The sequence below is a fragment of the Trachypithecus francoisi genome, unplaced genomic scaffold (assembly GCF_009764315.1).
Source record: "Trachypithecus francoisi isolate TF-2019V2 unplaced genomic scaffold, Tfra_2.0 Lachesis_group4, whole genome shotgun sequence".
Classification (NCBI taxonomy): domain Eukaryota; kingdom Metazoa; phylum Chordata; class Mammalia; order Primates; family Cercopithecidae; genus Trachypithecus; species Trachypithecus francoisi.
The window spans coordinates 151,727,469-151,788,416 of record NW_022681469.1 but is presented as its reverse complement, the minus strand read 5'-3'; the positions used below and the strand labels follow the sequence as shown (position 1 = coordinate 151,788,416).

The 60,948-nt window shown below is 43.5% G+C and overlaps 1 protein-coding gene and 2 long non-coding RNA genes across 3 annotated transcripts; 2 read left to right on the top strand and 1 right to left on the bottom strand.

Moving 5' to 3' along the window:
• Positions 1–1,254: 1,254 nt before the first annotated feature.
• On the top strand, positions 1,255–12,536 carry LOC117073552. The gene is made up of 2 exons (XR_004433271.1): positions 1,255–1,299; positions 12,304–12,536. It is a non-coding gene; the product is annotated as an uncharacterized LOC117073552 (long non-coding RNA).
• Positions 12,537–16,079: 3,543 nt separating this feature from the next.
• Positions 16,080–18,056, top strand: LOC117073551. The gene is made up of 3 exons (XR_004433270.1): positions 16,080–17,413; positions 17,566–17,636; positions 17,811–18,056. It is a non-coding gene; the product is annotated as an uncharacterized LOC117073551 (long non-coding RNA).
• A 20,161-nt stretch (positions 18,057–38,217) lies between these two features.
• Positions 38,218–39,760, bottom strand: LOC117072257 (TERF1-interacting nuclear factor 2-like). The gene is given in 1 exon segment (XM_033192151.1): positions 38,218–39,760. A coding segment is annotated over 1 exon segment (1,389 nt). The 3' UTR covers positions 38,218–38,371.
• Between the last annotated feature and the right edge of the window lie 21,188 nt (positions 39,761–60,948).

Genomic DNA, 60,948 nt, shown 5'->3' with positions numbered 1-60,948 from the left:
GTTTTTAATTTGACAATGCTTCCTATTAATTTAACATAGCATATAATCCTGTTTATCACTCTTTTGGATGCTGCATTGGCTCTCTGTAACATCCAAAAGTTAGGGGTCATAAAATAAGAAAGTTTTTTATTTTTGTTTTTTTAGATGGAGTCTCACTCTGTCACTCAGGCTGGAGTGCAGCAGCCCAATCTCAGTTCACTGCAACCTCCACCTCCCCTGTTCAAGCAATTCTTCCACCTCAGCCTCCCAAGTAGCTGGGACTACAGGCACCGGCCACCACACCCAGCTAATTTTTGTATTTTTTGTAGAGACGGGGTTTAACCATATTGGTCAGGCTGGTCTGGAACTCCTGACCTTGTGATTCGCCTGCCTTAGCCTCCCAAAGTGCTGGGATTACAGGCATAAGCCACCATGACTGGCCCAATGTTCTTAAATCCTTAAAGATTTATCCTGTCTCTCCAGTGATTTTGCAGTGTGTTCCTAGTTAGAGCCAAAGTTCTCTTCTTGTCCTGGGAGGGCCTGCATAATCTGACCACACTTCCATTGCTTTTGGAAGTCTGTGGCAATCTGCGTATTTTCTGAGATCTGTGAGATATTTTTTAAAGTTCTGTTTGTGCCTTATGTCAAAATTGTTTGGGGAGTAGCAAAGACATTGAGATTCACTCAGTAATTCCAGAAACACTTGGGGCAGATATCATATGTTTTTGTCTTTATAATTTCCACTTTTATAGAGTTTTCATATGTGATCTTAAAGAAAATCAGACTTTGACACTTCATCAGAGCACAAAGCATCTTACTAAATATAAGAATATTTAATAATTAATTTTATTGGCCGGGCGCGGTGGCTCAAGCCTGTAATCCCAGCACTTTGGGAGGCCGAGACGGGCGGATCACGAGGTCAGGAGATCGAGACCATCATGGCTAACACGGTGAAACCCCGTCTCTACTAAAAAAATACAAAAAACTAGCCGGGCGAGGTGGCGGGCGCCTGTAGTCCCAGCTACTCGGGAGGCTGAGGCAGGAGAATGGTGTAAACTCGGGAGGCGGAGCTTGCAGTGAGCCGAGATCCGGCCACTGCACTCCAGCCTGGGCACAGAGCGAGACTCCGTCTCAAAAAAAAATTAATTTTATTTTAGCAAATTTGTTTTAGAAAACACTAAGCTTGGAAATTTAAACTCCGTATGTTTAATGCCGCTAGTGTAGAATATTTCTTATATCTACTCATCTAATGGATTCATAAAGAAACTAATGTCAGGCCAGGCGCAGTGGCTCAGGCCTGTAATCCCAGCACTTTGGGAGGTGGAGGTAGGTGGATCACAATGTCAGGAGATCGAGGCCACGGTGAAACCCCGTCTCTGCTAAAAATACAAAAAAAGTAGCAGGGCGCGGTGGCAGGCTCCTGTAGTCCCAGCTACTCGGGAGGCTGAGGCAGGAGAACGGCGTGAATCCGGGAGGCGGAACTTGCAGTGAGCAGAGATCGCGCCACTGCACTCCAGCCTGGCAGACAGAGAGAGACTCCGTCTCAAAAAAGAAAGAAAAGGAAGGAAGGGAGGGAGGGAGGGAGGGAGGGAGGGAGGGAGGGAGGGAGGAAGGAAGATGTCAAAGAGGAAATTAGAATGTTACCCAGCATATAATAAATTTTAATTGTCACCTATTTCATAACCAATTTATTTTAAAATTGTGTCTTCTTTAGCATAAATATTATCAGGATTATATGCTATATGTGTTCACTGTGTAATTAGTAATATGCTAAATTCGCCTGTAATTTCAGATTTAAAAGTTCTGAAATAACATGCTTGAATTCATGTTATACAAAAAGTAAATTAAGTAGTATTCATTTACCTCACATCCATGAAAATATTTGCCTCTTACGTTTAAGTTTATTGCATGCAAAATTTAATATTAGCATTTTCATCCACTTTTTTACCCTTTATATAAAGAATAATATAATTTATTCCCAATTGTTCATTTATTTATGTATTTATTGAGACAAGGTCTCACTCTGTCGTGCTGCCTGGAGTGCAGTGGGGCGATCTCGGCTCACTGCAACCACCGCCTCCTGGGTTCTAGCAATTCTCCTGCCTCAGCCTCCCTAGTACAGGCGCCCGCCACTGCACCGCTAATTTTTGTACTTTTAGAACAAAAGACGGGGTTAGAGACGCGGTTTCACTATGTTTGCCAGGCTGGTCTCTAACTCCTGACCTCAGGTGATCCGCCTGCCTCAGCCTCCCAAAGTGCTGAGACAACAGGCATAAGCGAGCGCGCCCAGGCCCCAATTGTTCCTTTAATATATCAGTGTTTCATACCACATTTTTTTTTTTTTTTTTTGAAACGGAGTTTCGCACTTGTTGCCCAGGCTGGAGTGCAATGGGCGATCTCGGCTCACTGCAACCTCAGCCTCCCGAGTTCAAGCGATTCTCCTGCCTCAGGCTCCCCGAGTAGCTGGGATTACAGGCGCCCGCCACCACGCCCGGCTAATTTTGTATTTTTAGTAGAGACGGGATTTTTCCCATGTTGAGACTGGTCTCGAACTCCTGACCTCAGATGCTCTGCCTGCCTTGGCCTCCCAAAGTGCTGGGATTACAGGCGTGAGCCACCGCGGCCGGCACACCACATTTTATAATATTCATGGTGTTTCTGTACTTAGAAACAAAAGGGTTTTAATTACTTTTTAGGGATGGATTACAGCCTTTCCAGTTTGTGTAAGAAGAGCAGCAACATACTAATAACAAAGAAGTTTTTCTGCTATTATTTAATGCCTATTCCAAATATTTTTATCAAAATTTTCAGTAAATAATTATAAACCAGCCGGGCGTGGTGGCTCATGCCTGTAATCCCAACACTTTGGGAGGCCAAGGCGGGCGGATCGTGAGTTCAGGAGATTGAGATCATCCTGACTAACACAGTGAAACCTCGTCTCTACCAAAAATACAAACAAATTAGCCGGACATGGTGGCATGCGCCTGTAATCCTAGCTACTCGGGAGGCTGAAGCAGGGGAATCCCTTGAACTCAGGAGGCTGAGGTTGCAGTGAGCCAAGATCACTGCACTCTAGCCTGAGCGACAGAATGAGACTCTGTCTCAAAAAAATAATAATAAGAATAATTATTATTATAATGCATTTTTGGTTAAATGTCATTGCTATTACTATAATATTAATGATTTAAAATTTGTGTTCTTTATGCATTTCCAGTCATAGTTGAAAATTGGCGGGGGAGCGGTGGCTCACGCCTGTAATCCCAGCACTTTGGGAGGCTGAGGCAGGTGGCTCACGAGGTCAGGAGATCGAGACCATTCTGGCTAACACGATGAAACCCCGTCTCTACGAAAAATGTAAAAAATTAGCAGGGCGTAGTGGCCGGCGCCTGTAGTCCCAGCTACTCGGGAGGCTGAGGCAGGAGAATGGCCTGAACCCGGGAGGCGGTGCTTGCACTGAGTCCGGATCGAGCCACAGCACTCCAGCCTGGGTGACAGAGCAAGACTCCGTCTCAAAAAAAAAAAAAAAAAATTGTAGTTATCTAGAAAAATATTTGTTTAGTAGTATATTAATTTTATTTAGGATTTTATAGGTTAAAGTTTCTTTTCAATTTGTCTTGCAATTTTATATTTCTGTTTTTCAAATTTCATGATAGGTCAACTTACATAATTTGATTGAGTTTTAGTTTTTATTTATGTATTATAATTTTAATAGGAATATTCAACTTTATACACTTTAAGAAAGTGTGAAAAAAGTGAAATGTGCATGTCATATATCACTTAACGTATGTTGCTTGACTCAAGTTGTCTGTTGGCAATTTATCTATGTGTTTGTTTGCCTGTATAAATATTACCTTTTTTTTTTTTCTTGAGACGGGGTCTTGTTCTGTCATCTAGGCTGGAGTGCAGTGGCACCATCTCTATTCACTGCGACTTCCACCTCCCTGGTTCAAGAGACCGTTGTGCCTCAGCATCCAGAGTAGCTGGGATTACAGGTGTGTGCCACCTTGCGGGCTAATTTTTGTATTTTTAGTAGAGACAAAGTTTTACCATGTTGGCCAGGGTGGTCTCAAATGCCTGACCTTGTGATCTGCCCTCCTCGGCCTCCCAAAGTGCTGGGATTACAGGCATGAGCCACTGCGCCTGGCCCACCTTTTTCTTTTTTTTTATTATGTGTATTGATTTTGGTTGGTGATCAATGGTTGTTTTATCCTCTCTAGACTAGTAGAAATAAAAGTTGTCCCAATTTCTACATCTGTTTATTGGTGAATCCATATCATTTTTGTGGGAAGAAAACAGTTTGTGATTCAGAGTAATTTTAGAAAAGTTTTATAATTCTGTATTTTTTTAGGTTTTGTTTATTTTCAATAGTGATGAAAACTATAAATTTTACGGTCTTAAATATTTTTAATGTATAGTTCAGTCATTTTAAGTATAGTGACATTATTATGCAACATATTTCTAGAACATTTTTGTCTTTTTTTTTGAGATGGAGTTTCGCTCTTGTTGCCCAGGCTGGAATGCAATGGCACAATCTCCGGCTCACCACAACCTCCGCCTCCTGGGTTGAAGCCATTCTCCTGCCTCAGCCTCCCGAGTAGCTGGGATTACAGGCATGTGCCACCAAACCTGGCTAATTTTGTATTTTTAGTAGAGAAAGGATTTCTCCATGTTGGTCAAGGTGGTCTTCCAAAGTGCTGGGATTACAGGCATGAGCCACCGTGCCTGGTGAACATTTTTATCTTCTAAATCAAACTCAATGCCCCTGAAACAACTGCCCAATTTCCTATTATTTATCTTTTTCAAAATGTCATTTTGGTTTCTGTTTCTGGCTATCTCATATAAGTGGATTCAGACAATATCTGTTTTTTGTGATTGTCTACTTTATTTATGTTATTAAGATTCATCTCATTTTTTAATGTCACATTTCCTGATTTTGAAAAGTTGAGTTTAATGTCTTCACTTATATCTTATTGTACACAGGAGAATCTATACTGGAGAGAAACCCTCGAACAGTTGTTGACACTTTCTTCAACTTTAGGAAATTTGTATTTTAGACAGACCCTATGAATAATTTAATAAATAGAGAAAAACCATTTGTTCTGAGAAGTATACCTTAGAAAACACCAGAGTGTTCACATTAAATAATATTCTTCAAATTCAGTAAATGTAAAAAAAAATTAGAAATCAAGTAGAAGTAATCATCAGATAATTCTCAGTAGAAAGCACTAAGGCACTAACATTTTAGACATTACTCCAAACAATGTTTATTATACAGAATAATCCAAAGTTAAAATATATCATTTACTTTTATGTAAGACTGAAAGAAGCAAGAGTTTGATCTTTTGAGGCATTATAGTTATATTTGACCTTTCTTGTTTTGCGTTGAAAGCACTTTAAATTTTTAAAATATGAATGTTGAGGTAATTTAACTCTCAAATCACTTGATGTTATGCCGTCATTTGTAGCATTTATAAAAAAGCATTTGATCAATTGTTGGCTGCATTAAAACTACGAAAAGTTCTTCTTTGTTAGATTTGCTTTACTTATTTATTTATGAGATGGAGTCTTGCTCAGTCACCCAGGCTGGAGTGCAGCAGAGTGTTCTAGACTCACTGCAACCTCTGTCTCCCTGGTTCAAGCAATTCTCCTGCCTCAGCATCCGGAGTAGCTGGGGCCACAAGTGCACACTACCACGCCCAGCCAATTTTTGCATTTTCAGTACAGATTGGGTTTCACCATGTTGGCTAGGCTGGTCTTGAACTCCTGACCTCGGGTGATCCACCTGCCTCGGCCTTCCAAAGTGCTGGGATTGCAGACCTGAGTCACCGCGCCCAGCCTCTTTTTTTTTTTTTTTTTTTTTGAGATGGAGTTTCACTCTTGCTGCCCAAGCTGGAGTGCAATCGCGCAATCTCAGCTCACTGCAACCTCCGCCTCCCGGATTCAAGAGATTCTCCTGCTTCAGCCTCCCGAGTAGCGGGGATTACAGGCGCCTGCCACCACGCCCGGTTGTTTTGTACTTTTACTAGAGATGGGGTTTCACTACATTAGCCAGGCTTGTCTTGAACTCCTGATCTCAGGTGATCCACCCGATTTGGCCTTCGAAAGTGCTGGGATTACAGGCGTGAGCCACCACGCCCAGCCTCTCATCTTCTTTTTTTTTTTTTTTTTTGAGACGGAGTCTCGCTCTGTCGCCCAGGCTGGAGTGCAGTGGCCGGATCTCAGCTCACTACAAGCTCCGCCTCCCGGGGTTACGCCATTCTCCTGCCTCAGCCTCCCGAGTAGCTGGGACTACAGGCGCCCGCCACCTCGCCCGGCTAGTTTTTTGTATTTTTTAGTAGAGACAGGGTTTCACCATATTAGCCAGGATGGTCTCGATCTCCTGACCTCGTGATCCGCCCGTCTCGGCCTCCCAAAGTGCTGGGATTACAGGCTTGAGCCACCGCGCCCGGCCAAATTTCCCTTTTCTTAAAGCATTCAGATTATATGTAGATTTTTCTCCTTGTTGTTTTGAAAGATATGTAAATCTTAGTAACCACTCTAGAAACCTTTTGTTATTATTTTTGACTCAGGATTGTCTTTATCTAGGACCTCAGATTTGTTTTTGTTTTGACAAAGGTTTTTTTTTTTTTTTTTTTAATTTTTAGTCTTTTAAAGTAGACAGATTTGTTTAGATTAAAGCTCATTTCAAGAGCACACAAAAATTGAGCACAAAGATAGGATTAAATTTAGCAGTACAGAATGATACACTTTAATATATTCAGTTCCTTTGACAAAAAATACTGATTATCTGAATTATGTAATATTTGCAGGCTGACGTACTTACACTGCAAAAGGTTCAGTGTATGAAAAGTGAAGTCTGTAGTTGTACTTTGGTTTCTGTTTATTACTTCAGAACAATAAGAATAGTTATATGTAGTGTTTGTAGAAAAAAATTAAACAGTGTTTTCTATAATAGTATAAATACAAAGCCACAGTATTTACTTTGAATCGATCCCTTAAATAGTCATTTTAATAGTGTTATTCATACTTTTGAAATATAAAGGGTTTTAATTGAATTATGGTTACAGACAACTTAAAAAATGTTTATGTACATTATGGGTAGTATACAAATTATTTATACTTAGATATTTACATCTAATATCCAAAGAAAATTCACTACCAAATTGTTACAGTAGATATTAGTCTCACATGCTTACTAATTTATCCAAAGGCATAATTATAGGTAAACGTGATTTTAGTGTCTTTCATTTCACTAAATTGGAATGCTGCTGTTACAGGACAAATAAGGATGATGTGGGCACCCAAAAACCATAATACCTTGTTAGCCATGTTGCAAGCTCAAATATATTCCACCAAATGAACAGTCAATCATATTACAATTCTTCATCAAAAAGTGCTGATGGTGGCTCAAGCCTGTAATCCCAGCACTTTGGGAGGCCGAGACGGGTGGATCACGAGGTCAGGAGATCGAGACCATCCTGGCTAACACGGTGAAACCCCGTCTCTACTAAAAATACAAAAAACTAGCCGGGCGAGGTGGCGGGCGCCTGTAGTCCCAGCTACTCGGGAGGCTGAGGCAGGAGAATGGCGTAAACCCGGGAGGCGGAGCTTGCAGTGAGCTGAGATCCGGCCACTGCACTCCAGCCTGGGCGACAGAGCTAGACTCCGTCTCAAAAAAAAAAAAAAAAAAAAAGTGCTGATGGAAATTGTCAGATGTATTTCAATATAAATCCCCTATTCAATGGCTAGGAGATGAGAGCCCCAGAGATGGGAGAGAAACCATATTATATTCTGGTGAGAATATGCCCCATTTCTTCATAACGCTCATGTTTCTCATGCTGAGAGTAGCTGTGCACTTTGAGTGTTTAGAAAGAAATTTCATTTAGGGGAATATTTTCTGGTAAACTTGATCAATCTTATATCTAATCTGAGTTTTTTTAAAGAATGCTTTTAACTTCTTTTTCTCAAGTAGGCTGAGACAGGAGGATCACTTGAACCTGGGAGGCAGAGGTTGCAGCGAGCTGAGATCGCGCCAACCCGGGCAACAAGAGTGAAACTCCGTCTCAAAAAAAAAAAAAAAAGAAATCAGCCTTGAGTCTCTGCTCTCTGGCTTATCATTGGGCCATCAGCCCAGGGTCACTAGGAATCCTCTCACTGTCACCTAGACATCTTTGAGACATTTGAGGATGCCAGGGCCGAACTGTGTCAGGCAGACAAGAGTGGTTAATTATGCTTCTGTTTCAGTGTAGGAGAAATGAATCATCCTGTGTTTGTTTTTCCCCTCATACAAGAGATGTTTTTGGTTGGTATCCAGATGAGAGTTTCTCAGTTTCCTGGTATTTGGGTCAAAAACAAGGAGGAGGCCTGGAGACTCAAACAGATTCACTAATTACTTCTGCTTCATATGGTCATTAGAAAAATAGATTAAGCAGTCATCGTCCCTACCATTCAGAAACTGTTAGTCTAGACTTGCTGCTAAATAAATGGGTAAATTCAGCATCATATGGCTGGCACAATGAATAGATGTGTGCAAAAAGACTTTACTTGGGCCACTTTACATTGTTGTGACTTCTGAAGTTGTCACCTGAAGAGATATTTATGGACACAAGAGTTTTTCTATTTATTTTACCTTGCTAAGAATACGTATTTATCTTCTAATAAAATTACCCTAGAAAACCCTAAGAAATTTGTTTAAATTGCTTATTAGTATATGTTATACAATTGAGAGGGCTAGAAAACATTAAAATTACACAAACTGTGGGATTTAAGTTTCTCTTAGGTAAGCTTAGGGAAAACAACTGGAAATACCTCTGTGGCATAGAGAGCAGAATTCTACATAGAGTCCACTGCCTGCCCCCAGCCCTGTTCAAATTTACTCTTTTTGGAGGCCTTATTTAGGTCTGGCCCCACCCTGGAGTCATGCCTCACAGAACTCTCATTAGAAGAGATTAGAGTATGAATCCTGCAGCCTTTCTAGAGCCAGTGCTCACAATTTCCTGAAACCTAAAAGCAGACACATTTTTAAAAAAGTATTTATTTTAGAGTCATAATTTAAAAAAATTTTTTTTATTAAAACCAGTGCTTGCAGAGACATTCCGTTTAGCGACCTGTTTTCTATTTCTGCAGATCCTGTAGTTGCTTCACAAGTCACAAAAAAGTAAATATAAACACAATTAAACTTTTTCTAAACAACATTAACCTCTTGTGTATCCCTCTTTCTATATTTAGCTTTTATACATTATTTTAAAAATCAATGACAGAAACAAAAGAAAACATAAAAATACTGGGCCCTTTATCTGAATTCTAGGAATTTTTGAACACTTAGTACCAGCTCCCAAGGTGTTATGAGGATTAAATCGCATAGTGTAATTTCCAGCAACGTGCCCTGTAACAATCTCTTCAGCACATGGCACCTGCTTAATAAACATTGCATTAGTACATGTGAAAATGTTGTTTTCCCAATGCAGATTTATTCAGACATGGCTGCTTTTTGTTTGTTCTGTAAACTTTAAAGAGCCAGCAAAAAATATGAAAATCAGTTGTCTTCATTTGTCCTAAAGTTGGCTTCTTGAATTCACTTGTTCTGCCTTGGTTGGGAAGAGACATGACCTCTGATCTACTTCTGAGGCTTTATTACCAAACATATGCATATATGGGCATTACCTAAACAAACCCATGAAACACATTTTGTGTGTATATGTCTTTATTTATTATTATTATTATTTTTTGAGACAGAGTTTCGCTCTTGTTGCTCAGGCTGAAGTGCAACGGCGTAATCTTGGTTCACTGCAACCTCCACCTTCCAGGTTCAAGTGATTCTTCTGCCTCAGCCTCCCAAGTAACTGGGATTATAGGCGCCCGCGACCACGCCTAGCCAATTTTTGTATTTTAAATAGAGACAAGGTTTCACCATGTTGGTCGAGCTGGTTTTGAACCCCTGACCTCAGGTAATCCACCCGCCTCGGCCTCCCAGAGTGCTGGAATTACAGGCGTGAGCCAGCACCCGGCCAGTGTGTATATGTTTATCCACAATCTTATATTTAAATGTAAATTTAAAAATCCCCCACGAATAACTAGGTCAGAGGTTCTTTCCATAGCCTTTACCTCCAGGCCAGGTGAATCCAGTCAGCCAATTCACTTTGTGAAGATTTATGTATTCCAAGCCAAACACCAAACCACATTTTTTAATGTGAAAATGTCCTTGATACTGGCTCCAAGGTGTTTTAAATTTAGTTTTTCATTAAATGAGCCCGCTTGTGGTTCTAACCATTCATCTATAAACAGTCAGAGATGCCTAATAATAATGGGCCTAGACTTTCTCACAAACAAGCTCTGACCTGCTTAATAAAATCCACCTTTGACACTTCAGCACATGTTCACTATTACCTGGGAGAAATGTGGTAAGGAAGGCTGGGCACCGTGGCTCACGCCTGTAATCCCAGCACTTTGAGAGGTGGAGGCAGGTGGATAAACTCAGGTCAGGAGTTTGAGACCAGCCTGGCCAACATGGTGAAACCCCATCTCTACTAAAAATGTAAAAATTAGCTGAGCATGGTGGTGCACACCTGTGATCCCAGCTACTTGGGAGGCCGAGGCAGGAGAATCGCTTGAACTTGGGAGGCGAAGGTTGCAGTGAGTTGAGATCATGCCATTGTACTCTAGCCTGGGTGACAGAGTGAGACTGTGTCTCAGAAAAAAAAAAAGTGTTCAGGTACCATATAACCATAATTTTACTTTTAGTAACACAGTATATCTTCTGAAAACAGACTTAGACTTTCTTTACCGTAAAGACCCTACTCTAGCCACAAAGATGTAAATACAAAAGTGTACTTTTATATCCCACACTCATAGAAACAAATTAGTCCCTATCTTGACAGAAGCTATAAGAAGAAATAAGCATTCTCAAATTTGGGTGAGTGCCTTTATGCTCAGGCTGGTTCATATGCGAGCCCATTTTTACCAGAAAAAGAAGAGTCAACCTTGACCTGGCAATGAATGATTCCCACGACCTTTTATTTTCAATTTTAGTCTCACATAATTGAGCAAAATGGACCAATGCTTCCTTTATAGATATTAAATGCAACAGGATGTTGTACTATTGTAGATACAGTTTTTTAGGGTATAGAAGTTTATACCTGCATGAAAGTTTTTAAATTAATTTCAGTATCAATACCTATCAATACTTCTGCCACCTTTATCTTTATTTTGTATAAATATGGTTACAAAATTGCATCGAATACATCTGCATATAAACGTATTTAGGTAGATAAACACAGGATTATGTGGGTATGTTTATATAAATATTTATGTATACAAAGCATGTTTCCAAAAGACATTTTCAATACCCAACTATATACTAAAAATGCAGATGTACACTTACTGTTCTACTCTATGGCACAATAGCATCCCAGAATGAAACACAGCCATACAATGTTGTTTGTATAAAACATAACCAAAGTTCACCTTCAAGGGCAAGGTCTGGAAAGGAAGCTGCCAGTATAGAAATGTGTTGCTTTATGTCCAGGTTAATACTTCAGGGTCCTGCTTTCTTTCTAGGTGTATGAATGTGCTATTCACATCTAGCATTTGGGGTCTGAGTTGAGGAATCTGCAGTTCCTATTTAGATAATTGACTGGATGTACCCACCTAGGCTGAGCTGATTGGCTGATAGAAATCATCTAAGGTGAGCTAATTGGCTAATAGATACACCTGGGCTGAGGTAACTGGCTAGTTGAAGTCACCTAATTTTACTCCCTTTAAACGTCAGGTGCCTACTTGGGTTTCTCCCAAGTGCGTTTTCCTTCTTGCCCACTCGTGCTCTGGTGGGGGGGAAAAAAAAAGAACCTCATTTTTTGTTTTTTTTGAGACTGAGTCTCGTTTTGTCACCCAGGCTGGAGGGCAATGGCATGGTTTCAGCTCACTGCAACCTCTGCTTCCTGGGTTCAAGCCATTCTCCTGCCTCAGCCTCTTGAGTCCCTGGGATTACAGGTGCCCACCACCACACCCAGCTGATTTTTTTTTTTTTTTTTTTAGTAGAGACAGGGTTGTGCACTTTGGCTAGTCTGGTCTTGAACTCCCGACCTCGTGATCTGCCCACCTCGGCCTCCCAAAGTGCTGGGATTACAGGCATGAGCCACCTCGCCCCGCCTGAAAGAACCTATTTTTATAATTTATAATTTTTATAATTAAATTAATTTATAATTTATAATTAAATTTTATAATTTGCTGATTGGAATTACCTGGGCTGAGATAATTTGCTAATTTAAAAAAAACTGTCCTGGCTGGGCCTGGTGGCTCACTCCTATAATCCCAGGGCTTTGTGAGGCCTAGGCAAGTGGATCAACTGATGTCAGGAGTTTGAGACCAGCTGGCCAAGATGGTGAAACCCCATCTCTACTAAAAATGCAAAAATTAGCCAGGTGTGGTGGCGCGTGCCTGTAATCCCAGCTACTCAGGAGGCTGAGGCAGGAGAATCGCTTAAACCCGGGAAGTGGAGGTTATAGTGAGTTGAGATTGCGCCACTGCACTCTAGCATCGGAGACAGAGGGCGACTCCGTTCCCTTCCCCCTCCTCCACCCCCACTCAAAGAAAAACCAACTGACCTGAGCTGGTTGGATTTACAAGTACTGAGTGGCTGGGATGAGTAGAGAATTCACATCTGACTCAGTTTTATTTCAAGGCTTTATTACAAGACATAATAGACATTTATATAACCTTGTGTGTTTGTATTTTTAGTCTATCTACATTTTTATTACTGTATCTAAATCCGTAGAGTAAAACTTCCAAAATAAACTGAAATGTGCTTTAATATCATAGTCAAAGCAACTGCTCTTGGCTTTTCTTTTTTACCCCATAGGTTCACTTTTCCAGCCAAAAAATCCCACATAAATATGATATGGTATTCCTATGTCACATTTTCAAAAAAATAGATAGCATAAATTGACGAAAGCTGTAAAGAAATATTTCTAGCACTTTCAAATTTAACAGTAACACAGCCCACCACTGAGGCTCTGAATCTCACATGAGGAAGTTGTCAAAAGCTTGTTGGAGAGCTTTTAAGCTGAAGCTACTTTATCTTTAGTTCTGTGTTCACCAGAATTAGAGTGGTCAGCCTTGATCTGGCAGTAAATGTTTCTCGTGGCCTTAGTGCATTTTCTTTTTGTTTTAAATCTTATTTTACTTTAAGTTCCTGGATACATGTGCAGAATGTGCAGGTTTGTTACATAGGTATACATGTGCCATGGTGCTTTGGTGCACCGATCAACCCGTCAACTAGGTTTTAAGCCCCACCTGCATTAGGTATTTGTCCTAATGCTCTTCCTGCCATTGCCCCTGACTCCCCTGACAGGCTCTGGTGTGTGTTGTTCTCCTTCCTGTGTCCATGTGTTCTCACTGTTCAACTCCCACTTATGAATGAGAACATGTGGTGTTTTGTTTGCTGAGGATGATGGCTTCCAGCTTCATCCATGTCCCTGCAAAAAACATGATCTCATTTTTATGGCTACATAGTATTCTATGGTGTATATGTATCATTTTCTTTTTCCAGTCTGTCACTGATGGGCATTGGGTTGGTTCCATGTCTTTGCTATTGTAAATAGTGCTGCAATAAACATACATGTGCATGTGTCTTTATATTAGAATCATTTATATTCCTTTTGAGTACATATCCAGTAATGGGATTGCTGGGTCAAATGGTATTGCTGGTTCTAGATCCTTGAGGAATCATCACACTGTCTTCCACAATGGTTGAACTAATTTACACTTCCACCAACAGTGTAAAAGCATTCCTATTTCTCTACAGCCTCACCAGCATCTTTTATTTCTTGACTTTTTAATAGTCACCATTTTGACTGAATCCTGCCTATTCCTGCTTCAAGCAAACCTCCATGACCCAGATGAACCCAGGTTCTGCCTGTTCCCAAACCCTAGCCTTGGCCTCTTTCTCTCTCGGCTTAGCATCCTTACCTGGCACAGAAAGCTCAAAGCTCCTGGCTTGCTTACATCATTAAAGTGCTACATTATGAAGACTCAGTGAAAGCATGAAGCTGCATAATTGTATGTTCGAATACTTTCAACAAGTGCAAATGTATAGGCTTAAAGAAATAGAACTGGCCAGGTGTGGTGGCTCGTGCCTGTAATTCCAGCGCTTTGAGAGGCTGAGGTGGATGGATCACTTGAGGTCAGGAGTTTGAGACCAGCCTGGCCATCATGGTGAAACCCCATCTATACTAAAAATACAAAATTAGGCTGAGCTCGGTGGCTCATGCCTGTAATTCTCAGGACTTTAGGAGGCTGAGGAGGGTGGATCACCTGATGTCAGGAGTTTGAGACGAGCCTGGCCAACATGGCGAAACCCCGTCTCTATTAAAAATGCAAAAATTAGCTGGTCATGGTGGCACATGCCTGTAGTCCCAGCTACTAGGGAGGCAGAAGTTGTAGTGAGCTGAGATCACGCCACTGGACTCCAGCCTGGGTGACAGAGCGAGACTGTCTCAAATTATATATATATACACACACACAGACATACATATGTATAAATATGTATATGTGTATGTATGAATGTGTATATATGTGAATATGTATATATACGCAAATTATGTATATATGTGTATATGTGTGTGTATACATGTATGTGTATATGTATGTATACATATGGGTTTATATATATATGTGAAATAAAACAATTATGTGTACTTTTTAGACCCAAGAGTTGAATCCCTGGAACTTAACAGCACAAGGATTTTTCAGGCAATACAGAGAATTGCATGAATACAATAATCTTTTCAAATTTGTAATTTGAGTTAACTTTTAGATAACTCTTGCATTAGACAAAATTATTCATTTTTCAATGAGAACCCATGTTTTTGGCACATTTAATATAAACCTATGGAGCAAAAATGTTTGAACTGCCCATCAGATGTGAGCATTTCATAGATGAGGACCATTCCACAATTTCGAAATAGATTTTCAAAATACTACTTTGTATCTTATCTATGTACCCAATGTTTTCATTTTTAGCCATTTAGCTTTCACTTCTGAAAGCTGAGATATTACACAAAGGTAATTTAACATTATTTGTTAACCATTTTAAAGCTTGAGAACATTAGGTGTTTATGTAAAAACCTTTAAGTTAAATACATGGGCATTTTGTTGATAACTCAAAATGTGTAGCTTTTTTAATACACCATATTAAATGTCTCATTTATTAAAAATCACAAAAAGATTATTCTACCTTGAGCTGGGTTTATAGTTTTATAATTTTTATGCTAAATGTTGACACCTAATGAAATATGGCACAGAGGTGATATTGTGACTGTTGCACACCCAGATGACAGTAAAGATTGTCATTTTTAACAGTAACACAGCCCACCACTGAGGCTCTGAATCTCACATGAGGAAGTTGTCAAAAGTTGGAAAATTGCCTCTCATAGGTGAATCCGGTCCACAGGTGGGTTGGTGACTCTCAGACCAAGATTCAGCACAGCTATGAGGCTGTGACTTCACTAAGGGTACACAGTCTGCAAGAGAGACTGAGGCTGTCATGCTTGGTTCCAGTCCACTGTTGAGATTGTGAGTCATATACTGAGACCCAACATACAGGAAGCATTGCCTCTCATACCTATAACTGGGAAATGTACAGGATTGTTCATTTTATCTCTGGACTTCCCTGCAGGTGTGACTGAGAAATAAACCTCTGCCCAGCCTTTGACTTATTTAACTTTTCTGCCTCAGACAGCCCACCTATGGAATTGTGACATGTCACCAGACCCCACAACTAGGTAATGTGACTCTCTTTTCCTGCCTTGGCACTGTCTAAAGGGGGCATATGATATATTGCTTGTCCTTAAACTCAGGTGATGTCACTCTCTCCTCCTGCCTTGGCACTGCTTATAGGGGGCATTGTGACGTATCACTGGGCTCCACACTTATAACCCACATTATGTAACTCTCCACTCCTGGGCCCTGCTCATAGTGGCCATTGTGACATATTGGTGACTCCAAAACCCAGGTGATTTAACTCTTTTGCCTTGCCCCAGCCTGCAGAGGGCATTGTGACACACCTCTGCAAACATCACCAAAAAATTGCAGTATATCACAGGGCCCAGCAAACCAGGTGATGTGTCTCTTCTCATTTGGCCTTGCCCACAGGGAGCACTGGAATATATTGCTGGACCCAGTGCCCAGGGGATTTGACTCTTTTGCCAGTTCCCTGCTCTCAGAAGGGCATCGTAACATATCTTTGGCCAGGCACCTGGGTGATGGGACTCTCCAGCTGGGTCCATGCTTTCATGGAAGATTGTGACATATCCCTGGCAGAGAGGCAGTCGATGTGTCTCTCTGCTTGCTCCATGCTCATGGATGGGATTGTGAAACGCATCTTAGCCCAGCTCACATATGCAATGAGGACTGTTGTCTTGAGCCAGCCAATAAGAGTGATACTATGTATGTTAGGTAACCTTAAGGAAATGGGTAAGATTCTGGGTCTTCTCTTTATACTAAGGTCATAGAGGATTGCCACTCTTTTGCATGTTGTATAAAACCTTCATTTTGTGCAGAGAATGTTATCACAGAGCCCAGCAAAAATATGAGACTGTGGTTTTTGTATGCACTCTCCACCAAGTGCTAGGATTGTCACCCTTTAAACATGGAAAGAACCCACTGGTGAGGTCCTTAATCTCACACCTGGGCACAGTCCATAGTTGGAATAGTGACTGTCATATGTCATCGTCTGGCTGAAGTTGGGATGGTGACTCATTTCTAGATCATAGGCAGGCAAGGCCTCTCATATCTGGACCCAACCGATTGGAGAGATGTTGCCTGTCAAACTTGGACTTAGTGCTACAGGTTCAAACATGGGTCTATACCAGCAAGAAGGTCTCAGTGGATTTCCAACTCTCATGCATACCATATAAAGCCCTCAGATAATACAGAGGGTGTCTTAACATGGCCCCACACAGAGGCAACATTGTGACACTTGTATGCACACCCAGCCAACAGTAAAGATTGTTATCCTCACACATGAATGCAGCCCCCTGTTGAGGTTTGGAATCTGACACCCAGAAAGAGTCAGAAGTTGGAAAATTGACTCTTGTGCATGGATTTCATCCATAGGTGGGTTGGTGTCCCTGAGACCAACATTCAGCACACCTGTAAGCCTGTGACTCCACTAAAACAGTCTGCACAAAAAAATTGAGGCACTAATTCACAGATGCAGTTCACTACTGAAACTGTGACTCCTGTACTTAGTCTCAACATACAGGTGGTGTTTACTCTCGTATTGAAAACTGGGATGTGTCTGGGAGTGTTAATCTCATCTGTGGACCTTTGTGCAGATGCAACTGTGACATATGCCTCTGCCCATCACCTGATTTGACTCTTCTGCCTGGTACCAGACAACAGATGGGACTGTGACATCACTGGACCTAGCATTTAAGTAATATGACTCCATTTGTCTGCCTTGGTGCTGCCGATAGGGGGCGTTGTGACATGTTGCTGGGAATTGCACCCAGGTGATATGAGCCTACTCCCCTGCCTTGGGGCTGCCCCCAAAACACATTGTAATATATCACTAATCTCTGCACCCAGGTTCTGTGACTCTCCTGTCTGTGCCCTGCCCACATGGATTATTGTGACATATTGCTGGGTCCAACACCCAGGTGATGTAACCTTCCTGCTTGAGTCCTGCCTTAAGTCCAGGGGGCATTGTGAAATATCTCTGCACTCATCATTCTGGTGATTTGACTCTCTTCTTGCCAGGTCTCTGCTCACAGGGGAGATTTTGATGTATTGCTAAGTCCAGCACCTAGCTAATATAAGTTTTCTCTTCTTAGGTTCTGCCTGTAGAAAAGATTGTAACATAATGCTGGGGCCAACTTCAAGGTGGCATTAATTTTTGGACTTGGCCTTGCTCTCAGAAGACATTATAACATACTGCTGGGCCCAGAACCAAGGTTATGTTAAGTCTTCCTACTAAAACCTACCCACAGAAGACATTGTGACTTATCTCTGGGCCCATCAACTATTTGATGTGACTGTACTCTTATCTGAGTTTTTTTAATAAAAGAGATTTTGACATATCTTTGGGCCCAGCACCTAGGTGATTTGACTCTTCTCCTGCCTGAGCCATGACCAGAGATGGAGAGTGACTTATTGCCTGAACCAGCACACAAATGTAATTATTCTGATTTCTTCCCAAACAAGTGATTATGACATATTTTTGAGCCCATCACCTAAATGATACAATTTTTTTTTCCTGACCCTTGACCACGGAGGTGATTGTGAAATACAGCTGGGCTCAGCCCTTAGGTTATGTGGCTCTCCTCTTTTTTTCTGAGCCCTATCCACAATGGGCATTGTGACATACCTCTGGGCCTGTCACCTAGGTGATGTGACTCTCTTTTCTGGGCCTTCACTCAGGGTATATTATGATATATGCCTATATCTAGCACCTGGGTAATATGACTCTCCTATTCTGCATGGGCCGTGCATATATTGTGTACTGTGACGTATTTCCGGGCCCAGCACCTGGGTGATTTGGCCTCCAGCACAGCCGCATTTGCCCTCCGGGTTATAATATATCTTTCTATTCATCACCTACATGATGTGACTCTTTGCTTTGGTCCTGCCAAAAGGGATTGTGACATTTCACTGAACCCAGCACCTGGGTGATGTGACTCTCCTCTTATGATTGGGACTTAGAATTTTTGGTAGTGTGACATACTGCTGAGCTTAACACCTAGGCAGTTGGAGGCTCTTGCCTGGGCCTGGCTCACAGTTGCCCTGTGACATAATTTTGCATCAATCATCTGGGAGATGTGACTCTTCTTTTCTACCTTCACTCTGCCCAGAGGGAAGATTGTCACATATCACTGGGCTCAGCAACCAGGTATGTGTCACTCCTGCTTGTGACTTGCCAACAGAGAGCATTGTGACATACGCCTGAGCCAGTCACACTGGTGATGGCACTCTGCTTCATGTGACTTGCTTTCAGGAGGAAATTGTAACATATCCCTGGTTGAGCACCCAGGTAATGTGGCCCCTCCTGCCTCACCCCTGCCCTCTGGAAAGATTGTGACATATCCCTGGCCTATCACTCAGGTGATGTGACTCTTCTGTTGGCTCTCCGTGGACAGTTGGGATTTTGAACATACCTTGGCAAACTTGACAGGTGTGATGAGGACTCTCATACCTCAAACTGGCAAATAGAGGAGATACTGTTTTTCATAAGTAGGCCTTAAAAACTGGGTAGCATTCTGAATCTCTTCTTCACACAAAGGTCATAGAGGATTACCACTGTCTTGCATATAATATAAAGCCCTCCAGTAGTCCACACAGTGTCATCAAAAGGTGCAAAGCACAGATGAAATTGTGCTTCTCACATGCACACCAACCACTGGGATTCTCACCCTAACACATTGATGAAACCCACTGGAGAGGTCCTAAATCTAAAATATAGATGCAGTCCAGAGTTGGAAATGTGGGTGTCACATGTGAACATCCAGCCACACGACAGTAACAATTTTAGCTGAAGACTGCGTTGGGATGGTGACTCATTTCTTCCTTTTTTCTTTTCTTTTGAGACAGAGTCTCACTCTGTCACCCAGGTTGGAGTGCAGTGGCGTGATCTCAGTCACCACAATCTCCACCTCCTGGGTTCAAGCAATTCCCCTGCCTCAGCCTCCAAAGTAGCTAGGATTACAGGCACGTGCCACCACCCCCAGCTAATTTTTTGTGTTTTAGTAGAGATGGGGTTTCACCATGTTGGCCAAGATGGTCTCCATCTCCTGACCTCGAGATCCGCCCACCTCGGCCTCCCAAAGTGCTGGGATTACAGCGTGAGCCACCGCGCCTGGCTGGGGATGGTGACTCATTTCTTTTTCTTTTTCTTTTTTTTTTGAAATGGAGTCTCGCTGTGTTGCCCAGGCTGGAGTGTAATGGCATGATCTGCACTCACTGTAAGCACTGCCTCCTGGGTTCACGCCATTCTCCTGACTCAGCCTCCCGAGTAGCTGGGACTACAGGCGCGTGTCACCACACCTGGCTAATTTTTGTATTTTTAGTAGAGATGGCGTTTCACCACATTGGCCAGGCTGTCTTGAACTCCTGACCTTATGATCCACCCGCCTCTGCCTCCCAAAGTGCTGGGATTACAGGCGCCTGGCCAATGGTGACTCATTTCTAAACCCAGCACATAGGCAGGTGAGGACTCTCCAATCTAGATCTATCCAATTGGAGACATATTTACTTGCATATCCAGGCTTAGAACCATTGGTATGATTATTTGTCTATATCATCACAAAGGTTGCAAAGAAGACTGTGACTCTTATGCATACTGTATGAAACACTTGAATAGTGTTGAGTGCTGAGCTCAGCACACAGGTGACATTGTGACATTTAGATGTACACTCAACAGACAGTAAAGATTGTCATCATTCTACATGAACACAGTCCACTGTTGAGATTCCGAATCTCACACCCAAAGTCAGTCGAAAGTTGGAAAATTGACTGCATACGTGGCTGAATCTCATACGTGGATTCAGTCCACAGGTGGGTTGCTGACTTTCAGACCAAGATTTAGCACACCCATGATGTTGTGAATCCATGGAGGAGACAAAGTCTGCAGGAGAAATTTAGGCTCCCAAACACATATCTAGTCCACCATTGAGATTGTGACTTGTGTACTTATGTTGTGGGAAATTAAGGAACTGGAGAGATCGAATGAAGGGCAGGAAGTGTTTATTTAAGTTGTATACTGGCTCAGTGGACATGTGTCCTGAAAGTCTGAGCCCCGAACAAAGAACTCAGTTGCTTTCAAGTATTTTGAGGCGGGCACTATGTGAAGCAGGAAGCAGGCTTACAGAAGCGAGAACAAAGGCTGCTGTGATGTTTTTGCAACATGTCTTACATCTTTGGGAAAACTTGGTTTGTAGCTTATGCTTATTTGTTTTGTGACCTTGCAGCTAAGAAAGGAATGAGCTTATAGACCCTACAAAATGTGTGGAGAGTACATATGGTTAATGTTTTTTGGGACAGGCAGTTAATATTTTTTTTAAACCTTGTAGGGGGCTACGTAAATTTTTTTCAGCCTTGGTTAATACAACAATTCATTCTATGAGCTATTATTATTTGTCTATTACTATAATCTTTACCATTATTACTTATGCTATTATTTGGTTATTTTCTTAATTTCTTACTTCACTTGTACCCAACCTACAGTGAGCAGTGAATCTCATACCAAGGACCAGGAAAGGTGTGAGATTGGTAGTCTCGTCCCTGGACCTCCTGCAGGTGTGATTTTAACATACAACTCTGCTCAGCACCTGAGTGATTTGACTCTCCTGCCTGAGTCCAGCTTGCAAATGAGATTGTGACATATCACTGGACCCAGCACCTTGGTAATATGACTATCCTCCTGCTTTGGCACTGCCCACAGAAGGTATTGAGACATATTGCTGGGCCCAGCACTTTTATGATTTGACTCTGCTGCTTGTACCCTGCTTTCAGGAAGGGATTGTAGCATATCTGGCCAAGCACCTAGGTGATGTGACTCTCTTGCCTGGTGCCTGCCCTCAGGAAATACTGTGATATATTTTATGATCCAGATCAAGGTGCAATAGTAACTATTGTAACTTGAGTCAGCCAATAGGAGAGATACTATCTCTTATAGCTAGGCTTAGGGTAATAGGTAAAATTCTGGGTCTCCTCTTTGTATGAAGGTCATAAAGAATTACCACTCACTCACATACCTTATAAAGCCCTCAAGTGTTACAGATAGTGTAATTACAGGGCCCAGCACACAGGTGAGATTGTTTTTTCTATGCACACCCTGCCAACTGTTAGGATTGTCACCCTCACACATTGAAAGAGCCCACTGGTGAGGTTCTAAATTACACACATGTATGAGGTCTACAGTTGAAATTGTGATTGTCATATATCAACATCCTGCTGCAGTTGAGATGATGATTCATTTATAAACCCAGCTCATAGGTAGGTGAGAACTCTCATATCTGAACCCAGCCAATTGAAGGAATGTTAACTCTTCTACTTGCTCTTAGGTCCACAGGTACAATCATGGGTCCATACCAGCATGAAGGTCTCATACCAAATTTATTTTTTTGTTTTTTTATTACTATTTTTTCGAGACAGTCTCTCTCTCGAGAGGCTGGTGTGTAGTGGTGTCATCTCAGCTCACTGAAACCACTGCCTCCTGGGTTCAAGCAATTCTTCTGCCTCAGCCTCCTGAGTAGCTGGGACTACAGGCGTGCACCACCACACCCGGCTAATTTTTGTATTTTTAGTAAGATGGACTTTCACCATCTTGGCCAAGCTGGTCTTGAACTCCTGACCTCGTGATCTACCTGCCTTGGCTTCCCAAAGTGCTGGGATTACAGGTGTGAGCCACCGCACCTGGCCAACAGATTGCCACATTCTAAAGCCCTTGGGTGGTACAGAGTGTGTTTTTAACAGGGCCCAGCACACAGGTCAAATTGTGTTACTTGTGTACATACCCAGCCAATTGTAAAGATTGTCATCTTTTATAAACACAGTTCATTGCTCGGGTTCTGAATATCACATCTGAAAGTGGTAGAAAGTTGGGAAATTGACTGCCCTACATAAATTCCATTCACAGAATGATGGGTGACTCAGTACCAAGATTTAGCACATTTGTGAGGCTGTGACTCTACTACAGGTACACAGTCCGCAGGGGAAGTTGAGGCTTTCATGCACGAATCTATCCACTGTTAATATTGTGACTTGTGTACTTAGAAAAAAAAATACAGGGGATGTTGACTCTCTTACCAAGAACTAGGATATGTGCAAGATTGTTAATCCCATCCCTAGACCTTTTTGCAGGTGTGATTATGACATATGCCTCTTCTCAGCACCTGAATGATTAGACTCTTGCCTGCACCCAGCCCGCAGATGGAAATTGTGACATGTTGCTGAACCCCAACCTAGGTGATGTGACTCTATTCTTTTTCCTTGGTACTTCCCACAGGAGCATCTTGACAGATTGCTGGACCTTGCACCCAAGTAATGTGAGTCTCCTCTACTGCCTTGGTGCTTTCCACAGGGGACATTGTGACACATTGCTGGGCAGCACACCCGGGTTATGTGACTCTCCTGCCTGTGCCCTGCCTATAGGAGCCGTTGTAACATTTTCCTTGGTCCAACACCCAGTTGATGTAACTCTCCTGCCTGGGCCCTGCCTACAGGGTCATTGTGAGTCATATCTCTGTTGCCATTACTGTCGTGATGTGACTCTCTTCTCTTGGGATTTTATGTGTTGGCATACTTCTGGGGTCTTGCATTAGTTCTCCTAACCCACCCAACTCCTGAGATCTCACTGGGAAGCTACTGATGACCAGTTTTGGGTGTTTTCTATTAGGAGACTACTGTTCCCTGGCAACAGCTGTCACCAATTATTACTTTAGCGAGACAGTTAACTGCCTGCCCATTACCTGATTGCCACCTGACATTTCTGGTGTGTGTGGAGTGGGGAGCCCTTTCTTGCCCTGCTTATACCAGACTAGCTACCTACTGTCACACTGCATGTGACATATGGCTGGGTCCAATACCTAAGTGAGGTGACTCTCCTGCATGGGTCCTACCCACAGGGGTATTATGATATATTTTTACATTCATGATTTAGGTGATGTGGCCTTCTCCTTCTGCCTGGTCTCTGCCAAAATGTAGGATGGTGATGTATCACTGGACCTAGCACCTAGGTGACGTGACTCTCCTCTTTCATGGGCCCCACATATGAGTACTGTGACATATCACTGGGCCAAACATGTAGAATTTGGAAGGTACCTGCCTATGCCCTGCAAACAGGGCTCTAGCCCTATGACTCTCAAGACCCTGGTGACATATCTCTGTATTCCTCACCAAGGAGATGTGACTCCTCTATAGCCTGCACCTGGCCCACAGGGAAGAATGTGACAATAACATTGACTTGGCAACAGGGTGATGTGCTTCCTTTTCCTGGGCCTTGCTCCCAGGGAGCATTGTGACATGTCTCTGGGCTCAGCACCTAGATGCTGTGACTCTGCTGCCTGTGCCCTGCTTTCAGAATAGGATTCTAACATATCCCTGGCTGATCACCCAGCTGATGTTACTCTTCTGACTGGTTCCTGCCATCAGGGAAGATTGTGACATATTCCTGGCCTAGTGCCCAGGTGACGTCACGCTCCTGCTTACTCTCTATCAACAGGTGGGATTGTAAAATATATCCTTCTTCAGCTCATGGGTGAGATGATAACTCTCATGCCTCAAACCAGCCAATAGGAGAGATACTGTTTCTTGAAGCTAGACTTAGGGAAATGAGTAAGATCCTGGATCTCCTCTGTATGAACATCATAGTGGATTAGCAGTCTCTCACATATGTAAATTTTTCAGGTGGTACAGACAGTCTCATCACAGGACCCAGGACACAGGTGAGATTGTGTTTTTCATATGCACACTCTATCAGCCATTAGGATTTTGCCCTCACACATGGACAGAGCCTACTGGTAAGGTCTTGAATCTCACATGTGGATGGAGTTGAAATTGTGACTGTTATTTGTGAACATCTGGCTGTAGTTGGGATGGTGACTCATTTCTAATCTAGCTCCGAGGCAGGTGAGGACTCTTATTTTTCATTTTCATTTTATTTATTTTATTTTTTTGGAGACAAAATCTCACTCTGTCACCCAGGCTGATGTATAGTAGTTCAATAACAGCTCACTGCAACCTCTCCACCTCCTGGCTTTAATTGATTCTCCTGCCTTAGCTTCCTAGGTAGCTGGGATTACAGATGTACCCCACCTCACCGGGCTAATTTTTGTATTTTTAGTAGAGATGGGGTTCACCATGTTGGCCAGGCTGGTCTCGGACTCCCGACCTCAAGTGATCCACCTGCCTCGGCCTCCCAAAGTGCTGGGATTACAGGCATGAGCCACCATGCCTGTCCTCTTTTATGTGGAACCAGCCAGTGATAGAGATGCTGACTCTCATACCTGGGTTTAGAGACACAGGTACAATCATGGGTGTATACCATCATGAAGGTCATAGAGTGGTTTGCAACTCTCGTTAATACTGTAGAAAGCTCTCGTGTGGTACTGAGAGAGCCTAGAACACAGGCAAAATTGTGACACTCATATACACACCCAGCCAACAGTAAAAATTGTTGTCTTTACACATGAACACAGCACACTGTTGAGGTCCTGAGTCTCTGTCATGAAAACAGTCAAAAGTTGGAAATTTGACTTTTTTTTTTTTTTTTTTTAAGAGTTTCACTCACTCTGACACACAGGCTGGAGTGCTGTGGTGCACTCTCAGCTCCTGCAACCTCCACTTTCTGGGTTCAAGCAATTCTCGTGCCTCAACCTCCTGAGTGGATGGAATTACAGGCATGTGCCACCATGCCCAGCTAATTTTTGTATATTTACTACAGACAGGGTTTCACCATGTTGCCCAGACTGCTCTCAAACTCCTGGCCTCAAGTCCTGCCTTGACCTCCCAAAGTGCTGGGATTATAGACATGAGGCACCACCCCCAGCCTGGAAACTTGACTCTTATATGTGGATTCAGTTCACAGTATTTAGCACATCTGTGAGTCTTGTGACTCTAGTAAGGGTACATAGTCTGAAGGAAAACCTCAGACTCTCATAAACAAGTTGAGTGCACCATTGAGATTGTGACTCTTGTAATTAGATCCAACATACAGGAGGTGTTGACTCTCAGATTTAGAACTGGGACATGTGTGAGATTGTTAATCTAATCTCTAAACCATCCTGCAGGTGTGATTGTGGCATATGTCTCTGCTCAGTACTTGAGTAATTTGACTCTCAAGTCTGGGCCCAGTCCATAGCTGCAATTGTGACATATCACTGAACCCAGCACATGTGACTCCATACTCCTGCCTTGGTGCTGCCCACAGGGGAGATGGTGGAATATCCCTGGGCCTTGCATCCAAGTGATGTAAGTCACCATTTCTTTAATGTCTCTCCCTATGGGGGACACTGGCATGTCCCTGGGCTCAAAACTCAGCTTATGTGATTCTCCTATTTTTTCCCTGCCCACCTGGGCCATTGTGACATACTGCTTAGTGTAACACCCATGTAATGTAACTCTTCAGCCTCGGCCTTGCCTACACGGGCATTGTGATATATCTCTGCACTCCTCACCCAGGTAGTATGACTCCTGTGTGGTTTCTGTTCAGATGGGATATTTTTGCCTATTGCTGGGTACAGCACCTTGCTGATGGGACTCTTCCCATCTTTCTAAGGCCCACCCTCATGAAGAGGTGACATTTCACTTTGCGCTACACTAAGGTGACATTAATGTTGCCTTTGCCCTACTTTCAGAAGACATTGTGACATATTGCTGGGCCCAGCACCCAGGTGATGTGAGTCTCCTGCCTGAGCCTTGCTCACAGAGGGCATTGTAACATATTTCTGACTTCATCAACTCTTTGATGTGACTCTCCCATCTTAACTGGGCTTTTCCCGTAAGAAAAAATGTGACATCGTTCTGGCACCAAAACCTAGGTGATGTGACTCTCTTCTGACAGGGTCATGCCCACAGAAGAAAGATGGCTTATTGCCAAGCCCAGCACACAGGTGAGGTAATCCTTCTGTCTGGTCCCTGCCCACAGGGGTTATTTTGACGTGTCTCTAAGCCCATCAGCTAGATTATGTGACTGTCTTCCTGTAAACTGTACAGAGAGAATATTGTGACATATCACTTGGTCCAGAACCTATGTGATGTGACTGTCATGACTGGTCCCTGCCACTTGGGGTGATTGTGAAACAGGTGGTGTGAGCACCTAGGTTATGTAATACTTTTCTTCTCTGTTAGCCTTACACACAGAGGACAATGTAGCATATCTCTGGGTCTTTCACATAAATAATTTTACTTTTTTGCCTGGGCCATGTCCTGTGACATATCGCTGGACCCAGAAACTAGGTGATGTGACTCTCCTCTACTGCTTAGGCTCTGGCAAAAAATAAAAAAATTGTGGTGTGTCGCTGGGCCAGTACCTAGCTAATGTGACATTTTTATATTGTCTGGACCCTGTGTATTCTGGGTGTTCTGACATATCGCTGGGCTCCACATGTAGGGAATGGGAGTACCACCTGGGCCCCGCTCACATGGGGGCTTGTGACATATCTCTTTATCCATCGCCTAGGAAATGTGTCTCCTCTTCTGCCTGCACCTTGCCCACAAAGAAAATTGTGACATATTACTGGGCTTAGCAACCAGGTGATGTGTCTCTCCTGCCTGGGCCTGGCTGACAGAAAGCAGTGTGATATGTTCCCGGGCCCAGCAAACAGGTGATGCCTAGTCCCTGGCCTCCAGGAAGATTATGGCATATTCCTGGCTCCAAAAAACAGGTTATGTGACTCTACTTATTCCCTATCCACTGGTGTAATTGTCACATTTATCTTGGCCCAGCTCACGGGTGGCATCATAAGTCTCATACCTTGAACCAGCCAATAGCAGAGATCCTGTGTCTCTTAGCAAGGCTTAGGCAAATAGGTGAGTTCACGGGCCTCCTCTTTATAAAGACTATAAATGCCACTCTTGTATATTGTGTAAAAGTCTTGAATGGTACAGAAAGTGTCATTGCAGAGCCTAGCACACAGGTAACGCTGTGTTTCTCATATGCTCACCTAAAACCCTTAGTATTGTCACCCTCCCACAAGGATGGAGCTCACTGATGAGGTTCTTAATCTCAAACACAGTCCATAGTTGAAATTGTGACTGTCATATGGGAACATTCAGCCAGAGTTGAAATGATGAAACATTTCTAAACCCAGCTCACAGGCAGGTAAGGCATCTTTTATCTGGACTCAGCCAATTGGAGACATGTTGACTCTCATACCTGGGCTTAGGGCCACAGGTACAATTATGGGTCCATACCAGCATGAAGGTCTCAGACAAGATTGTAACTCCCATGCATACAGTACATAGCCCTCAAGTAGGACAGAGAATGTTCTAATAGACCTCAGGAAACAGGTGAGATTGTGACACTCATAAGCATACCCAGGCAACAGTAATGATTGTCACCCTCCCACATGAACACAACCCATTGTTGAGATTCTGAATCCCACAATCAAAAAAGTGCCAAAAGTTGAACATTGTTGATTTCAGTCCACAGGTGCGTTATTGACTCTCAGACCAAGATTCACTATACCTGAAAGACTGTGACTCCACTAAGAAAACAGTCTGTGAGAGGAATTGAGGCTCTTGCCCATGGATCTAGTCCACTGTTGAGATTGTGAATCATGTACTTAGGCCCAACATAAAAGAGGTGTTGATTCTCATACCTGGAATCTGGACATGTGCAGGATTGTTAATCTCATTTATGAACATTCTTGCAGCCGTAATTGTGACATATGCCTCTGCCCAGCACCTGAGTGATTCAACTCTTCTGCCTGGGCTCAGTCCACAGATTGGATTGAAACATTGCTGAACCCAGGACCTAACTAATGTAAATCTATTCTCCTGCCTTGGCACTGCCCACAGGGAACCCTGTAATATATTGCTGCACCCACCACCCAGGTTATGTGGCTCTCCTGCCTGTGCCTTGCCCACACGGGCTATTGTGACATATTGCTGGGTCCACACCCAGGTGATATAACTCTTGCCTAGGCCCTGCTTACAGACAGCATTGTGACATATCTTTCTGCTTATCACACAGGTAATAAGACTGTTTCTGCCTGGTTTCTCCTTACAGGGTGTATCAAAACATTGCTAGGCCCAGCACCTAGCTGATGTGACTCTTTCTAGGTTTTGCCCACAAGGAACATTGTGACGTATCACTGGGCCCAACAACAAGGTGATGTTGCCCTTTTGCTTTGGCCTTGCTCTCAGAAGGCATTGTGACATATTGCTGAACTCAGCACCCAGGTAATGTGAGTTGGTATGCCTGTACCCTGCTAACAAGAGGCATTGTGACATATCTCTGGGACCATCATCTATTTGATGTGACTCTTACCTGGGCTTCTGTTATAATAGAGATTGTGACATAACTCTGGGCCTAACAGCTAGGTAATGTGACTTTTCTTTTGCTTGAATCATGCCTAAGGAAGGGAGAGTGATGTATTACTAAGCTCATCACATACGTGGTATAATTTCTTCTGCTCGGTCTTTGCCCACAGGAATCATTTTGTTATATTTCTGATTTCATCACCTAGTTGATGTGACCCTTCATTTTTTCAGACTTGTCTGCAGTGGAGATTTGCTACATATTGCTTGGCCCAGCTCCTATGTGATGTGACTCTCCTCTCATACCTGAGTGCATTATAGGCTACATATTGTTCATTTCTGAAATTCCCTGCTTCCTGTAGAGCTGCCTGCTTTTCAGCTGCAGTTAGGGTTTGGTTTAGGAGCAGCGTAACATCCTTCCATGTGAGGTGAAACACCTGAGTTAAATTTTGGAAAGCTTCTGTATACTTATTGGGGGTCATCAGAAAATCAGCCTATGTCTTCCTTTATTTGGCTAAGGTCTTGTAATAAGAGAACTTGAGGTGGCTCTCAATAAGGGGGATTCTTAGATGGCTTCCCTGGAATTTGCTTTTCTAGTTCTGGTGAATAATTTTCTATAAGCCTGCCTGATATGACTTTATAAAAAGCTGGGTTGATCTTACAACACTTGCAAAGGTTTAGTATAAATGCCATGCCCTTGTGCAAAAGAAAATGAGTTGCTTTATTCTTCAAAGTCCCAAGGTTAAAGAAGTTCCAGTGTTACAGAATGCACTCTAGAAGGGTGCAAGCTGAAGTTGGTCTGCTGCCCTTCTAGAAAAAGTGAGAATAAAAGAGTCCTTTTAGTCTCCCTTTTTTTTGGGTATGACCAAGGGTGAAGGGGAAAACAGCTGGAGTGTCACCTCTACTCTTTTCTCTCCTTGGTTCCTGGCACTGTGTTAAATGTGTCACTCATGGTTGTGGGTGTGACCTCTCCAAGCCATGAAACCAGATGAACTAGGTGATGGGTTTTAGCCACAATTACCCACATAGCCTTATTTGTCCACTTGTGATTTCCCTTTGACTTTCTAGACTTGTGTGATCTGTGTGCCACCCCAAAAAATGGATTTCGGGAAAGAGTATGTAATAGTTGCCTTTGGGTAAGGCTCATTTAATGGAGGGATTGTGCTAGATGGAACTCTGTATCCTACTCTTATGCCCCATGCTAAATCATTTACCCTTAGAAAATGATTCTGGTTAACTTTTGGATGTAAAGTCCCCTTACTAATTAAGTACTATTTTAGTTAAAGACAGAATAGGTGCCTTAAAGAACAGTAGGGACCTAATGGCATTTTTCTGCTGATAGGACAGTATTCAAACTAAAATTTGGCTATGGAGGACATTTTACTCTTAATTGTTAAAGGCAGCGTTTTCTCACTCACAGAAGGGCATAGAGCCTGATTTTTTAGTGGTGCAAAAAGAGAACTGGGACGCTACAGTGTATTGCAGAAGACTGACAATGTGCCTCATGGAGAGAATTTCTACTTCCACTAGGGGGTGCTGTTGGCTTAGATATACCATGTGCTCACCAGAGGATGTGTACAGACATATGCTTATTGGGTTACTATGGTATTTGCCGATGTTTCCTAACAGAACTGTTTCCCTGAATTGTAAAAATTCCCACACATTGCATACACAGAGAAGATAAAAGACATGGTGACTGCAGCTAGAAAAGGAGAAATTTGTAACAGGATAGTTGGAGATTCTCTTTACTAACACCTGGATGGGTGGTCAGAGGCTGGCTTTAGTCCAGAAGCCTTTGGATAACACCAGGGTGTGCCCTGGCCTGAAATTTTCAGTTGCTCCAAAACCTCTCTCAGCACCATGTAATGACTAGGTCCTCCATGAAAGAAAACTGGTTTAAAGCATGGCCAATGTGTGTATTGCGGGGGGTTCATCTTCTCCCCAGTAAACCTCACATTTGAGTCTTCAAGAACAGTAGCCATACTAATCATATTTTTAAATGACTGTTTGGATTACCTTCCTTCCTTTAATTGTTTTCAGGAGAGAACTTACTAAAAACAGTCAAACAGGTTGCTAATTCCCGTGAAGTCTGTCTTAAAAATAATTCCCTGAACAGGTGGCTCCTTCCTCCTAAAACCCCCAAAATAGGAAGCTATCCAGGGGAGGACTGGCAGATGGACTTCACCCACATGCCAAAGACAAAGGGTATCCAATACCTTCTGTTATGGGTATATACTTTTGCTAACTGGGTGGAAGCATTTCCATGCCCAAAGGCCTCTGAGGTAATAAAAGTGTTAATTAATAAAATAACTCCAGCCAGGCGCGGTGGCTCAGGCCTGTAGTCCCAGCACTTTGGGAGGCCGAGGCGAGCAGATCATGAGTTCAGAAGTTTGAGACCAGCCTGGCCAACATGGTGAAACCTCGTCACTTCTAAAAATACAAAAAAATTAGGCATGGTGGTGCACACCTGTAGCTATTCAGGAGGCTGAGGCAGGAGAATTGCTTGAACCTGGGAGGCAGAGGTTGCAGTGAGCTGAGATTGCACCACTGCACTCCAACCTGGGTGACAAAGCGAGACTCTGTCTCAGAAAAAGATAAAACAAACAAACTCCCTGCTTTGGTCTACCTAAATACCTTCAAAGTGACAATGGCCCCTCATTTAAGGCAGCTGTCACATGGGGGTCTCAAATGTGCTCGGCATAGAATATCATCTCCATTGTGCTTAAAAACCCCAATTCTCAGTAAAGGTAGAGAACAAATAATATTATTAAGAGACACCTCAAAAAACTTGTTACTCTTCTTCCCATGGCCTTACTTTGGGTAAGAAATATGCCTTCCAAGTTAGGTCTAGGCCGGACATGGTGGCTCAGCCCTGTAATCCTAGCACTTTGGGAGCCCGAGGCAGGCGGATCCCAAAGTCAGGAGATCGAGACCATCCTGGCTAATACGTTGAAACCCCATCTCTACTAAAAATACAGAAACAAAATAAGCCGGGCATGGTGGCGGGCATCTATAGTTCCAGCTACTCAGGAGGCTGAGGTGGGAGAATGGCGTGAACCCAGGATGCGGAGTTTGCAGTGAGCCGAGATCATGCCACTGCACTCCAGCCTGGGAGATGGAGTGGGACTCTGTCTCAAACAAACAAAAACAAAATTAGGTCTAAGCTCTATAAATGGCCTTTTCTTACCAATGATTTTTCTATTAAAACAGAAAACTTAATTTGGTTAAGTATGTAACCTCTCTAGCTCACTTCCAACAAAAATTAACACAACTAGCAGTAGCCTAACCCCAAGAAATAGGACCACCTTTATCTAACCCAGGAGATTTGCTATTAGTAAATCTCACGCCTCTGTCTCTCTTTCCTTAAGCCCAAGCTGGGAAGGGCCCTACACTGTTCTTTTTTCAACCCCCACTTCCCTTGGCAATAAAAGTTACAGGTATCTGCTGGGCGTGGTGGTTCATGACTATAATCCCAGCACTTTGGGAGGCCAAGGTGGGCGGATAACCTGAGACCAGGAGTTTGAGACCAGCCTGGCCAACATGGTGAAACCTCGTCTCTACTAAAAATACAAAAATTAGCTGGGCTGCATGGTGCGGGGCTGTGATTTCAGCTACTCGGGAGGCTGAGGCAGGAGAAACGCTTGAACCCAGGAGGCTGAGGTTGCAGTGAGCCAAGATCACACCACTACACTTCAGCCTGGGTGACAGAGCAAGACTCCATCTCAGAAAAAAGAAAAAGAAAAATTATAGATATCAACTCTTGGATACATCACACTCAAGTCAAGGCCTGAAGAACTGAGGGAGCAACCCCTTACAAGCCCAGAGGAATGTCCTGAATATCAGTGTGAAGAAATAGAAAATCTTAAGCTGAAAATCATAAAAGATAAGTAACTGAGGGCTACTCATCTTACTCACTGCTACCTCATCGGATACTTTTTGTCATTTCTATTTTTCCTCTCCAAGATTGCCATCAACTATTAAAACTTCTCTTTAAACACATATTTACAAGAAAATTTTAAGTATTCATAGGATTGCATTCATAACTTCATAGAACCCCAAAGGGAAATTCTATATCTTGGCGAATAAAATTTATAAATAAAAATTATCTACTACATCACTCTTGTGGGAGCTGCTAAACTCACTCTACTATTTGTAGTAGAACTATATACTATGGCACTCAGTGTGGAATTCTACTTGTAAAATTTGAATTGCCATAGTACTTTGCCTAATTATCATTTTTATAACAGGAATAATAATTGAATAATTGTAGAAAAAATTTAGTCAAGGTTGCTTTGCTTAATTATTATCCTTATGGCAAGGGTAATAGTTACAGACAAGAAATAAGCATGAAAGTTATACTATCACTGAGCTTGATAGGACTTTTTATTAAAGATTGGCAATATGATGCACTCTAAGCTACGGAAAGAAGGTTATAAATAAGAGAGATTTTATAAGCAAGGCTTGTATGGTACATTCTTATCCTAAAAAGTCTGGTTTTAAAAGGAAGGATATTTAAGACAAGTCAGAAAGTTTAAGAATGTTGTAAGATAATCTGTGGAAGTCATGAATGAACTTAATAAAGGAAAGAAATTGCCAAGATTAACACTTAAGTTACTTTAGCCACTGAATAGCGTATTTCTCTCAATCATATTGCAAGTTATAAAAAATTGCCTGAACCTAAAATTATCTCCTGATGGCAAGCCAAGGGAATAAATGTATGTGTTTCTCAAAGAAAAATGTTACTTTTATATTAATGTTTCTGGTAATGTATAGCAACACCTAGTGGAGGCCTACCCCTATTACAAATATATTGAAATAACTAACAGGCATCAAACTCTACTGTCATAGTTATGACCTATAATACTCTCACTAATAATAATAATCTTAATACCCATGTTAAAACCCTATATTCTAAAACTTCTTGTAAAATTTATCTCTTTTTACCTAGAAGAAAACTCCAAATGGAAACAACTCCAAAAGCTGCAAACAGAACCACCTGTGGACATGTCATTCTTCCGTGAACACTTAAATAAACCTCGGGAGGAATCTCAGCTGCTGCTCCCCCACACGACACCCCTTTTCAGCAGGAAGTAGCCAGAAAGATTCGTTGTCCAACACCCCCAATAGCAGTTAGAATACCATCTTCTGAGGGGTGAATAATATAGGAGTTAAATATATATAGGAGTTAAAAAAATTATTTTAGGCAGTTAGCAAGGGTAAAAGAGTTCTCGGTGGAATTTTCCTTCAGTGAAAAGCAACCAAAAAACCATTTCTTTTCTAAAAGAAAGCAGCCTGAAAAGTCAAACTGCAAGCATAGATAAGCAAGCTGGAAGTTTGCATATGTAAATGCCGGCAGCTATACTAAAAGCCAAGTACACTCAAAATGGTGATTCCCTCTCCCTTTACCTTGTCACCATGCCTGTGGGTGTCATGGTACCAGCCAGGTAGAGGCCACATTTGCATAATAAGATTAGTGTGGGAGGGCCAGTTTCCTTGTGTGCTAAGTAAATGCCACACCTGGTCAAACCAATTTCCTGGGCCATAGATAAATCAATCACCACCTCCTCAAGCCTCTCTAGAAAATTGATCACATTCTGCTCCAAACCTGGAAACCTGCTATGGTGACCCACTTTCTCCACAGGAGGAAGCTCTCTCTCTCCCTCTCTCTCTTGTCTTTTGTGTATTAGACTTTCTGCTCCTTAAACTCATTCCGTGTGTGTGTTCGAGTCATTACTCTTCTCAGAGCAGGACAACAAACTTCGGGTGTTTCCCCAGACAATGAAGCCACTTCACTATGACTCTGCTGCGTGTGCTCTGCTTTCAGGAGAGGATTGTAACATATCTGTGGCTGAGCACCTAGGTGATATGACTCTCCTGCTTGATTTCTGCCCTAAGGGAAGACTGTGACATATCCTTGGCCAAAAACCTACATGGTATGATTCTTCTCACAGCTCACAGGTGGGTTTGTGACATACATTTTAGCCAGCTCACAGGTGTATTGATTACTCTCATACTTCAAACCAGCCAATAGAAGAGATGCTGTCTTCCATAGCTAGACTTAGGAAAGAAAGTAAGATGATAAGTCTCCTCTTTGTATGAAGGTCATAAAAAGTTACCACTCTTACATATCATAAAAAGCCCTCAAGTGGTACAGAGTGTCATCACAGGGCACACTAAATAAGTGAGGTTGTGTTTCTCATATGTACACCCCACAAACTGTTAATATTGTCACCCTCACACACATAGACAGTGCCCACTGGGGAGGTCCTTGTTCTCACATGTTGACACAGCTCACAGTTTGGACTGTGATTGTCACATGTAAACATCCAGCTACAGTTGAAATGGCAACTCATTTCTAATTCTGGCAGGTTAGATCTGTTCTATGTAGACACATTGAATTGGAGAGATGTTGACTCTCTTATTTGAGCCTTGGGCTACAGGTAGAATCATGGGTTCATATAAACACAAAAGTCTTAGAGCAGATTGTGACTTTAATGTATATTATATAAAGCCCTTTAATGTATATTGTATATTGTATAATGTTACAGAGGGTGTCCTAACAAAGCATGGCACACAGGTGAGATTATGACACTTATATATACACCCAGCCAACAGTAAAATTGTCATTCTTCTACATGAACACAGGCCACTGTTGAGGTTCTGAATCTCACATCTAAAAAAAGTTGAAGTTGAAAAATTAACTCATACATGGCTTTGGTTCATAGGTGGGTAGGTGACCTTCAGAACAAGATCAAGCATGTCTGTGAGGCTTTGACTCCATTAAAAGGACATAGTCTGCAGGAGGGATTGAAGCTCTTGTGGATGGATTCAGTAAAGTGTTGAGACTGTGGGTCACACACTTAGACCCAACATACGGGAGGTGGTGCCTGTCATTCCTGGAACCTGGACATGTGCAGGATTCTTAATTTCATGCCTGGACCTTTCTGCAGCTGCGATTGTGACATACACTTCAGCCTAGCACTTGAGCAATTTTACTCTCCTGCTTGGGCTCGGCCGACAGATTGAATGGTGATGTATTGCTGCACCCAGCACTTGGTCGATGTGAATTTATTCTCTTGCCTTAGTTTTGCCTACAGGGAGAATTTTGACCTATGACTGTTCTTCACACTTAGGTTATATGACTCTCTTCCCTATGCCTTGCCCACAGGGGCCACTGGGCCCCTGTGGGGGATTTAATCCCCCAGCCTGTGCTCTGCCTACAGAAGGCATTGTGACATATCTTTCCACCCAGGGCCCAGGTGATGAGACTCTCTTTATTTGCATGGTTTCTACTTACAAGTGGAATTGTAACATATCACTGAGCCTAGCACCTCGTTGATGTGACTCCTCTTCTTCCTAGGTTCTGCCTACAGAGGACATTGTGACATATCATTGGGCTCAACATCAAAGTGACATTGCTCGTTTGTCTCGGCCTTGACCTCAGAAAGCATTGTGACATATTGCTGGACCCAGTACCAAGGTGATGTGAGCCTTCTCCCTGGATGCTGTTTCGGAGCTATTGTGACGTACCTAAGGACCCATTGCCTATTTGATGTGGCTCTCCTCTATTACCTGAACTTTGCCCATAAGAAAGGTTGTGATATACCTCTAGGCCCAGCACTGAGATGTTGGCACTCTTCTCCTGCCTGTGCCATGCCTACAGAAATGAAAGTGACTTGTCATTGTGCCCAACAAACACATGATGTGACTCTTCTGCTTGGCCTGTGCCCACAGGAATTATTGTGACATACCTCTAGGCTCATCACCTAAATAATATGACTCTCCTCTTTTTTCTTAAACCTGACCACATTGGGGATTGTCACACATTGCTTTGCCCAGCAGCTATGTGATGTGACTCTTCTGTCATGCATGAGCCCTGCCCTCTGGACCATTGATGACATAGAGCTGGGCATAATCTTTAGGTTATGTAACTTTTCTTTCTAAGCCCTATCCAAAGGAAATATTGTGACATATCTCTGAGCCCCCCACCAAGGTAATGTGACTCTCCTGCCCAAGCCACTTCCTCAAAAGGTATTATGACGTATTGCTGGTTCCGCAATAGGTGATATAAACCTACTCATCTACTTGGGTCTGCCTAAGAAAGAATTGTCATGTATTTCTGGGCCCAGCACCTAGGTGATGTGATTCTTGCCTCCTGCCTGGGCCCCGAATACATTATGTATTATGATATGTGGCTGGCCCCAGCACTTAGGTGATGTGACTTTTCTCTTTAGCCTTGGCCTCGCATATTTTGAGTATTTGTGACATATCACTGGGCCCAAAACCTAGGAGATAGAAAGATATTGCCTGGGCCCTTACCACGGGGCACCTTGTGACATATCTCTCCATCCATCACCGAGGAGATATGGCTCTTCTCTTCAGCCTGCACTCTGCCCACAGAGAAAATTGTGACATATTGCTGGGCCCAGAAACTGAGTGATGTTACTCTCTTGCTTGGTTCTTGCCCAAAGGGAGCATTGTGAAATATTCCTGGCCTAGCACCCAGCTGATGTGACCCTTTTGCATGCTCCTGATTCACAGGTAAGACTGTGAAATACACCTTGGCCCAGTTCGCAGCTGCGGTGATGACTCTGTTACCTTGAACCAGCCAATAAAAGAGACACTATCTCTCATAACCAAAACAGCATGGTAGTGGTAGAAACACAGACACACAGGCCAATGAAACCAGAAAAGAAAACTCAGAAATAAGACAGCACATTATAACGATCTGATCTGTGACAGACTTAAACAAACAAGCAATGGGGAAAGGATTACTTATTTAATAAGTGGTTCTGGGAGAACTGGCTAGCCATAAGCATGTAATTGAAACTTGACCCCTTCTTTACACCTTATACAAAAATTAATTCAAGATAGATTAAAGACTTAAGTGTAAAACCCAAAACTATAAAAATCCTAGAAGAAAATCTAGGCAATACCATTCAGGACATAGACATGAGCAAAGATTTTATGACAAAAACATCAACAGCAATTTCAGCAAAAGCAAACAATGACAAATGGGATCTAATTAAACTAAAGAGCTTCTGCACAGCAAAATGAACTATTGTCAAGGTGAACAGGCAACCTACAGAATGGGAGAAGGGTTTTGTAATCTATCCATGTGACCGTCTAATATCCAGAATCTAGAAGAAACTTAAACACATTTTTTAAAAAAAGAAACTCCATCAATAATCAGGCAAAGGACATGAACAGAGACTTCTCAGAAGAAAACATTTATGTGGCCAACTAACATTTTTTTTTTTCGTATTTTAACAAATCCAAAGTTTAATTATTAAGCATTACAAATATTTTTAGTGTAGTCAGGCAATCCAAGCCTGGACTTCCACTTCATTCCTACTAAACAACTTGCAGAGCTGAGGAGGTAGGAGACAGGCAGAGTACAAAGGGCATTTTGGTTCTATCACAGGGGTCTAGAGCTGTCTCTACAGTCATAGGAAGGAACAGGCATGGCACCGTGTCCAGAAGAGGGTAGGTATTCACAGAAAGTGGGGATCAAGGTGTCAAACTTTGTCTTCTGATAGTTTTCCAGAGATTCCTTTCCTTCCCCCTGGCCATTTTCTTCCTCATCAGAGTCTAAAACCAAGTCCCCTATGGTAATGATGGAGCTGCACAGAGATGGAGGACACACTGGCTTCCTGGCCCTAGGAGGTAATAATGATAGTCTCAGGGGGTCCATGTAGCAATCCAAGCAATTCTCCTTTTGCTCTGTGGCAGGCAAGTCAACTGGGTTCTCCTTCAGAGCCCTTCCCCCCAGGGTCTGGCATGGACTCTTAGGCTTCCCAGTGGAGGCTGCTCTTGTGCCCACGGCTAGGTCTGCTGTGTATATCGCATGTTCTTCCTTGCTCTCAGGCTTAGATATGACCTGGGTTGGTGAGCCCAGATTCCTAAGGGGAAACAGCATGACTGTGGGGCGCTCCTTATGGCCTCCCCTAGTGGACGCCCATTGGGACTGGACTCTTCGTCAGCCTAAAGGGGCCAGATTGAAGTGGGGGCCAGCTAGAGGTTCTAGGTGCGTCCTTGAAGATGGTCCCTGAGGAAGACATGGGCCAGGCTTGGCTTTTGGCAGAGGATTGTGGAGTGCTAGTCTTTGTTGCTGAGGAGGATTCTGTTCCATGGGCTCAGCCAGGTTCACTGAGTCAGTAACACAGCACTCTGGAAGTGGTCACCCCATGTCCACACCATATTGTCTCCAGGCAAGAGAAGAGGTGATAGAGACTCCAGGCTGCATCCAACTCAGCACATCCTGAAGCTGCTGTGCCTGCGGTGTAGGCAGTGCTTTCTCCAGCTGACACAAGTACTCAAAAAGCAGCTTTTCCATGGCAGCCAGAAAGGGTTCCCCATATTCTTGTTCAAGTTCCTGCAGCTTCGAGGCCAAATCCACAGGAGTCTCTGACAGCTGCTTCACCTGCTGGTAAAAAGTCTCCTGTGCCTCCAAAATCTTCCTCAGATCCTGCTTTGTAGCCTTGGGATCCCGCACTCTAGGTCTAGATTCTGGAAAGTGGTGATTCAGGGTTTTCAGGACTTGGGCCCAAGGCCGGCCCTGCAGGATCAGCTCCACCACCACCTTGGCCTTTAGGCCCATACAAAGGCGTTCGTGGTGCCGGTAGCGAACCAAGCCAGGGGCAACAGCGCGCAGAGATAGCAGAAACTCCAGTACTCGGGGAAAATGTTCCACACAGTGTCCGCGCACAACCTGCCAGCTAGCTGCGGAGGCGAAGCGTAGAGCTGCAGGACCGGCCCCCGGGGGCGTAGCCAAACATTTTTTAAAAAGCTTAACATCACTGATCATTAGAGAAATGCAAATCAAACCACAATGAGATACCATCTCACACCAGTCAGAATGGCAGTTATTAAAAAGTCAAGAAACAACAAATGTTAGCAAGGCTGCAGATAAATGGGAATGTTTTTACACTGTGGGAATGTAAATTGGTTCAATCATTGTGGAAGACACTTTGACAATTTCTTAAAGACCTAGAACCAGAAATACCATTTGACCCAGCAATCCCATTACTGGGTATATACCCAAAGGAATATAAATCATTTTATTACAAAGATACATGCATGTGTATGTTCATTGCAGCACTATTCACAATAGCAAAGACATGGAATCAATCCAAATGCCTATCAATGATAGACTGGATAAAGAAAATGTACATATACACCATGGAATACTATGCAGCTGTAAAAAAGAACAGGGTCATTTTCTTTGCAGAGACATAAATGGAGCTGGAAGCTCTTATCCCTAGCAAACTAATACAGGCACAGTAAACCAAACACGTGTTCTCATTTGTAACTGGGAAATGAGCCATGTGAACACATAGACACCAATAGGGAACAACACACACTAGAACCTGTCTGGCGAAGCAGGTGGAGGGAGAAAATCAGGAAAAATGGCTAATGGATGCTGGGCTTAATATCTAGGTTATGGGTCGATAAGTGCAGCAAATCACCATGACAACATTTACCTATGTAACAAACCTGCACACTCTGCATGTGTACCCAAGAACTTAAAAAATTATTATTTATTTCTTTTAAAAGAGAGAGAGACACCGTCTCTTACAGCCAGGCTTAGTCCTCTTTGTACAGAGCTCATAGAAAATCATCACTTTCTCACATATGGTGTAAAGCCCTGCAGTGGTACAGGGAGTGTCATTACAGGGCCCAGGACACAAGAGAGATATTGTTTCTCATATGGACACCCTTCCAACTGTTAGGTGTGTCACTCTCACACACAGAGCCTCCTGGTGAGTTCCTAAATCTCACACATGAATGCAGTTAATAGTTGGAATTCTGACAGCCATATGTGAACATCTGGCCACAGTTTGGATGGTGACTCATTTATCAACCCAGCTTGTAGGCAGGTAAAAATTCTCCTATCTGGACCCAGCCAATTAAGGAGATGTTGACTCTAATACTTGGGCTTAGGGCCACAGGTAGAATAATGTTTCCATACCAGCACGAAGATTCTAGAGTAAATTGTGACTCTCATCCATACCGTATAAAGCTCTTGGGTGGTACAGAGAGTGTCATAACAGGGAATAGCACATATATGAGATAGTGACACTTGTATTCATACCCAGCTGACAGAAATGATGTCATTCTTCCCCATAGACATAGCCCACTGTGGAGGCTCTGAATCTCACACCAGGAGGCAGGTAAAAGTTGGAAAATGAACTCTTAACTTATATGTGGATCTGGTCTACAGGTAGGCTGGTGACTCAAATCAAGGTTCAGCACACCTATAAAGGCTGTGACTTCACTACAGAGACACAGTCCGTAGGAAGGATTGAGGCTGTCATGCAGAGATCCAGTTCACCATTGTGACTGTGGCTCATGCACATAGACTTAACATTCAGGAGACAGTGCCTCTTATACCTAGAACTAGGGCATGTGCAAGATAGATTGTTAATCTTATCCCTGGAGCTTCCTGCAGGTGTGATTGTGATGTATGCCTCTGCTCAGCATTTGAGTGACTTAATACTCTTGCCTGCCCCAACCAACAAATGGGATTGTTATGGATTTTATGTGACTCTTGTGCCTGTCCCCTACCCACGTGGGCAATTGTGATTTATTTCTGGGTTCAGAACCCAGGTGATGTTACTCTCCTGCCTGATTCCTGGCGTAATTGTGACCTATCACTGGGTCCAGCACCGAGGTGATTTTATTATTTGCATCTTACTGGGTTCTGCCCACAGGGAATATGGTGACATATCACTTTGCCCAGCACCAAGGTTACATGACTCTGCTGCATTGGCCCTGCTTTCAGAAGGCATTGTGACATATTGCTGGGCCTTTCACTTAGATGACTCTCCTCTCCTGCCTTGGTGCTTCCCACAAAGGGAACTGTGACATATTACTGGGCCACACTGCCAGCTTATGTGACTGTCTTGCCAGTGTTCTGCCCACGTGGGCCATTGTGGCACTTGACTGGGTCCATCATTCAGGTGATGTAACTCTCCTGCCTGGGTTCTACTTAGAGAGGGCATTGTGACATCTCTACATTCATCATGCAGGTTATGTGACTTCTTTTCTGCCTGATCTCAGCTCACAGGGGAGTATTATGCCATATTATTTGGTTCAGCAACTAGTTGAGATGATTCTTCTCTTCTTCATAATTTCTGCCCTCAGAAGAGGTTGTGACATATTGCTGGGCCCATCACTAAAGTGACATTACTCTTTTACTTTGCCCTTAGAAGGTATTGTGAAATAATGCTGGGTCAAGCACCAAGGTGATATGAGTCTTCTGTCTTGACCCTGGTCACATGAGTCACATTGGTGTGACTCTCGATTTTTACCTGGTATTTGCCCATAGGAAAGATTATGGCATATCTCTAGGTTTAGCACCTAGGTGATGTGACTCTTCTCTCCTGCCTGGGACACACCCACTGAAGTGAGAGTGACCTTATCTCTAGGTCCAACACACAGATGATATGATACTTCTGTCTGGTCCCTGCCCACAGAGGTCATCATGATAGGTGTAAGTATTGTATACCTTGGGGCTATCACCTTGATAATGTGACACTCCTCTTTTTCCTGGGACCTGTCCACAGTGGTTGTTGTGACATATTGCTTTGCCCAAGACCTGATTCCATAGTTTATGCTACTCTCCTCTACCCTAAACCTTGCCCATGGGGAAAACTGGGACATATTTCTGGACCCCTCACCTAGGTATTGTGATTCCTGCCTGGGTCATCACCTCTGGTGGTATTGTGACATATGGCTTGACCCAGCACCTAGGCAATGTAACACTCCTATACTACTAGAGCTCTTTCCAGGCAGAGTGTGATTTATTGCTAGTGAAGCACTCAGGTATGTACCTGTTCTCTCCTTCCTGGGACCCGCATTTATTGGTTATCGTGACTAGGTCCAACACCTAGGTGATTCGACTCTTTTGCATGGCCCCTGCTCACAGTGGTATTATGATGTGTCTTTTCATTCATCACCTAGGTGATATGACAATTCTGCCCTTGCGCTCCCAAAATTGGAGATTGTGACATGTCATTGGACCCAGCACCTAGGTGATGTGACCCTCCTCTTTTGCCTCAGTTTATTGTATTTTATGTATTGTGACATATTACTGGGAAAAACACCTAAAGGATGGGAGGCTCCTGCCTGAGTCCTGCCCACAGGGGGTCTAGTGACATATTTCTTCATCCATCAACTATGCAATGTGACTATTAATCTCTGCCTTGGTTCTGCAAAAAAAATAAATAAATAAAAAAGAAAAGAAAAGAAAAAAGAATTGTCATTAGACCCAGCAATTTGTAACGTAACTCTCCTCTCTTTTCTGGACCCTGGATACATTGTGTATGGTGACATTTGGGTGGGTCAACACTGAAGTGATCTGACTCTTTTGAATGGCCTCTTCCCACAGAAGTGTTATTGCATAAATTTTCTTTCATCACCTAGATTGAATTGTTAATCTAATCCCTTGATCTTTCTGCAAGTGTGATTGTGAAATATGCCTCTCCCCAGCACCTGAGTGATTCGACTCTCCTGCCTTGGCCCAGTTCACAGATAGTATTATGACATATTGCTGAACCCAGCACCTGGGAGATGTGACTTTATTTTCCTGCCTTGGTACTGCCCACAGTGAGTATTGTGACACATTGCTTGACCTTGCACCCAGGTGATGTGAGTCTCCTCTCCTTTCTTAGCATGGCCCACTGGCAGCGTTGTGACATATTGCTGGCCCCCACATCCAGGTTGTGTGACTCTCCAGCCTGTGCCTTGCCCACGTGGGTCATTGGGACATATTGCTGGATCTAACATTAAGCACATGGGTTACTGGGGCATATTGCTGGGTCCAACATCAAGGCAACTTAACTCTCCTGCCTGAGTCCCACCTACAGGGGACATTGTGACATATCTCTAGCCAATCACCCAGGTGTTATGACTCTCTTCTCCTACCTTATCCCTGTTCACAGTGGGGATTGTGACATATCACTAGCCTAGCACCTAGCTGATGTGACTCTTCTCTTTTTTCAAGGTTCTGTCCACAGGAGAGATTTTGCCATATTGCTGGGCTGAACACAAAGGTGATGTAAGTTTTCTGCCTTGGCCCTACCAAAAGAAAGCATTGGGACATATTGGTGGACCCAGAACCAAGGTGCTGTGAGTCTCCTACGTGGATCCTGGCTGCAGGAAGCACTGTGACATATCTCTACACCCATCAACTATTTGATGGAGTGCTCTTCTCTTGCCTGGGCTTTTCCCATTGGAGATATTGTGACATATCTCTGGGCCCATCATCTAGATTACACGACACTCCTTTTCTTCCTGGGACCTGTCCACAGTGAAGATTGTGACATATTGGTAGACCCAGCACCTACATGATGTGACTTTCTTCTCATACTGGGCTTATGCCCACTGTGGTGATTGTGACATATAACTGGGCCCAAACCCTTGGTTTTGTGACTCTCCTTTTTTTTTCTGAGCCCTACACAAATAAAAAATTAGAACACATATATGGACCCCTCACTTAGGTGATATGACTCTCCTCTCTTGCCTAGCTGTGCCGACAGGAGTGAGAGTAACTTATGACCAGCACACAGGTGATGTGATTCTTCTGCCTGGTTCTCGCTGACAGGAGTCATTAAGACATATCTCTAGGCCTATCAGCTAGATGGTGTGACTCTCCTTTTCTTCATGAGACCTGTCCACAGCAGGAATTGTGACATATTGCTGAGCCCAGCACCTGTGTGATGTAACACTCCTCTCATTCTCTGGCTTTTCCAACTAGAGTGATTGTGACATGAAGCTGGGCCCAGCCCCTCGGTTATGTGACTCTTCTTTTCTTACTGAGCCTTACACACGGAAAAAATTGCAACATATGATCGAACCCCTCACCTAGGTGGCATGGATTTCATGACTGAGCCATTCACTCAGAGGGTATTGTGACATATTTTTGTACACACACTGATGTGATATGATTCTCCTCCTTTGCTTAGGCCCTGTCCAAGGAGGTATTTTGCAGTATCACTGGGCCCAGTACCTAGGTTATTTGACTCCCCTCTTCTGCCTAGGCCCTGAATACATTGTGCATTGTGATGTATGGCTGGGTCCAAAACATTGATTATGTGGCTCTCCTCAATGGACTTTGCCCATAGAAGTATCAGAAGACATTAATAAAAGAGATTTAAATCTCTTAATTCTACACCTAGGCAATTGGACTCTTCTTTTCTGCCTGGGCACTGCACACAGCTGAGACTGTGACACTCATGCATACCCAGCCAATAGCATCAACTTCTCTCCTTCCGCATAAACACAGTCTGCTGGTGAGGTTCTTAATCTCACACCCAAAGGCAGTTAAGAGGGGAAATTGACTCTCATATGTAGATTGGATTCACATTTGGGTTTCTGACTCTCCAACCAACATTCAGCAAACCTGTGAGGCTGTCTCTCTACTAAGAAGGCAGTCCACAGGACAGATTGATGCTGTCATGCATGGATCCAGTACACCATTGAGATCGTGACTCATGTACTTATACCCAACATGACATTTCACTGGGCCCAGCACCAAACTGATGTCACTCCTCTATTATCCAGGTTCTGACTCCAGAGAAGATTGTGAAATATTGCTGGGCCTTTCACCTAGTTGATGCGACTGTCTTACCTGTGCTCTTTCGTCAAGGGATATGGTGACATATTACTCGACCCAGCACCTAGTTGATCTGACTCTTTTCTGCTGCTAGGGCTCTGCCTAAAAAAAGGATTTTGTTGTACTGCTGGGCTTAACACCTAGGCAATGTGACCCTCCACTCCTACCTGGGTTCTTCATACATTGTGTATTGAGACATAGGGTTAGGTACAACACTTAGGTTATGCAACTGTCCTTGATGGGCCCTGCCCTTAGGGGTATTATCTTTTTATTCATTGCCTAAGTTATGTGACTCTCCTTTTCTGCCTGAGCTTTGCCAGAAGGGGGCATTGTGACATATAACTGGACCCAGCACCTTGGTAATATGACTCTTCTTGTTTTCCTGGGCTCAGCATATTTTGGGTACTGTGATGTATCTCTTAGCCCAACACCTAGGGGGTGGGAGGCTTCTGCTTGGGCCCTGTCCACAGGGGGCCTTTTGACATATTTCTGTGTTTATCACCTAGGAGATGTAGCTTTTCATTCTGCCTGAACTCTGGCCACAAAAAAAGAAAAAAAAAAATCGTGACAGATTGCTTGGGCCGGTAACCAGGTGATGTGAATTTCCTCTCCTGCCTAGGCACTGCCCACAGGGGGCACTGTGACATATCACTAGGCTCCACACCCAAGGTATGTCATTCTCCTGTCTGTGCCCTGCCCACATAAGGCATTATAACATATTATTTAGTCCAAAACCCGGGTAATGTAACTCTCCTGCTTAGACCCTGACTATAGGGAGCATTGTGACATATCTCTATGTGCATCTCCCAGGTGATATGACACTCTTATTCTGCCTGATCACTGCTTATGGGGGGGATTGTAAAATATCACTGGGCCAAGCACCAAAGTGGCATTACTCTTTTTTCTTTGGTTTGGCCTTGCCCTCAGAAGGCATTGTGACATATTGCTGGACCCGGCACCAACGTGATGTGACTCTCTTTCCTGAACTTTGACATTGTGACATATCTCTGTGTCTGTCAACTATTTGATGTAATTCTCTACTCTTACCTGGGCATTGCCTGTAGAAGAGGTTGTGACAATTCCTTCCTGAAAGTAGAACACAGGCAGCAGAGTTACATAACCTGGGCACATGGCCTACTGATAGTTCCCAATCTTCCTTGTGGGCAGGGTGCAGATAGGAAAGTCACATCTTCTAAGTGATAGATACAGATAAATATCAAAAGGCCCCCACATAGGCAGGATCCATGCACAAGCCTCCCATCTTCTAGTGGTGGGGCCCAACAATTTGTTACACACCCAAAATATGTGAGGCCCAGGCAAAAGAAGAGAGTCACATGACCTAGGTGCTATGTTCAGTGATATGTCACAATCCTTCTATTTGGCAAGGCTCTGGTGGAATAAGAGTCACATCACCTAGGTAATAAAGAAAAAGATATTTTAAAATACCCTGTGGGCAAAACCCAGGCAGGAGAGTCACATCATGTAGGTACTGGACTCAGCCATATGTCATAACACACAATGAATACAGGACCCAGGCAAAGGAGGAGAGTCACATTATTTAGGTGCTAAGCCCACAGATATATATCAGAATCTCACTTTTTGGCAAAGCCCAGGTATGAAAAGAGCATCACATCCAGTAGATGAGGGGCCTAGAGCTATGTCACAATGCCCTGGGTGGGCAGGGACCATGTGGAGGATTAAGGTAAAAGAGAATAGTTGCATCAAAAATTTGTAGATTAAAAAATATGTCACAATGCTCCCTATGGGTAGGGGCCAGGCAGAAGAATTACATTACTTGTGTGCTGAGGTCAGCAATAAGTCATATTTTTTTTTTCTGGGGGGGTTTGTCCAGAAGGAAGGGACCCAGAGACAGAGATATGTCACAATCTTTCATAAGCAAAGTGCAAGTAAGAATAGAGATCACATCAAATAGTTGATAAGCTTTGAGATATGTCACAATGTGTCTCCAGGCAAAAGAGGCACATCATTTTGGTGCTAGGCCCAGCAACAGGGCTGAATGCCTTTCGAGGTCAGGGCCAAAGCAAAAGAGTAACATTGTGTTAGTGTTGGGCCCAGTGATATGTCACAATTTTCCCTGAAGACAGAACCTAAAGAGAATAGAAGAGCCACAATCCCCTCTGTTAGCGGGAATCAGGAAGGAGAAGAGATTTATGTAACCTGGTTGATGGGTACACCCATGTATCACAATGTCCTCTATAAGAAGTTCCCAGGCAGGGAAGTTTCATTACCTAAGTGTCAGGAATCAGGAAGGAGAAGAGATTTATGTAACCTGGTTGATAGGTACACAAATATATCACAATGTTTCCTGTAAGCAGTGCCCAGGCAGGAGAGTTACATTACCTAAGTGTTAGACTCAGCAGTATGTCCCATTGGCCCACGTGGGCAAGGCACAGGCAGAAGAACCACAAATCCTTGAGACAGGGTGCAGCAATATGTTATAATGCTCCCTGTATACAACACCAAGGCAGAAGAAAAGACTCACATAACTTGGGTGCAAGACCCAGCAACATGTCACAATTCTTCATGTGGGCAGTGCCAAGGCTTGAGAATAGAGTCACACCACCTAGGTGCAGGGTTGAGCAATATGTCACAATTTTATCTGTGAGTTCACTCCAGGCAGCAGAGGCAAACCACTTACATGCTGGGTAGAGGTGTATGTCACAATCACACTTGCAGGAAGGTCCAGGAATAAGATTACAATCCCGCACATGTCTCAGTTCTAGGTGGGAGTGTCAACATATCTTGCATGTTGGGTCAATCTCTCCCAAGAGGATTGACCCTACACTCATATGCATATCCTGCTGACAGTAAAGATTGTTATTTCCCATGAACACAGCCCATTGTTGAGATTCTGAATCTCACACCTGGAGGCAGTCAAAAGTTGGAAAATTGACTCTCATAGGCGGATCAGGTCCACAGGTGTTTTGGTGACTCTCAGGCTAAGATTCAGCAAACCTGTGATGCTATGACTACTAAGGTGAGACAGTCTGCAGAAAAGATTGAGGCTCCCATGCACTGATCCAGTCCACTGCTGAGATGGTGACTCATATACTTAAACCCAACATACAAGAGGCGTTGACTTTCATACCTAGAACCTGGACATGTGTGGGCTTGTTAATATATCATCCCTGCACCTTCCTACAGGTGTGATTGTTAAATAAGTCTCTACCCAGCTCTTAAGTGATTTCTCTTGCCAGGGCCTTGCTCAGTCAAAATGTGCCATGCTGCTGGACCTGGCACCTAGGTAATGTGATCTAGTCTTCTGTCTCAGCACTGCCCACAGTGGGCATTGTGACATATCACTGGGCTTTGCACCCAGGTGATATGAGTCTTTTCTTCTGCTTTGGCACTGCCCAAAGTAGACATTGTTACATATCACTAGGCCTTGCATGCAGGTAATGTAACTGTCTTGCCATGACCCTGCCTACAGGAGGCTCCATGATGTCATACTCTTCTTCTACCTGTCTTTGCTCACAGCAAGTATTGTGACATATTGCTACACCCAGAATCCAGCTGATGTGACTCTCCTCTTTTTTCTAGGTTCTGCTCACAAGGGAAATGGTGACATATCACTGTGCCCAGCACCAAGGTGACATTACTCTTTTGCCTTGGCCCTGCCGTCAGAAGACATTGTGACATATAGATGAGCCCAGAAACAAGGTGATGTGTCTCCTGCCTGAAACCTGCCCATAGGGGCATTGTGACATATCTCTGGGCCAATCGACTATTGAATGTGTCTCTCTTCTCTTTCCTGGGATTTGCCCATAGGAAAGATTGTGACATATCTCTGGTCATAGTACCTAGGTGATATGACTTGTTATTCTTGTCTGGGCAATTTCCACAGAAGAGAGAATGACTTATTCCTGGGCTCAGCACACAGGTGATGTGATTCTTCTGCCGGATCCCTGCCCACAGGAGTTATTGTGACATGTCTCTGGGCCAATTACCTGGATAATGAGACTCTTCTCTTCTTTCTGGGACCTGTCCACAGCAGGGATTGTGACATATGGCTTGGCCCAGCACCTACCTTTTTTTTTCTTTTATTTTTTGAGATGGAGTTTTGCTCTTGATTTCCAGGCTGGAGTAAAATGGCGTCATCTTGGCTCGCCGCAACCTCCACCTCCCGCGTTCAAGCGATTCTCCTGCCTCAGCCTCCCAAGTAGCTGGGATTACAGGCGCCCACCACCATACTCAGTTAATTTTGTATTTTTAGTAGGGATGGGGTTTCTCCATGTTGATCACGCTGGTCTCAAACTTCTGACCTCAGGTGATTCGCCTGCCTCGGCCTCCTAAAGTGCAGAGATTACAGGCGTGAGCCACTGCGCCGGCCACCACCTACCTTTTATGACTCTCCTCTTATTTCTCAGCAAGGCCCACTGGAGCGATTGTAATATCTAGTTTGGGCAAGCCCTAAACTTACGTGACTCTCTTCTTCCTGAGCCATACCCATAGGGGACATTGCGGCATATCTATGCCCCCCTTATTTAGGCGATGTGTGTTTTTTTCTTGGGGCCTACCCTCAAAGGGTATTGTGACAAATTGCCAAACTCAGCACCTAGTTTATGTGACTCTTTTCTATTGCTTGAGCTATGCCCTGAAAGGGACTGTGATGTACCACTGGGCCTAGCACCTAGGTGACGTGACTTTCATCTTCTGCCTGGGTGCTGTATATATTGTGTATTGTGACATATGGCTTAGTCCAATGAGACTCTTCTGCATGGGATCTGGCCACAGGCGTATTATGACACTTTTTTTTCATTCATCACCTGGGTGACGTGACTCTCCTCTTCTTCCTGGGCCTCACATCAGTGGACAAACACCTCTGTGATTTGACTCTCTTTTTTTCTCAAATCCATATACTTTGGATATTATGACATATTGCTGGGTCCAAAACTTTCAGAATGAGAAGTTCCTGCCTGGGCACTGCCTTGTGATAAATACCTGCATCGTCACACACAGGGCCTTGTAATATATATCTGCATCTGTCAGCAAGGAGATGTAACTCCCCTCTTCAGCCTGCATTCTGCCCATACGGAAGACTGTGACATATTCCTCTCCCAGCCACCGGTTGATGTGACTCTCCTGCTCAATCCTTACCAACAAATGAGATTGTGACACATATCTTGGCCTAACTTCTATGTGTGATGATGACTCTCATTCCTCAAATTAGTTAGTAAAAATAAATACTCTGTCTTATAGCTAGGCTGAGGGAAAGAGGTAAGATGCTGAGTCTCCTCTTTGTACAGCGATCATAAAGAATTACCACTTTCTCCCACATTGTATAAAGCCCTTGGGTGATACAGAGAGTGTAAATTCAGGCCCAGCACACAGGGGAGATTTTTCTTCTCGTGTACACACCCAGCCAACTATTAGCATTGTCACCTTGACACATGAAGAGAGCCCAATGGTAACATACTCAATCCAACTTATGGATGCAGTCCACAATTAGATTTGTGATTACATATGTGAACATCTAAACATCTGGCCACAGTTGGAATGGTTACTCATTTCTTTTTTTTTTCTTCTTTCTTTTATTTTGAGACAAAGTTTCACTCTTGTCACCCAGGCTGGAGTGCAATGGCGCAATCTTGGCTCACTGCAACCTTCACCTCCCAGGTTCAAGGGATTTTCCTGCCTCAGCCTCACCAGTAGCTGGGATTACAGCCGCCTGCCACCACACCCGGCTAATTTTTGTATTTTTAGTGGAGATGGGGTTCCATCATGTCAGCCAGGCTGGTCTCGAACTCCTTTCCTCAGTCAATCCACTCGCCTTGACCTCCCAAAGAGCTGGCATTACAGGCATGAGCCACCACGCCCAGCCCATGGTTACTAATTTCTAAACTGAGCTTGTAGGCAGGTGAAGACTCCCCTATGTAAAGCCAGTCACTTTAAAGAGATGTTCAGTCTCATATCTGTGCTTACAATCACAGGTAAGATAGTGGTTATAAGCTCAAATATGGTTATAAACCTAGAGCATTGTGACATATCTCTGGATCCAAGTACAAAGGTTTCAGAGCAGATTGCAACTCTCATGCATATTGTGTGATGCCCTCAGTAAGACAGAGAGGGTCCCTACAATGTCCAGTACACAAGTAAAATTGTGACACTTGTATGCACACCTGGCCAACAATAAAGATTATCATTTAACCACATAAATACAGCCAATGTTGGGGTCCTGAATCTCATACCCGGAGGCAGTCAAAAGTTGGAAAATGGACTCCTATACATGGATCTGGTCCACAGGTGGGTTTGTGACTCTCAGGCCAAGATTCAGCAAACCTGTGAGGCTGTGACTCTATGAAGAATATACAGTGGACTTGAGGGATTGTAGCTCCCAAGCACGGATCCAGTCACCTGTTGAGACTGTGATTCATGTACTTGGACCTTACATACAGGCGGTGTTGACTCTAATACCTAGGACTGGGACACGTACATAATTGCTAATTTTATCCCTGGGCCTTTATGCAGATGTGATTGTAAAATATTTCTTTGCCCAGTACCTGAGTGATTTGACTTTCCTAGCTGGGCACAACAGGCGGAATTGAGACATGTTGCTTAACCCAGAAACTACGTGATGTGACATTATTCTACTACCTTGGCATTGCCCACAGGGGCATTTTGCTATATTGCTGGGCTTTGCACCAAGGTTATGTGGGCCTCCCCTTCTGCTTTGGCACTGCTAACAGGGGCATTGTGACATGTTGCTGGGTTCTGCATCTTGGTAGTAGACGGCTTCTGCCTGTGCTCTGTTCCCAGGAAAACTGTAAAATGTTGGCTGGGTGCGGTGGCTCATGCCTGTAATCCCAGCACTTTGGGAGGTCAAGGTGGGTGGATCACAAGGTCAGGAGTTTGAGACCAGCCTTGCCAACATGGTGAAACTCCGTCTCTACTAAAAATACAAAAATTAACTGGGCATGTTGGCGTGCACCTGTAATCCCAGCTACTCAAGAGGCTGAGGCAGGAGAATTGCTTGAACCCATGAGGCGGAGTTGAGATCATGTTGCAGTGAGTTGAGATCATGACATCACACTCCAGCCTGGGCAACAGAGCAATGCTCTGTTTAGAAAAAAAAAAAAATTGGACATATTACTAAGTCCAACACCCAAATGATGTAACTTTCCTGCCTCAGCCCCGCTTAATGGAGGCATCATGTTATATACCTCTGCATCTGTCACTCAGGCAATGTGACTCTCTTCCCCTCCCTGGTCCTTACAGAGGAGACTGTGACCTACTGCTGGGCCCAGCACCTAGCTGATGTGACTCTTCTCTTTTTCCTAGGTTCTACCAACAGGGAAGACTGTGACATATCACTGGGCCTAACACCAAGGTGTAGCTACACTTTTGCGTTGGCCCTGAACTCTGAAGCTCATTGTGACATATTGCTGGGCCCAGCACCAAGGTAATGTGAGTCTCCTGCCTGGACCCTGCCCACGGGGGGCTATTGTGACATACCTCTGGGCCCATTTGCTATTTGATGTTACTCTCTTCTCTTTCCTTGGCTTTGACTGTAGGAGAAGCAAATCCCAGCACTTTGGGAGGCCAAGGGGGGACATAACTCTGGGCCCAGCACCTAGGTGATATGACTCCCTCTTCTGCCTAGATGGTGCTCACAGAAGAGAAAGTGACTTATTGCTGGGCCCAGCAGAGAGGTGACGTGATTCTTTTGCCTGGTCCCTCCCCACAAAACTCATTGTGACTTAACTCTGGGCCCATCACCTAAGTGATGTGACTCTCCTCTTCTTTCTGTGTCCTGTACACGGTAAGTATTGTGACATTTCACCTGACCCTGCACTTACTAATGATGTGATTTTTCTCTCATGCCTTGGGCCTGCCCACTGAGATAACTGACATAGCTAAACTCAGCCTTTATGTTATGTTATTTTCCTTTTTTTCTGAGTTCTATCCACAGGGAGCGTTGTAACATATCTCTGGATCCATTACCTGGATAATGTGGCTCTTCTTCTTGGGACCTATTCACAGTGAAAATTGTGACACATCTCTTGGGTAAGCAACTACATGATGTGACATTTCTCTTATGTCTGGGCTCTGCCAACTGGGGTGATTGTGACATGTAGCTGGGCCCAGCCTCTAGGTTATGTGACTCTCCAGTTGTTTCTGAGCCCTTCCCAAAGGGGAAATTGTGACATGTCTCTGGGCCTGTCACTCAGGTGATGTGACTGTCCTGCATGAGCCCTCTCCTCCAAGGATATTATGACATGTTGCTGAACCCAAAACTATGTGAATTGACTCTTTTCTACTGATTGGGCTTTGACCAAGAAAGAATTGTAATGTATCATTAGACATACCACCAAGGCAATGTGACTCTCTTCTATTGTTTGGGCTTTGTCCAATAAGAGATTTTTGACATATTGCTGGCCTCAGATCCAGGTGATGTGACTTTCTTCTACTGCCTGGACCTTGCATACATTGCATATTGTGATATATGACTGAGGCCAACACCTAGGTTTTGTGACTTTTCTGCATGGGGCCTACACACAGGGGCATTCTGTCATATATTTTTGTTCATCACCTAGAAGATGTGACTCTCCTCTTTTGCCTGGGCATGGCCAAAAGGGGATTGTGACTTTATTAGTCCATTCTCATACTGCTATAAATAACTGCCAAAACTGGGTGCTTTATAAAGGAAAGAGGTTTAATTGACTCACAGTTCAGCATGACTGGAGAGGCCTCAGGAAACTCACAATCATGGTGGCAGGCAAAGGAAAAGCAAGGCACCTTCTTTACAAGGTGGTACGAAGGAGAAATGCTAAGCAAAGAAGCAAAAGCCCCTTAAAAAACCATCAGATCTTGTGAGAACTCACTATCATGAGAACAGCATGGGGGAAACCACCCCCGATTTAATTACCCTCACCTGGTCCCTCCCTTTACATGTGGGAATTATAAAGATTACAATTCAAGATGAGACTTGGATGGGGATACAGAGCCAAACAATATCAGTGACATATTGGTGGACCAAAATCTTAGATGATGTAACTCCCGTCTTTTTGCTTTGCCCCACATATTTTTGGTTCTATGACATATTGCTAGACCCACAACCTAGGCAATGTGAGTCTCCTGCCTGAACCCTGCCTGCAGGGATCCTTGTGAAATCCATCCATTCCCTAAAAATTGCATCCATCACCTAAAAATTGTGACTCTTCATTTCTGCCTGCATTTTGCCAACAAGAAAAATTGTGACATATTTCTGCATGCAGGAACCAATAGACGTATCTCTTCTGCCCGGGCCTTTCCTACAGGGAGCACTGTGACATATTGCTGGGCCCAGCATCCAGATGAAATGATTCTGCTTCTTCTGCATTGTTTTCAAGAAGAGATTTTAAAATATTCTCTGCCACACACACAAATGATGTGACTCTCCTGTCTGGTCCCTGCTTTCAGGAAAGGTTGTGAAATATTCATGGCCTAGCACGTGGGTGATGCGGCTGTCCTGCTCACTTCTTACTGAGAGGAGGGATTGTGACATATATTTTGTTCCAGCCCCCAGGTGCAATAATGACTATTATACCTTGAACCAACCAATAGGAGAAATACCATCTCTTATAGTTAGGCTTAGGGAAATGAGTGTGATCGTGGGTCTCCTCTTTGTGGAAAGGTCATGGTAAGTTACCACTCTCCTATATCATATAGAACATTTGGGTACTACAGTGTTATTGCAGATCCCAGAACACAAGTGAGATTGTGTTATTATACGTGCATTTCACCAGCCATTGGAGTTTTTGCCCTCAGACATAAACACAGCCTACTGCTGAGGTCCTGAAACTCACACATGAACACAGTCCACAGTTTGAATTGTGACTGTCATATCTGGAAAACAAGCCACAATTGGAATGGGTACTCATTTCCTATTGACTGTGTCCAGATAGAAGAGTCCTCACCTGCCTATAAGTTGGGTTTAGACTTATGAGCGGGTAAGGACTCTCCTTTCTGGACACAGTCAATAGGAAAGATGTTGACTCTCATACTTGGGCTTAGGGTCACAGGTACAATCATGGGTCCTTTCCAGCATGAAGGAATCAGAGCAAAATTTGACTCTCATGCATGTTGTATAAAGCCCTCAGGTGGTACAGAAAGTATTCTAATAGGGCCCAGCACGCAAGTGAGATTTTGACACTCACATGCACAACTGGGTGACTGTAAAGATTGTCTGTCTCCCACATGAATGCAACCCACTGTTGAGGTCCTAAATCTCACACCTTGAGGTGGTTGAAAGTTGGAAAATTGACTCTCATACGTGGATCTGTTCCACAGGTGGGTTTATGACACTCAGATTAAGATTCCGCAATAAGTCACTTTCTCTTCTGTGAGCACCATCCAGGCAGAAGAGGGAGTCATATCACCTAGGTGCTGGGCCCAGAGTTATGTCCCCGCTTGGCCTCCCAAAGTGTTGGGATTTGCTTCTCCTACAGTCAAAGCCAAGGAAAGAGAAGAGAGTAACATCAAATAGTAAATGGGCCCAGAGGTATGTCACAATAGCCCCTCAATAGGCATACCAAAGCAGTCAATACCTCAATTACAGCTACAAGTTCCACCTTTTGAGCTGAAGTATAGGGTGACTAGAAAACTTTACTTTTTGAGCCAGAATAAGAAGCCTTACCATTACTAGATCCATCTGTAAAACAACGAAAATGCTTAGCAGGCTGCAGGTTGTTTACTACAGGAATTGTAAATGCAAACTGTTCACAGTCTTGCTCAGCTAAGGGGATAGTAAAGAAACAGTCTTTTAAACCTATGACTATTAAAGGTCCATTTTTTTGGAATTATGGCAGGAGAAGGCAATCCTGGCTGTAATGCTCCCATAGGTTGTATAACTGAATTTATAGCTCTTATGTCAGTTAACATTCTCCATTTACCTGATTTTTTCTTAGTTAGGAAAACTGGAGAATTCCAAGCGGAAAATGTTGGAGCTATGTGCCCAGTTTCTAATTGTTCAGTAAATAATTTCTCTAAAGCCTCCAGTTTCTCTTTACTTAGTGGCCATTGTTCTATCCAAATTGGCTTATCTGTTAATCATTTTAAAGGTATAGGTTCTGGAGGCTTAACAATGGCTGCCATCAAAAATGATATCCTAATCTTTGGTGGGAACTTTTTAAACCTTGCAAATTTTTTTCTAGTCTCACACCAGGGACATACCCCATTTCATGCATTGTGTGTTGACTTTGAGGGCTATATAATTGTTCTGGAATTAGAACTTGTGCTTCCCATTGTTGTAATAAATCTCTTCCCCATAAATTTATAGGTACAGAAGTTATCATTGGTTGAATAGTCCCAGGTTGTCCATCGGGCCCTTCACAATGCAAAATATAACTACTTTGATATACTTCAGCAGCTTTACCAACTCCAACTATGTTAAATTGAGCAGGTTGAATTGGCCACTCAGACAGCCAGTGCTGTAGAGAAATGATTGAAATGTCCACTCCTGTATCTACCAAACCTTTAAATTTCTTTCCTTGAATAGTTATTTCACAGGTAGGACGTTTATCAGTAATTTGATTTACCCAATAAGCTGCTTTGCCTTGTTTATTTGTGCTTCCAAATCCTCCTGTTTGTTTAATTTCACTTTTTCCCATTCCCACATATGGCACAATCAGGAACTGTGCTATGTGCTTTCCTGGCTCTGCTTTCCAGGGAACAGAAGTAGATCTAACAATTTGAATTTCCCCATTGTAATCTGAATCAATGACTCCTGTATGTGTTTGTATGCCTTTTAAACATAAACTAGACCTTCCTAAAAGTAATCCTATTATCTCTGCTGGCAAGGGTCCACAGACTTCTGTTGGAACCTTTTGTGGGGATTCCCCAGGCAGAAGGCTCACAGCTTTCATGCAGCATAAATATACTGCAGCACTACCAGCTGTGGCAGGGGACAGACATTGTACAGGGGTGAGGGAATGGCCTGAGCTGGAAATGCCCCAGCTTAGAATGGGGCCTGGGATGGTTCCCTAATGGCGTTTCCCGAAATCGGGTTCCCTTCTTTATCAAACTTAGAGTGACACTGATTAGCCCAAAGTTTTCCTTTTTTATATTTTGGACATATTTCAGGATCAGCAGTTTTCTTTTTTCCCCTATCAGGCAGCCTGATTCGCTGATTTTTTCTACATCCTTTTTTAGTATGACCATGCTTCCCACAGTTAAAACAAGCTCCAGGAAATGGAGTATTTTCTTTATCCACTCTCAGTCCTGCTATTGCCTGTGCCAACAAGGTAGCTTTATGCAGATTACCTCCGATACCATCACAGGCCTTGATATAATCAACTAAATGTGCTTTCCCTCTAATAGGTCACAGAGCAGCCTGCAATCGGGATTAGCATTGTCAAAAGCTAATAACTGCAACACCATATTCTGAGCAGCCGAATCTGCAATTATCTTTTTAAGAGACTCCTGTAGCCAAGCTATAAAATCAACATATGGTTCTCTTGGTCCCTATTTTACAGCACTAAAGGAAGGGTATTGTTCTCGACTTGTAGTGATTTTTTTCCCAAGCTCTAATGCACACTCCTCTAAGCTGTTCTATGGCATCACTCTGCATGACCAGTTGTGCATCTAAACCAACCCAGCCACCAACCCTGAAAAGTTGGTCTGCAGTTATATTAATTTGAGGTTGGGCCTGGGCATTGCGAGCAGCCTGAATGGAAGCTTCATCTGCCCACCAAGTTTTAAATTGTAAGAACTGAGCAGGAGTTAGACAAGCTCGAGTAAGAGCGTCCCAGTCAATAGGAATCATCTGACTGGAAACAGTCCCATTACAAAAGGAGAACCTGGTCCATACTGATTTTTAGCTTGTTTAAATTCTTTGAGTAATTTGAAAGGAAAAGGCTCAAAAGTAGCTATAATATTTCCCTGTTGATCTGGGGTGTGTGTATTCTATACATCACTATTCACCTATTGAAATAGGTGATGTGACTCTTCTCTACTGCTTGGGCTCTGCTCAAGCCTCTAAATCACCCTCTCATCTAGCTTGCTGAATTTCTGCCTGAATAGAACTAAGAGTGGTCGCTCCAGGCACTGCTCAAACAGTCACTGGGGCAACTACTTTTCACCCAGTGTCCTCTGGAAAAGAAAGATCTGGAGGGTCTTTTTCTTCAAAATAATGAGGGGGTGCAGAAGGGTAGGGATGAACCTCTCCCTCCTTTGCCACTTTAGCTTTAGCTGGCAAGTAAACCTGGTCCGCAACCTCTTCTGTTACTTCATTATACTCTTGTTCCTCATCATCACTGAAAAAGTTCCAAGGTGGTACAAACTAGACCCCACACCTGTCCCATTGTTACTCTGATGCTTCCGAGCTCCCCTTCTTACTCACCATGGGGATTGCTTTAAGAGTACTGGTGTGTCTTCCAGCTAGTTTTCCGTTTCAACCATCCCTCCAGCAACCCTTCAACCTGGATTTGAGCCCCCATGATGGACGCCACTTGCCGAGATCAGCTCAATCAGGGAGACCCTAACCCAGTGGTGCTAGAGGAATTGAAGATGCACAAACAGAAATATAGAGGTGTGAAGTGGGAAATCAGGGGTCTCATAGCCTTCAGAGTTGAGAATCCCGAACAGATATTTACCCACATATTTATTAACAGAAAGTCAGTCATTAGCACTGTTTCTACAGATATTTGATTAACTAAAAGTGTCCCTTATGGGAAACGAAGGGAAGGGCCAAATTAAAGGAATAGGTTGGGCTAGTTAACTGCAGCAGGAGTGTGTTCTTAAGGCACAGATAGCTCATGCTATTGTTTATGGCTTAAGAATGCCTTTAAGTGGTTTTCTGCCCTGGGCAGGCCAGGTGTTCCTTGCTCTCATTCCTGGAAACCCACAACCTTCCAGCGTGGACATTAGGGCCATTATGAACATGTTACAGTGCTGCAGAGATTTTGTTTAGGGCCAGTTTATGGCCAGATTTTGGGGAGGCTTGCTCCCAACATGATCTATACTCCTGCCTTGGAGCTGCCCAGAGAGAGGACATTTGTGACATATTGCTTGGCCTCTGAGCCCAGGTTATGTGACTCTTCTCCCTGTGCCCTGCCCACATTGACCATTTTTACATAGTGCAGTATCCAACACCCAGGTGATGTTAATTCTCTGCCTGGGACCTTTTTACAGGGAGCATTGTGACATAGTGCAGCACTCATTACTCAGGTGTTCTGAATCCCTTTTCCTGCCTGGTTTCTGCTCACAAGAGGCTTTTTACCTATTGCCAAACCCTGCACCTAGCTATTGTGACTTTTTTCTTGTTCTTAGGTTCTGCCCACAAGGGAGATTTTGACTTACTGCTGTGCTCAAAATGAAGGTGATGTGACACTTTTGCCTTGGACCTTCCCTTGAAGACATTGTAACATATTTCTTACCTCAGCATCAAAATGATATGTCTTCTTACTAGACTACCAACATAGGGCATTGTGACATATCTCTGGGCCCATCAACTATTTGATGTAACTCTCTTCTCTTACATGGACTTTGCTCACAGAAGAGACTATTAAATATCTCTGGGCCCAGCAAATAGGTGATGTGACTCTTCTCTACTGCTTGGGCTCTGCTCCTGAGAAAATTGTGATGGATTGCTGAACTGAGCAATGTATGCTGGGCCCTGCATACATTATGTATTTTGACAAGGGGCTCGATTGCAAACTAAATAATGCTACTCTCTTGCATTGGTTCTGCCCACTGGGGTATTATGACAAAATTTTTCATTCATCACTCAGGTGATGTGACCCCCACTCTTCTGCTTGGACCTTGCCGAAAGAGGAAATTGTGACATATCACTGTACTCAGCACCTAGGTGCCATAACTTGCCTTTTTCCCCAGGCAATGCATATACTGGGAATTGTGACACATCACTGGACCCAACATGCGGGGAATAAAAGACTTCTGCCTGTGTTCTGCTGATCTAGAACCTTGTGAAACATCTCTCCATCTATCACCCAGAGGATCTGACTCCCCTCTTCTGCCTGTACCTTGTCCACAAGAAAGATTGTGACATGTCACTAGACCCAGTAACCAGGTGGTATGTCTCTCCTGCCTTGGCCTTTCTCACAGGGAGCTTTGTGAAATATCACTGGGCCCGGCACCCAGGTGATGTCACACTGCTGGCCCGTGTCCTGCTTTCAGGAGGGGATTGCAAAATATCCCTGGCCAAAAACCCGGATGATGTTTTCTGGGTTTGGTCCTTGTCCTCAGGGGAGATAGTGACATATCCCTAGCCTAGCACCCAAATAATGTGACACTCTTATTTGCTCACTTCCTACAGGTGGGATTGTGACATATATCTGGGGCCAGTTCACAAGTATAATGATGACTCTCATACCTCAAATCAGCCAATAGGAGAGATACTGTTACTCATAGCTAGCTTA